This window comes from Peromyscus maniculatus, chromosome 2, assembly GCF_049852395.1.
Source record: "Peromyscus maniculatus bairdii isolate BWxNUB_F1_BW_parent chromosome 2, HU_Pman_BW_mat_3.1, whole genome shotgun sequence".
In the NCBI taxonomy this organism is placed as follows: domain Eukaryota; kingdom Metazoa; phylum Chordata; class Mammalia; order Rodentia; family Cricetidae; genus Peromyscus; species Peromyscus maniculatus.
In genome coordinates, this window is record NC_134853.1 from 83312348 (window position 1) to 83384436 (window position 72089).

Consider the following 72089-nt stretch of genomic DNA (forward strand, 5'->3'; position numbering starts at 1 on the left):
TTGTAGTGCTAACATCCCATAACTATGGCGGGGGGTGGAGACTGGAGGATGGACAGAAATGTGTGAGTAGGAATAAGTAAACACAGCTAAGAGCTTGGGAAAAACAAGCAAGCAAATAAAGAAACAAACCACACACACACACACACACACACACACACACACACACACACACACACTGTAAAATAATCCCAGTATCTGAGGTCAGACTGCTCAGGAATAACTTCCGTGAAGTCAGATGTGGATACGTCGGAGCCCGGCTGCTCCGAGTACGACTTGTGTATCAGGTTGTGTGCACAGCCTGTGTGCTCATTAAAAATTCAGACTCCCGTGCTCCACACCAGGTCCGCTGAATTGCGATTTGCATTTTGCCATGATGCTGGGCTGATGCGTATACACACTGAAGTCTGAGAACCTGACCCGGAGCAGCAGTGATGGGGACCGAGAATTGAAGGGAGCTCCAAGGGATCCCGACATCTGAGCAGCAAAGTCACTGAAACAAGATTCTCCTTCTGCTCTCGCTTCATCCATTCAAATTTCCATCGCTCTGATCTATTTATTAGCAATGTGGCCTTGGGTAAATTACTTCACTCCTCTTTGCCTCACTCTGTTGTCAGAGCTTCCAGTCCAAACCTACTAATTGCTACCTCAATGGGGTTCTTTGTAATTCTCCTCTTGCATTGCACCGTCAAGCGGTCACAGGGCTAGCTTTAATGCATCTGAGCCATCTCACTTGTAAGATAATAACTTACCAGGGAATGAACAGAGACCAATGCCGTGTCGAGTGGGGCACAGTGTTCCACTCTAGGGAATGATATCGTCTCCATGTGGACCACCACTCTAGAGATGGGCGGTTGAGGGGGCTGGAGAGATGGCTCAGTGGTTAAGAGCACTGGCTGCTCTGCCAGAGGATCCTGGTTCAATTCCCAGCACCCGCATGGCAGCTCACAACGGCCTATAACTCCAGTTCCAGGGGATCTGGATTCTGCAGACACTGTATGCACATGCCACACAGACAGACAGACATACAGGCAAAACACCCACACACATAAAATAAAAAAATAAAAATTTAGAGATAGGCAGTTGAAATAGAAGATTGCTCCACAAGGTTATTATTTATGCTTAAAGCTTGCATAGAGAACCTATTTGAGGAAGATGACGGGTCTGTGTGTCCGAGGAGTAGCACGCAGGCCTACTGAGTTACCTGCGAGTGAGAGCTAAGGGACCGAGAAGAACACGGTGAGTTCAGTCCCCAGCACCCATGGCAGGTGCCTCCCAACTGCCTGTAGCTCCAGCCCGGAGCGGGGGTGGGGGTGGGGGGGGTGTTGACTCTTCTGGCCTCTGTGGAATATCCACATCCCCCCCTCTCTCAAATAAATATTAAAAACAAAAACAGCATAGATTTTTAAACTTGACTGGTGCTGCTTTCTAAAGACAGAAAAGAGAAAACATGACCATTTCTTATCAACAGACAGTTCGGACTGTTTCACACTGTTTTGCCCACAGTTTGCTCCTATGGAAGTGCGCAGCACAACAGGACTTGTGAGTCACCTAGTCGGGGTACAGCCCCGGGGGAGAGTGCCTTCACCCAGCAATGAGAGCGAGCCACCCACCGGAGAACCCTCTCCCCAGAACATCGCAAACCCTTGCAACCCCGGCTAAGGAGGACTGTTTCGGGACTCTGGAGAGTAACGGAAGCGCTGCACCCGCTGGAGGAGACTTCATTTGAGGGGAGGAAAAGCTGACTCCAGGCTTCAAAAAAGCAAGCTCTGAGGAATTTTGGTGGGCCTTGTTTTCTTGCTTTACATAAGTGGAAGCGGAAGTACAACGTGACCCAAACTCACGGGTGCAGGTAACAAGCACAGTGCCCAGAGGAATTTGTACGTCTACAAACCTGCCAGGTACCAGATTTTCACCATGAAAAAAAATCTAGAAATAAAATGAGCTAAAGTCATGAAAGTAAAAGTAAAAACATTAAAGTTGGAAAGAAATGAAATCAGGGACAGGAAAAGCAACATGAGACATCAATGACACAAAATTAGTTCTTTGAAAAATTTGGCAACATAGATAAACATGTAAATTAGACTGACCAAAAATACAGGAGATAAGGTTCAAGTTACTTAAACAAACAAAGACGGGAGCCGGACAGTAGTAGCGAATACCTTTAATCCTGGCACTCCGGAGGAGTGGATCTCCATGAGTTTGAGGCCACCCTGGTCTACAAAGTGAGTTCCAGGACAACCAGCACTACACAGAGAAATCCTGTCTTGAAAAACAAAACAAAACAAAACCAAAAACACACACACACACACACAAACCCACCTCTCCCCCCACCAAAAAAAAAAGAAAGAAAAAAGCAAAGATGGAACATTACGACCAAGCTCACAGAAATAAAGGGGCTTACAAAGGAATGCCATAAACAACAGTCAAATTAAATAAAAATATATGAAATTGACAAATTTATAGAAATATACAAGCACTGAAACTCACTGAAGAGGAAACAGAAGCCACTCATGGTATCACAGGCCTTTATCCTAGCACTCAGGAGGCAGAGGAGGCAGAGGAGGCAGAGGAGGCAGAGGCAGAGGAGGCAGAGGAGGCAGAGGCAGAGGCAGAGGAGGCAGAGGCAGAGGCAGAGGCAGAGGCAGAGGCAGAGAGGCAGAGGCAGAGGCAGAGGAGGCAGAGGCTCATGAATCTTTGTGAGTTCCAGGCAGCTTGGTCTACAGAGTGAGTTCCAGGACAGCCAGGACTATATAGGGCAATGGTTCTCAACCTTCCTCAGGCTGTGACCCTTTAATACAGTTCCTCATGTGGTGACCCCAGACATAAAATTATTCTCTTTGCTACTTCGTAACTGTAATTTCAATACTGTTTAGAATCGGAATGTAAATAGCTGCCATGTAACCCCCAAAGTGTTTGAGACCCCCAGGTCGAGAGAACCACTGATGTCGAGACATTGAAACAGGACATCTCTAAACAGAGTTATCAAAAGAAGTGATACTGAAATGGTCATTAAAAAGCCCAGGACCAGGGAGACTGCTTAGCAGTTCAGAGCCCAGAACCCACATGAGCGCTGGGTGGGTAGGGCAGTCAGCTGAGGATTCCAGCTTTGTGTGTGTGTGTGTGGGGGGGGGGGGTTGAAAAGGGAAGGAGAGGGAGGGGCAGAATCCCCAGAGCAAGCAAGATTAGCCCTATCAGGGAGCTCTGGTTTTGACTGAGAGACATTGCTTCAATGAATAAGATGAAAGAGCAATCAACAGGGTCCCTGACGTAAGCCGCAAGCCTCCAGGTGCATTTACACATGTGCATACATAATGCCCCTCAATATGTAAATATGCATGCAAACCCGTAACACACACACACACACACACACACACACACACACACAAATGGAAAAAAGCAGGGATAGAAAGACAGCTCAGCAACTAAGAGCACTGGCTGCTTTTGCAGAGGGCCCAGTTTTGATCTCCAGCACCTGCATTGTGGCTCACAACCGTTTATAACTCTAGTTCCAGGAGATCCAGTGCCCTCTTCTGGCCTCAGTGGGCAATGCACACATGTGGTACACAGGCATACACAGGAAAACACTTATAAAACATAAATTAATAAATCATTAGAAAAAAACTAAACCCATTATTAGGACCCTGCCCTCACTCCTGCACATGCGCAGCTTGGGGGGGGTCTTGCATTTTACATCATCGGGGGCGTTGGTAGCTACGTAGGTGCCTTAAAAAGCTGGATGCAGACCTCATGCTCTCCCTCTGCTCTCTCCGTTCCGTGCTCTGCTCTGCTCCTCCCCACACACCATCTTTCTCTCTCTCCAGGCCTGGCTCTCCTCTTTCTCCTCCCCCCCTTTCCCTCCTAATAAAGCTCTAAAAACTAACACCGGGTTCTGTCGTGACTGTGATCTTTCTACGAGGTAACCAGCACCATTTATCTTTCATTGGTGTCGTGACTTGAATAGGAAATTCCATGCACTCTGCATCTGGGGCTGAGCGTTGTCGGGAAACTTATACTGAGGACCTGGGACTGCCCACTACGCATTTGCCCAGCTACCACCACCACTGCCGCCACCACGGTACCACGTTGGGACTATGCTTGTGCCTCAGCAACCACCACGCCTCCCCTCACCACAAGTGCTGCCAAGATTGGTGAGTCCCCCGCTGTTTCCCGAGACTGCAGCCTGAGCTATATTCCTCATGCCAGACCCCTGGGGGGTCCTCGGGCTGCGCTGGCACCAACTCATTCTCTCCCTTGACAAAGGGGTCAATGCTGTCAGACCCCCGGGGGTCCTCATGCTGCGTATGCTCCCAGCCCTTACTCCTCTCTTGATGGAGCAGGGAGTAACCCATGCTGATTCATAGATCCTTCTCCTACCTCAGAGATGCCTGGGACTGGAGTCTGATCCCGTTTCGTTATTTTAATTTTTTTATTTTTCTCTCTCGTAGCTACAGCCATGGGACATAGGGGCGGATACCAGTAAATTCAGCCATTTCAACCCCGATATCTCATGGGAATCAGTGAACGGGCAAATGAAAATTTACCTTATCCCCAAGCTTTCTACCGAAGCTCTGAACCCTTCTCCTCCTCCATTTCTGATTCTTTCTCTGCCATGTGCGACCACTGCTGTCTATCTGACTTCTACTCTCCCGTCTCCAGTATTGGGTCTGCCACTTCTGCTCATCCCTGTCTCTCCAGTATCAGGCTCTCACCTTAACTCCTCCCATTCGTTCTCAAGCTGCCCTGAGAAGCCCAGACGGGTCTGAAAGCAGGCTAGGATCTAAGTAAATAAATTTACAATAATCAGGATGGCTCTTTAGCCAGAGATCAGTTTATAGCCTGCCTCCTGGTGGGTCTTCCTAAAGCTGTCCTCAAGCCAACAGACATCGGAAAAAAAAAAAAAATCAAGACACAGAGTAAAATCCGTCTCTTGTCCCCCAGACCTCCCCGACACAGGACTAAAACCTAAGCATCTGGAGAGCAAGGCTCCTGGCACCACAGGTGGAAGTTTCATCTGTGGCATTTAAGGTGTACCAGGGGAGAGATGAGAAAAGCCCAAGAATAGAATTTCCCAAGTGCTGGCACACGCTGGTTCCTAAAAGCCATTGGGTCCCTGCTTTAAGTATAGAAAGAAAAAAAAAAGGCCATACGGGCTAGTGCGTGCCCTACCAGGCCATTAATTAAGCCTTGTTCAAAGTGCCACCTAGAAAGACAACCAGTCAGCTGACTGTACCCAGGCACCAAGGGGCAGGGGGACAGACAAGACCTCCAGCAGACCTAGGCTAGGCCACAGGCTCACTTGCTGGGAACCAGAACACAGTATGGAAATGATCCATTTCATTCCTTCTGGATACCAGAGCCACTAACCCAGTCCTGGGAGTTTTGGGGTCTCACCTCTCCTCGTTTCCCTATTGTCAGGGTAGGGAGGACAGCCTTACCTACCTCACCAGATTTAATTGCACTTTGAGGGTTACTTAATGGGAAAAGATTATCCAGCTAAGATAGGAGCTTTCATTTCATTGCTCCCTCCATGTGCCTCACTCCAGACCTGTCAGAAGTGCTGCTTTCTCTTCCTCATACACACAGACAGGGCCCTGATCTCTGCCCTGTTCCTAATTCCAAAAGAATTCTCACCCCACAAGCTTTTCTCTTCCTAGTTCCCTCTTCCAATTACCTGCTCAGCTAATGGTTACAGCATCATCACAAAACTGGAGTCCAGAGATCATCAAGTAAGAAACTGTAACAGCTAAAAGGTATTTACATCCCCAGACCCAAAAGTGTCTGGGCTCTACAAAAACAGACTTTAATATAACCATCTAATGTTCTCAACAATTGATCACCTGTGTCTCCTGGATGCTAAACTAGTAAAGGAAACAGGTGCCTTAAACAATCTGTCTCTGATAAAGCTTAAAAACATGTTCCAATCTCTCTGTCTCTCTCATTAACACTAACCAATATAAGCAGAGTACTAAACACTACAATGGTCACTAATTTTCTCATGGCTGCTTCTTAACCTGTTCAATATTTTTCCCAAGCCCCAGAAACCAGCTTAAACCCATCTGGACAGGTCGGATCTACTTCAGGCTTTCTCTGTCTCACCAGCATCCTGCCAGACACAAAAGCAGCCAGGGTGCCACCCAAGAGGGACGGACGGCTCCAGGGCAGCAGGACAGCCCCCCATCCCAGGACGCCTGTCTACCTCAGACGGCCCCCTTCCCTACCCCCCTAAGAGCCAACTGACACCCACCAAGTCAGCTGGAAGCAGTTTTTCCTGGAGAAACTACGCCCCTATTCCTATTCACATGCCTTTTTATAATAAGCAAAAAGTCTGGAATGTTAGGAGCCTGCCCTCACTCCTGCACATGCGCAGCTCGGGGTCTCACATCATCAGGGGGCACTGGAAACTGCGTATGCGCAGTGTGGTCACACAATCTGCGCCTTAAAAGCCAGATGTGGACCTCATGCTCTCTCTGCTCTCCGCTCCCTGCTCCGCTCTGCTCCCCTCTTCCCCCACCCCTCCATCTTTCTCTCTCACCAGGCCTGGTTCCCTCTCCCCGCCTTTTCCTCCTAATAAAGCTCTGAGTACTGATACTGGGTTCTGTCATGACCGTGACCTTTCCACACCGCAACCAGCGCCGATTACCTTCCTTTCAGCACGGCCTTTAATTGGAGCATTCAGGAGGCAAAGGCAGGCAGACCTCTGTGAGTTTGGAGTCAGCCTGTCTACATAGTGAATTTCAGGGACACCTTGTGAGACCTGGGCTTAAAAAAATATCACATTTTAATAATATTGTTAGTAATTCTTTGAAATAATAAAATAAGAAGTAGAAGTTATGTATCAGGTGACATTTTAAATTATTAACTTGATTTTTTATAGCAGTCATGGGATATATAATTGGAGGCCAAAAAGATTAAGTGAAGTAACTACTTTATAGATCTGGTAAGTGAAGGAGATGGACTTTGGACCTAGGTTTGTCAGGCTGAAAAGCCAGTGCAGTTTACACAACCAAGCGAGTTCAGCACTGAATTAATTTAAACACTATATAATAGACGTTCAGTCCTCAAAGTGTTGTTTGCAAAGTAGATTTCTGTCTAGTATCATTTGGTGTGGTAAGCAATATTATGTACATATTAATCTTAACCTCTGAAAGGTAGCAAAATTGCTTCTAAGAGATGCTATTGTATTGGCAATTTAAACATCTTGGTCTTTCCCTTTAACATATCGGTTACTTCAGTTAATAGGAATTTCAAAATACTCACGTTAGAGAGCCGGTGGCAGGCAGGAGAATCAAGAGGGTGCTGTCTTTCATGAATGCTTTCTTTGAGTCGGACGTGGCAGCATATGACTGTAATCCTAGTACTTAGAAGGTTAAGCCAGGCTGGCCAGAAGTTTAAGCCAAAAGCTGGGGAGATAATGGTTCACTGGGGGAGGTGCTTTGAGGGCCTGAGTTCTGGTCCTCAAAACTTAGGTGAAAATCTGGCAGCAGCGGTGGATGTCTATACACCCAGTGCTGGGTGGGAGTGGGCAGGGGTTTGAACACAGGAGGATTCTGGGGGCTCAGTGGCCAGCCAGTGTATCTGAAACTGTAACCTGCAGGTTCAGTAAAAGACCCTGTCTCAATAAATGAATGAGTAAGAAGGAGAAGTGACTGAGGAAAACACCTGATGTTGACATCTAGCCCCCCACAAGCACTGACACAAGCAAGTACACTCTTGGGTGTATACACACACACACACATACACACACACACACACACACACACACACACACACACACACAGACACCTTTTTAAAAAGTGTTTTCTGCTCAGACTAATTTAGGAAAATACCAACATCATCTGTTTCTTCTTGCAGGAAATAGGAAGAACCTGACTAAACAATAAAGAACACATTCAGGTTTTGACCTAGCAAACTGGGGGTTAGCAAAATACATTGTAAAACCAAACATGAAAAAATTAAAAGAAAAGTAAGTGTATAATAAAGCCGATTTTAGCTGGGCATTCACACAGGAGCAAAGGCGCTGAAGAGGATTTGAACTGTAGTGACCTGTGGGCACTCCCCCGGACCACACCCACACAAACAAACACGTCATACCTATGGTTCATCAGCAGGCCCCAAGGCCCGGAGCAGTCAATTTCCTTGCAACCTCTGTATCATTTGAAAGCTATTCAGGGTAATGCAGGTATCCCAGCATCTAAAGCCCCCTAGAAAGTAAACATCTTATGGGAATCAAAGACATGCTAATCACCTCAGCTGTACCTAAACACAGTGTTTTCCTAATAACAATTAGAACAAAGGAAAAATACTATGTCTCTCCTCAATTAGCATCAGGAATTCAGTTTGCTTTTGAAACTTCAAATTTACTCAATGCCTGGGAAATAACTTTTCTTCACTTAAATTTGAAAAGCTTTTCTAGAGATGAAAATTTATGATATACATCTTAACACAGTAACATTCGGGAACTGGATTACTTCGACCACTATTATTTTGGGTTGGTTGCTGGAGACCTGGTCCCACTCGGTTACTTGGCCACCCTTTAGCTCCTCATCTTCCTGTCCCTGCCTCTCAATGCAAGGATTACAGGCGAGCACCCCCATCCCAGCTCTGAACTCGGATTTGTAAGATGTTTAATGAAATATTTAAAAAAGTCATTCGGACAAAGATAGAAAACTTGGTCAATCTTGAAAGGAAAATACTGCTGTCAACTCACAGACTGGATTTTCTGATAGGCCTTCCAGCTGTGACTAGGCAAAGTCACACATTGGTCCTTGGCGTTGGTGCTGGGATTAAACTAAGGGCCTGGAGACTGCCAAGCAGGAGATCTGTCACTGAGCTATACCTCTAGGCCTTGTATATTTTTACTCAGTTTTGTGAATTAATTTTGTAAAAGGAAGGATGAACTATGGTGGTTAATATATTTTTTTATTTAAAAAAAACTTTAAAATTTAAGAACGAAGAAGAAATCTGAGCAAATTTACCAGTAACTTCTGTCAATGTAGAGTGGTCTACTCATGCATTTAACAAATATTTTAATGCTTGCTTACAAGATGTAAAGTTACTGGATTTCATTGACCTTACTATTCAGACACAGTATTTCCTGTTACATATATTTACAGAATTAATAAAACACATTTAGCAGGGCAGTGGTAGCACATGTTTTTAATCCCAGCACTCAGGAGGCAGAGGGAGGCAGAACTCTATAAGTTCAAGGCCAGCCTGGTCTACAGAGCGAGTTACAGGATGGGCAAGGCTACACAGAGAAAAACGTTTCAAAGACAAAACAAAACAAAACCCCTGCATTTAACTATCTGAACAGCACATATGTTATATAATGTACTATATAATATATATGTGGTCACTATTTTTAGATGACTTTTAGAGTAGTTTTAAACTCACATCCAAATTAAGCAGAAAATCCTGCATTCCCACGACACCTCTCCAGGACTTCTCTACTGTCAAAATCTCACACTAGAGTGATACATTTGTTACAGTTGATGAAATAACACATCCTTCTCACCCCAAGTCCACACTTAAAATTAGCATTCACTCTTGGTGTACTTTCCCACCTATTGTAAGTAAGTACATGTCTTGTTTCACCACAGGATCAAACAAAGTAATTGACAATCACTGGTATTTTTTGTTTTTACTTTGCCATTCTCAGAGTATCAATGTTGAATTCATGCAGTATGTTGACTTTTTAGATTGGCATCTTGGAGAAATTTCATCAAAGACGGTATTTTCCCTGGGCTGGAGGGATGGCTCACAGCTAACAGCACTGGCTGCTCTTCCAAAGGACCTGAGTGGTACCTACTTGGCTGTTCACGCTCATCTGTAACTTCCGTTCTGGAGGATTAGACGCCCTCTTCTGTCCTCCATGAGCACAGCATGCATGTCCTACCCGATCCTTTGAAAGAGAAGCAAGAGCTCTTAACAGCTGAGCTATCTTTCCAGCCCCTAGGGCTGTTGTTTGACAGCCAGATCTGAGCGGACTAAATTTAACCAAGATGAAGTGCAACATAGGTTATCTTTATTAGGTTAGACCCAATTCCACCAACTTTCTTTGCCTTTCTGTGTTGCCCATCCGTATGGAATCCTTTGCTGTAAGGGTGCAGGAAAGATCTAGAAAAATGAAAAATGCAACGAAATGCACAAATTGAGCAATTCATGTCATAAACCAAGGCTCAGGGAGTACTGATAACACGCAGTATTGTTTTGTATATGACTAACACATGTATTTTATTTTTCAATGATTTATTTTTATTTTATGTTCATTGATGTTTTGCCTATTATTTTATTTGTAAGATGCCATTGAGTGTGAGATGCATTACCATTTTGGGATCTTGAAAATGCTTTAAAAATTCTTTAAAAGTCTTAGAATTGATTAATCACAATCGTGGCATTTAAAAACCTGTGTTACTATTTCCATGTATGGATTCCATCCTGCTGTAACTATCAACAAGTAACTCTCAACAATGCAAAATTAATTTTTAAGCATGATTCTTTCTCACTGATTTTACACCTGTAGAACAAAGCGCACTGCAAACCTTAAATTCTTGTAATTGTAGTTTATCATGAGATCATAGATCGGGGCTGCCCAATTATTATTAACTACAATCAATAGCAATAACAAGTTCAAAACTTAATTCAATTACGAAATCCCTCGAGGGAGGTCATGGATTATTTAAAAAAAAACTTGAATAATAAACAGTTTAAACACAGAACAATTGTAAACAATGTAAATGTATCTGGGCTGAAGAAACAAATGGAAACATTTACTACCAGCCTCCCAGGACTGATTTAAAATTAGAATACCGTTTTGTTTTTCCACCACAGGGGTTCACTGTATTTCCCCAGCCTGGCCTGGAACTTGTGTGCTCAAGTGCCTCAGAAGTAACTGGGCTACATACAGTTCTCATACAGTGCCCAGCCTTTATGTCCCCGTTTCAGTATCCTGCACATGTGTAATTAAACGCTTAAGTACTAGCAACATTTTAACAGCCTTAAAAAAAAGTGTAACGTAATTTAACCCAGCATGTCCAAAACCTACTATTCCAGCAAATAACACAAGATTTATGAATGAGATGGTTTGTATCTGCGGTGTACTGGCAACACTAACAGCTCAGTCCTGCTGGAACTAGCTACATTTCCAAAACTCTCTTGGCTACATCTTAGCCAAGTTACACTCCAGCTGCCCTAGTGGACGCACAATCTTGGGCGATTCCAGCATCAAGGGATTCTTCCAATTCTGAGCCTGGGGATTCCTTAAATAACACAGTCTCTTGGCTCCTCCGGATTTGGCCACGAGAAAGTGTAGAGGCGGCGCGTGCTGCTTAGAGACGGTGCGGGGGGCGCACGGAGATCGAGCCCGCGGGCGCGGGCGGCGGCAGCGGTTGGCGGCTGCCGGGCGGCGAGCACGCGGGGGCAGCTCCGCCCGTGGGCGCGCGGGCGGGCACCGAGGCGCGAGGGCGCCGCCCCGGGGAGGCGGGCAGCGGGCTTCAGAGGGCGGGGCGGGGCGGACCGCACCGTGCCGGGACTCGGGCGCCGGCAGCCGGGACGGATCAGAACGCAGAGAGGCAGCCGAGCGAGCGGGTCGGCGGCGGCGGCGGCAGTCGGGAGGGTCTGGACCACGGGAGCCCGAGCGCGCGGCAACGGCCGCCCGGAGCGCGCAGGATCAGCGCTGCGCCCGCAGCCCCCCCAGCGCGCGCACGCTGAGGAGCGCGCGGTGCTGAGCGCGCGCCGAGCGGCCGGGGGCGCGCAGGCCCTGCCCGCCCCTTCCGTCCGCACGCCCGCCGCCCCGCCGGCCCTTCCTCTCCCACCTTCCACTCGCGGCCCGCGCCCCGCACCCGGCGGCCCCCGCGTCCTCCTCCCGCGGCAGCGGTGTCCGCGGCGGCCGGAGCGGGCCGGGCCGGGCCAGCGGGCCGGGGGATGGCGCTGCTGGACCTGGCCCAGGAGGGAATGGCCTTGTTCGGCTTCGTGCTCTTCGTGGTGCTGTGGCTGATGCATTTCATGTCCATCATCTACACGTGAGTTGGAGGGTCGGGGCCTTGGGGACCAGCTGGGCAGGCAGGCGTGTGCGCCGGGGAGGGTAGCGGGCTCCGGGGGTAGAGAAAGCGGATCCTCAAACGGTCCCCCCCTTGGTCTCCTTGGGGCGGTGCGGCGCGGGGTCCTGGAGAGCGAATAGCGCTGGAGTCGCGACCCGGCTCCTGGGTTGCAGGCGACTGCAGAGCCCTGGGGAAGGAGCCTGCTTCTGTGTCTGGTGGAGGGTCGCCTGCTTGGCTTGATTGTGTAGGGGATTCGTGTGATTTTTTTTTTTTTTTCCATCTGGGCCAAGATGTATGGTGTATTGTGGGGTTCCCCCTCCCTCTGCGCGGGCCACGTCTCTGTTATGGTAATGGTCCTTGACACTCTTCCGGGAGCTGCTTACCACCACCCGGAGACTTCCCTGTGGGTTTTCTCCTTCCTGGAAGAGCTGTGTGCTTAGATAGGTGTGGAGCACCTGCCCGCCTTGAAAAACGTCGGTCTCCAAGCCTGTGTGCCAGCTTTCAGTCCTGTCAGGGTGGCATTTCAGTATGATTTTCTTCCTTCCTTTTTTCCTTCCTTCTCCCCCCCCCCCAACCCCCCACCCCAATTCTTCATTTATTGGCTTGTTTGGAGTTTTGTATCTTTCCTGCCCTCCACATAGAGATTTTCATTTGACAGGTACCTCCCGAGGCCTACTAGGTACCACCTAGTATTGGGCTGGGGATACAGATGAGAGCAGGACAAAACTCCTGCCCTCGGGAAGCTTACATTCTAGAAGGATGAAACACGATAAAAATCCAAATAAGGTTATTGCCCATAAAGCTGAGGAATAAAACAGAACAGGGCGAAGGGGTGGAGAGAGACGTGATCTAGGTGGCTAGTTTTGATCCTTCAATGAAATGTTTTTAAAATGAAGTCTATGTAAATAAACGAAATGAATGTGTAAAGATGAACTCTTTTGGCCTTTTAGCCTGGGGGTAAATGATCTTTAACACCAAATAGGAATAGGATAGAATAGGATGTTAGGCAATTACTTGTAGATGCTTTTTCCCCCTATAGAAAAGATATGCTTTTCTCCATTTGGTGCGCCATTTCCTGATACTGAGAAAGATGACACTTGTATGAGATAAGCTGACAGTTTTTTTTTAAAAGTGAAAGAAAACATACCCGGTCGGTCTGACATTGCTGACTTTGGAATTTTTAAGCTGTATTAACTGTAACTACATGGACTCTTTTTTAAAAAAAAAAAAAAAAAGCAGTAGCTACTATATAAGGAATTTAGACAGTACAGAAAGGAATAAAGAAGATAGTTATAACACATAATCAAAATATTACCCTGTTAACCTTTTGTGCCTACCTTCCCAATTATTATTATTATTTTTTTATATGAAGAGGGCAGGCCAGAGGAGGAGAGAGGAGACCATGTCATGCTTGTTGTTCTATAGTCTGCTTTAAAATCTCACCTGAAAAGCAGTACAGGGTACTGTTCTAGGTGCCAGAAGTAACCCACTACCTCAGGCTGATGCTCACAGGGGGCTGCCTGCCAAGTGACCTGACCATTGTTTTTCCCACATCCACAAATGTGTGAGCTCTCTCCACCATTTCAGGTAGATGCATGGCATTTTAGCTTCCTGGCTATTAATATGTATTTGTTGTTATTGATAGGCAGTTCTGTTAATTCCAGTTTATTCAGCAGCATTGTAATGATTTTATTTGTATTTCTTAACTTTTTACTGTGCTGGGAACCAAACCTAGGGCCTTCTGCATGTTGGGCAAGTGCTTTATCCCTCAGATAAATTACCAGTTCCCATGGTGAATTCTTTTACATACATCTCCTTAGTTTGCATTTCAGAGGGAGGAAGTATTGGACCAAAAATGGTACATCTTTTAATCTTTGATACAATGTTGTGTGGTGACCTATTGTGTACACTAATAAACTTTCCTGAGGATCAGAGAAGCAGAGCAGCCAGCCACTAGTTCTTACCTCTACAAAATCCTCAGCCTACAAAGAATGAGTTCCTGTTTCCTCACACCTTATATACCTTTCTCTACCCTGCCACATTACTTCCTGGGATTAAAGGCATGTTTGTGTGCTTCCCAAGCAAAGGCATGAGATCTCAAGTGCTGGGATTAAAGGTGTGTGCCACCACTGCCTGCCTCTATGTCTAATCTAGTGGCTGGCTCTGTCGTATGATCCTCAGGCAAGCTTTATTAGAGTACACAATATATCACCACAATGCTGCCTTATAAAAATGTTATAACTACCTAGTTTGGGCCATATTGGATGAGGATTGTTCCCCTGCTCTGCATCCCTTATTCTTCACCATTTCTTTTGTTTTGATTTTCATCCATTTAATTATTGGTTCCACTGAGTAGCTTTTCAGATATTTATATGCCAGTTTCATTTAGTCATACATTATGTGGCATAATCTTTTGCCTGTACTGCAGTCTGTTGCCAAGTTCATCTATTCCATGTGAAGGTAACTCCTGTATCAATGTGTCACATGCTGTAATTTTAACACATTCTATTTTATTGTCTCTCCTCTTGAGACTGGGGTGTTTAGTGGACAGGTCTTCTGTTTTATGTTTCCTTTTATTGTCTTCATTCTCAATTATTATATATGCTAGTTATATATGTTAGTCTGCTTCCTTCTAATGTGGTGAATTTTCTTTTAATTTTTCACCTATTACACTTTGGTTCTCTCAGGAGTTTTCTTTGTTATACAACGAGATCTAGAACTCTAATTTTAGTTCCACTTAAATATTTACCAACTTGTTCCCAGGTCATTTATCAAGTGATTTGATTATTCTTTTGTTTAGAAAAATAATAGCCTTTTTCATAAACTAAATTCTTTGCACTTTGGTGTATTTCAGGGCTCCTAGTGCTGGTTCATGGTCCCATTGTTTTTCCATACAAGATCTATTCTATTTTAATTAATGAAGTTTCATTAGCTGATGAGACAGCCATTTCATTCTTTTGCAAACTTTGACTATTATAAATACATTTCTTATTTAGAGATGAATTTTAGGATCTTTGTTTTGGAGTCTTTAGTTTGCTAGTTAAAATATTAAATTTCCAATTCAACTTGGAGCAAAGACTTTTTCCAAACATTCTGAAATACTGGCCCCTCCAGTGTATGTACAAGGTCAGTGTCACACTCCCTGAACATTAACATTATTGATGTATCCAGTGTTTCAAATAACCAACCAGAGTGTGTTTATTCCTAGACTGGAATTTTTATATTTCATTATTTGTTTACTTTTGTGACTAATGCTTTATAAACAGATTTTCTCAAAATAATCTTACTTTTTTGCTTGTTTTTATTTTTGAGATAGGGTCTCACTAGGTAGCTCAAGCTGTCCCCATACTCATTATGTAGACTAGCCTGACCTTGAACCCAGAGATCCACCTGCCTCTGCCAGAGTGATGGATGGGATTAAAGGTGTGTACCAACCACACCTAGCTATAATTTTACAGTTTTGAGCATAGTATAAAAATTAGCTTCCTTGAAGTGCTGTAAAAGGCTTTGTAATTATTTTTTGATACTCCAGGACATTACCTTTAATTTTTAAAAAATTGTGTGTGTGGGGGGGGCATGGGTATATGGGGGTGAGATGACAGCCTGCGAGTTAATTTGGTTCTTTCCACCATGTGGGGGCTGGGATTGAGCTCAAGTTATCAGGCCTGGTGGCAAGCACCTTTACCTGCTGAGCCCTATCTTCTGCCTCAACTTTACTCTTTTTCACTAATAAGAACAGATTCTGAGGCTGGGTGTGGTTGTACACAAGGCAGGTAGATCTCTGTGAACTCATGGCCAGCCTGGTCTTCATAGTGGGTCCAGGACAGACAGCCAGAGTTACATAATGGAGAGACGCTGTCTCAAAAAAACAAAACAACACCCCCCCCCCAAATTCCTGAAAAGAGATATGCATATCAAACAAAGGAAACATAATTAATTTATAACAGGTTTCATTTGCTAATTACAGGCCTTGTAAATACTTTTTTGAAATGGTTAAGTGAATATAAAACAAATAACCAGAGTGGCTACATTGGCACATCTGTAACCTCAGCACTCGAGGAGATGGAGGCAGGAGGATGCAGTGAAGGCTATCCTATGGTGTATTGTGAGACCCTGCCTCACAAAAACAAAAACTAAAAGAGCAAATAATCAGCAGAATAATTTGTGTATAAATTTTGTTGTTTTAATAAATATCTTTTAGTGAGCTGGTCCCACAGTCATTTCCCACTTTTTTGCATGTATGGTTTCATTATAAATAAATAAGATACATCCCGGTTTGATGGGAATTGTTTTCAAGAAGAGAACAAAAGGGTTTTTTGTTGTTGTTGTTATTGTTGTTTTGCCCTTTCCTTACAATATAAGCGAAATTGCAGTTGAGTCTCAGTATTTAACAAAATTAAAGAACTATGGAAATAGTATTTTGGTTAAAACACTGTGTAGAATCATATTTATTTATTTATTTATTTGGGTTTTTCAAGACAGAGTTTCTCTGTGTAGCCTTGGCTGTCCTGGAACTCCCTCTGTAGACCAGGCTAGCCTCAAACTCACAGGTCTGACTGCCTCTGACTCCCAAGTGTTGGGATTAGAGGTGTGCGCCACCACTGCCTGACCTTTTTTTTTGGGGGGGGGGGGTTGTGGATCATCTTTATTTTAATAAAAGGATATGTTTTTTGAATGAATGATCTGTCTTTATCCCTCTGTCATTTTAAGTAAGGCATAGATGAAGGAGGCAGATGTTGGTGCCCCCTCTCTGGAAGCTTGGGCTTGCAGCTGGTTGTCTAGCAGTTGCCGGGTTTCTAAACCCTGGCATAGCTCTGTATGGGGTGTCAGGTCATCATGAGGGTGGGCTCCCAACTGTTAAAGATGCATGAGTAACACCAATACTGCAATAAAAATGGAAGGCATTTAGGAAGTTGCTTTTAAAAATTATTAGATACAATGTATCAATGGCATGCTTAGTCTGTTTGATTGTATCTTCTTACAGTTAGATAGAAGTCTTGGCCTGCGTTTTAAACAGTGTATCTGACATTTGATTAACACATTGACTAGCTCTTATTCAGTGAAGTTATTTGTTCTGATTTCACACGTCTCGCAATTCCCATAAGCATCCCCTCCAAATAAAGAGTAGTCGTCTACAAACTAGAAACCGCTATTTCCTATGTTATGAATCTTATTTCTGTTCATGGATATTTCTACCACCCACTTTGTTCCTCCTCAGCTCTAATACCAAACTGAGGCACAGTCATTTCATAGTATTATTTTAGATGGCAGATACTTATGGGAAGGGTCTCATTCCCAAGATTTGATTTTCTAAAAATAGCAGGTGATTATAGTCTCAAGCAGTCAGTGCGGGCTAAGTGCTCTTTATGGGTTATTTTGTTTTTCCTTTTTGTCAGAGTGAGTTTGGTTTCCTAGTTGGGAACTGAGATGAAAACATACAGAAGTCTGCAAGCACTTGTTTTCTGCCCCTGGAGCTGAGCCATCCTTCGTGATGATTGATGTAGTCCTATCCATTCTTGCTTTCTCTTCCCCATTCCCCCTTCTCCATCTGATGGTTGCCTTTCCCTTCTGTATAGTGCTCTAGTGATTAGCATTAGACTTGACTAGCTTCGTTAATGTAAGCACCAGGCCAGCTTGGAAATATCGCTTTTTTAAAAGTGATTTATTTATTTCATTTTATGGGTAGGGGTGTTTTGCCTGTATGCTTGTCTGTGCATGAGTCTATCACATGCCCACAAAGGCCAGAAGAAGGCATTGGATCCCATGGAACTGGAGTTATAATCTCGTAACATGAGCCTCCATGTAGGTGCTGGGCGCCGAACTAAAGGCCTCTACAAGAACAGCAAGTGCTCTTAACTGCTGAGCTAGCGCTCCAAACCCAGAAATACCTCTATTGTTGTTTCTTTGTCTTTTGAGACAGGGTTTCTCTGTGTAGCCCTGGTTGTCCTGGAACTTGCCCTGTAGACCAGGCTGACCTCAAACTCAGAGATCCACCTGCCTCTGCCTCCCAAGTATTGTGATTAAAGGCGTGTATCACCACTACCCAACCAGAAACAACTTTGTGGTGATATTGTGTTCCCCAGCATATTATGCACCCTAATAAACTTATCTGGGGTCAGAGAACAGAACAGCCACCAGATAGACATAGAAACCAGGCATGGTGGCACACACCTTTAATCCCAGGATTTGAGATCTCATGTCTTGCTTGAGAAAGACACACACCTTTAATCCCAGGAAGTGATGACAGGAAACAGAAAGGTATATAAGACTGAGGACCAGGAACTTTAACTTTTTAACTTTTTAGGCTTTTGAGTAGCAGTTTAGCCGAGATCTATTCAGATGAGGACTCAGAGGCTTCCAGTTTGAGGAAACAGGATTGGCTGAGGAGTTGGTGAGGTGAGGTTAGCTGTGGCTTGTTCTGCTTCTCTGATCTTTCAGCATTCACCCCAATATCTGGCTCCTGAGTGTTTTTATTAATAAGACCTTTTAAGATTTGTGCTACAAACTTCTTTCCTAGGCTGCCCTTGGACTTTGGTTCACAAGGGACACTTTTTAGCACAAATGGGACATTTTAACCTTTAAGCCCTTTGAACTTGAGCCTAGAAAAATACAGAATTAGACATGTGATGGTTCTTTTTTGTCTATTTTATTTTGGGTATTATTATTGTGGTTGTTTTGTTTTGTTGAATAAGGTTTCTCTGTATAGCCCTGGCTGTCCTGGAACTCGCTCTATAGACCAGGCTGGCCTAGAACTCAGAGATCCATCCCCCTGCCTCTGCCTCTGGAGTGCTGGGGTTAGAGGTGTGGGCCACCACTGCCTGGTTCATATGATGGTTCTAAAGAGCAAAATAAAAAGTATGATTGAGTTCTGCTGTTCCCGGATGGCTCTCTAGATTGATTCAGTTCATCCCGTGGCTCCCTCGCATTGTTGGAAACGTCGCTGCTCCCCAGTGTCTCTAGAACTCGTTCCCTTCCTGCTCCATTGTTTTGTGGTGTCACTGTCGTCATTCCTGGGTCATATGCTTCAGCTCTGGCCATGGCTCCCCACTGCCTTCAGGTCAAGCTCTTGGTCAGACCCAGGGTTCAGGGGCAGCCTAGCCACGCCCATTTTCCTCAACAGCAATGGAATCCTGGGTTCCTCTGAATGCATGGTACCTGTCTTCAGTATTATCACCCCTTTTTTTTCTTTCTTTTCCTTTTTCCCTTTCCTTTCCCCCTCTTTTTCTTTTAAAAACATTTTATTTTTCTTTAATTTTTTTCATAACTACTACTTGCTCATTCAAGTCAATTTAGACTTTTAGACTTTCGTTTTGTGAGAGGTTTGAGTGGCACTTAGGCCTTTCCATGGTTTGGGGGAATTACCCATGTAAGTAGAAATAGAAAGTGATTTTTCCCTTTTCGTGGATACATTGTAAGTTTTTGAGGGTGCAGATGTTGACTTAGTTACCACTGTGTCTAGGGATCCACTAAACTTTAAATTACTACTTGTTGAATGAATGATCTTTTGGGTACCTCTGATAGCATTACTGGAGATGTATGTGTGTATTCATTATTTTAGTTTCTGGTGGTAATTGTGGTTTGAGGCAAATGGTCAAAATTTGGTATGCTTTTAGTGGACATAGATTTTAATGAAATTGGACCAAGTGAAATCCTGTTCTCACTATGTCTAAACCAGAAGCAGGTGACCAGATAGGAACAGATTCATGTCAATCTGTTTACTTCAGAGTCTGTGGTAAATTTTCCCTCAAAAGGTTTTCCTAAGGGACCAGTTGTCTTGCTAAAAATAATCTTTACATTCAGTTCTGTCCTTTGGAAAATGTAGAGTCCAGGGCTAGCCAAGGTTGGCTCACAAATGTAAATGTCACAGAATGTCCCTGTTCTCTCTCCATCCACAGTATTCTCTTCCAGACACAGAGTAGTTTCAAGGCTAGGGTCTGCTTTCAATGGGAATTATGTAGGAATGGGGACTCGATCATTACATGCTCAAGAGTGTTGTGTGGTTTTGAGCATTATCAGGTAGGTCCTTCTTCTGTGAGCTACCTTTCTTGGTTGCTATCAGCAAAGCACCAGACTCTTTTCTGTGAACCAGAGTTAATTGTAGCCTCACCAGACCAGAGGGTTGGTGCTGTGGGTTGTTTTTGTTGGTTTGTGAGTCTGTTGTTGATATCTGCTGGCCTCCTGTGGTGATATGACTCCTTTATATTCTGTGCTATGTGAGTCCATTGTCCAGTGGAGACAGTTTGTGCTTTCCTATGTGGTTAGCTAACTCCTGGTCACTTTTCTTTCTCATGGGAACCTTGTATCAGCAAAGTCACAGTTGCACTAAGAAGATAAGCCTGAGCTGCTGAAGCCCATTTAGATGCCCATCTTTAAGTGATAAATGCTCCACGGCAATAACCTGAGTCACAACCCAACCCATACTGATCATAAACAAAGCAACTGCCTTCCAAAGCCCAAGTATAAGTGTCATGATAGAGACCACTAATCATTGGGGGGTGACTGTGATGGGCCTGCTGATCCCACAGTCGGCCTGATTTGATGTGCAATATTAGCAATCATGGTGTGGAGCACAGGAGAAAAATTCTTGGCGTCGTCGGCGCTCTTGGTTTATTGGAATCACGCGACAGAACTTGTAAAATGAAACAGAACAACACAGCCTGGGGCTATGAAGCAAGGTGACCTTTGCCCTTGCAGACTGTCTTCTCTTGGAAGCCTTAAGCAAAGTCCTGGTGCCTCACCCTGGAGGGGATGAGCCCCACCCACTGCCCCTGTTGCTCAGTCCACCATCTCCCAGAGGCTGTTCCTTCCCTTCCAAGCTTCCATCCTGCCACAGCCAAGCCCAAACAAAACTGCAAGTTGGGGACGTCAGAGCTGTTGGTGGGTGAGCCTGAAAGATGGGAAAGCTGAAACAAGGGGATAAATAAACCATGAAAGCCGCAGCAACACTTGAGAGTTTGGTGTTAGGAAGAGGCTGACATGAAGCCCTCACACAGAGTTGGGCTCATTAAGTCAAAGTCCGGTAGCATCCAGCAGGATCCCTGAACGTTTCTTCCTGTGACTCCTGACTGTTTCTCTGAATAGACGTACTCAACGGAGAAGGTGCGACTCCAAACGCTTTTCCCCTTTTGTCCATGGCTTGCTCTAGTAATGTCTGGACTTTAAGCGGGTCTCAGTTAGCATCCTAATGGTGCCTCCAGCTTCATCGTCCCGGAGCTAGCAGGGCCAGCCCCGCGCACTGAGCACCTCTCCGCCCTGACTTGACAGTGGCCTTGCTTCAGTAATCTGAATGCCTCCGCTGTTGTTTGAGAGTGATACTAACGCCCAGTTGGGAGCTTTAGTTTGTAAATTATTTCTCCCGAAAAATAATACATTTTTTGAAAATTTACTACATTTAATAACTTCCCTAAATTGCCCACTTAAGTTTGCTCATTATCGAGTAAAACCAAACCTTCGGCCTAACTATATAATAGGGTCATTCACTTTGTACCCGCTGTATTTCTGAAGTTGTAATAAAAGCTGATTTCTGATATGGAATGGATATATTTGTTAAGAGGAGAGATACTTCACTAGAATAAAAAATATTGTTAAAAAGCTGGGAGTGGGAGTGGCACAGGCCTTTAATCTCAGCACTCGGGAGGCAGAGGCAGGTGGATCTCTGTGAGTTCGAGGCCAGCCTGGTCTACAGAACTAGTTCCAGGACAGCCAGGGCTATACAGAGAAACCCTGTCTCAACAAAACAAACAAACAAACAAACAAACAAACAAACAAGAATATTGCTAAAAATCCCAGTTACAGCTCATGCTGCCAGTAAGCGAGAGTTAGTGATCCCAGTATTAGACCAGGTCATGGAGAGGGCTCTCACCTCTAGTGGAGTGGAAGGCTGTGGGGTAGCCTCTGCTCTGGGGACTGCTAGACTGCACACACAGTCTCTGCCTGTATCCTTTACAAAGTCAGATCAGCTTGGGATTGTGTGCTGATCAAGAGTTACCCTGAATATTGTACCCGCTGCAGAATGAACGTTATCCTGCCTGGGTCTCAGCTTGGTTCCTTCCTCACCTACCAGAGCCAAGCAAAGGGGCTTCTTCTTGTGGTTTGGGACCAACATGTTGAGGCAGGTTTGAAGGATGGCATTCTGCAGAGCCTCTGCCTGCTGGAGAACCCAGCTATCTGAACAGAGAGCTCAGCTTAAACCATGCACACCACAGGGCACCAGCAGTCCATTCTTAGCTATAGTGACTTGCTATATGTAATGTTTCACAGTCTCATGTTTGTGTTACACTGTTAGGTGTCCATAAAACATTTGTTCATTGCAGTGTTGAGAATTGAACCCAGGGCCTCTCACATGTGCTAGGCAAATGCTCTACCCCTGAACTATGCCCCTTAAAACTTTAAATATTTGACATAATTTTTTCACCTTAAACATTACACCAGCCTGTATACTGGCTTTCCTTTCCTTTGTTTCGGCTCTTGAGGTGTGTGTAGCCTAGGTTGGCCTTGAACTTGGGATCCCTACTACAGCCTCCAGAGTGCTGGGATTTCAGGCATGCACCTCTTTGCTTGACTCTTGGATGTTAGGTGTGTGTTAGACCATGTTTTCACTTACTCTGTTTAATCATGTAGTCATGATCTCTCTCTACACACACGTACACACACACACACACACACACACTCTCTCTCTCTCTCTCTCACACACACACACACACACACACACACACACACACACACACCTATTTCATTTCTGGCTTTCTTTCTTTCACTGTTGACCATCCCTAAATCTCTTATCTGAACTGTGGTAATTCAGACAAGTTGCACATGGCAGAAAACATCCTTGAATCGCAACACTAGTCCTTTATTTTATTTTATTATTTTTTTTAACTTTTTTCCGGCTGTTTTGAGTTATGTTTAGTATTAGCTGTCATTGGATGTTTGCTCTTCAGCCTGTATTTCTGGACCAGCCTGCAAGGTAGACACTATTGTGTACACTTAAAAAGAAACAACTTGCCCAAGGGCGCACAGCTAGCTAGTGTTCTGAGATAGAAACCCAGGCAGCCTGCCACCGGCCCAGGCTTCTGAATCACTCTGCTGTACACTGCCAGAAGCAACCTAAAAATAACCCGGAAGTGAACTAGAGCGAGCCCTGTGCTGGAGAGGGGTGTTTCCGACAGTGGGTGACACTCTTCTCCCATTCTCATAGAACTCCATCTGTCCGTCCTGCAACCGCTGCTCTTTCTAAAGGATCCCACCCACCTCCTGCCTTCTCTCCTTACAGTAACCCGGTCTCTTAGGTCTGTGCTTCCCTGCTTTGCACTTTGGAGTTGCAGGGGAGGGGGAGGAGAGGACTTAAGAAACCGCAGCTGCCTGGGCCTCACCCCTGGAGGCTCTGATTAGATTGGTCTCGGCATCAGAAGCTGTAGGCCCCCCGGGCGGGTGATGGTGCTGTACAGCCCCTGCGGCTCCCCGGGCGGGCGATGGTGCTGTACAGCCCCTGCGGCTCCCCGGGCGGGTGATGGTGCTGTACAGCCCCTGCGGCTCCCCGGGCGGGTGATGGTGCTGTACAGCCCCTGCGGCTCCCCGGGCGGGCGATGGTGCTGTACAGCCCCTGGTGGCTCCCCGGGCGGGCGATGGTGCTGTACAGCCCCTGTGGCTCCCCAGGCGGGCCATGGTGCTGTACAGCCCCTGCGGCTCCCCGGGCGGGCGATGGTGCTGTACAGCCCCTGGCGGCTCCCCGGGAGGGCCATGGTGCTGTACAGCCCCTGGTGACTGTTTACCAGCAGCTGTGTCCCGCACCTGTCACCTCCTGGCTCCCTTCACTTCTCCACGTCGCTCGGGAGCCACAGTTTGTCCTCGCCCTGTGCCTTGCCCCACCTTGCTTGGCGTCCTGTGTCCCTTTGCCCAGTTGCCCTGGGTCCTGCAGAGGGCAATGGCTGGCCGTGGGGATTAGTACTACTGCACACTCACGGTCTCGGGTCGCTGCCTGGTGGCACTTGGTGGCTGTATTTAGTACGGTCTGGTGCACCTTCTGAGTCTCCACCACCCTTCCACGTTCTCGGCAGATCGCTCTCATCCTTGACTTGTATTGTGGATCCTGTCAGGCCTTTTTTTTTTTTCTTTTCCCCCTCACTAGCTCTTTGGCCTTAATCTCTATTTGCAGATACTCTTACAGAATCCCTCCAGGGAAGTCCCCCTGTTCCAGCCAGTCACTCTTGGGCTCTTTCTCGCAGTTCTGTAGTTTTAGGGAAACTCAACATTTATTTACTTTTCTTTCCTTTTTAAAAAAGTTTTTTTTTAAATTATGTATTTCTTTATTGCCATATGTATGTATTTGGGAATGCCACAGTGAGCATGTGGAAGCTTTCAGGGCTCAGTTCTCTTTCTGCTGTGTGAGCCTCTGGACCTGAACTCAAGATATCAGTCTTGGCGATAATTTCCTTTTACCTGCTGGGCTCCGTCAGGTACCTCCTTGCTGCTAACAGTGCTCAGAAGTCACCGAGTACATCCCTAAATGAAGCAAACACTTGATTGACCTGCCTTCCTGGCAGCGTCTATGGCTGTACCTTCTTTAAAGGAACTTTGCGTTTGTCTGTGTGTGTTCGTACGTGTCTGTCTGTCCGTATGTACGCTGTCACCTTTTATGGCTTCTCAACTTTTATGGCGGCTGTCACCACCAGATCCTTGAGCTCAACCCTGGAGTCATCCAGGTGCGCGTGATCCACACTTCCGCGCCAGCATCAGGAGAGCCCTGTGGGTCCCCCATCGGCATTTTCCTTTGACTCTTCCTTTCCTGTGCTCCCTTCTTCCAGCATTCTAAACTGTGCAGCTTCTCTCTGCTTTTTCCTTCTGGATGGTTAGAATGTCTTCCCCGCCTTCCACCTCCCTGACCTGCACTTTGTTCTTCCATTCCTGGTCTTCCGTGGTTATCCCTTGCTGGCTGTTCAGAGTTTTAGGGTAGGGAGGAGCTTGCACTTCCAAGCTTGCATATGCTAAAACTTGGTCCTGTTTCAGCAGAGGGGCGGGGTGGGGGGGGGCAGTGGAGTGGAGTGGACCCCACTCAGGCAACACCAGCAAGAGCCTCCTCCTTCTCCCTCCTCCATCGTGGTCCAAGCTGCCTTTGCCGGTACTCTGTGACAGCACTAATTTGAACAAGGTGAGAAATACCCACTGTGTTCTGAGCACTGAGAACTACTGTGATAAGCACACACATGCAGCCCGAAGGTAAGGAAGGAGAGCTCTGGTCCCAGCCACATTCCCAGGCTGGTTCCAGCTTCCTGATGTTGCTGCTCATTGCTTTCTCAGGTCTTTGCGTGCCTGGCTGTTTTTACAAGATGCAGGCATTTTGAATTTCACTCTCTTGGGTTCTGGGTATTTTTCTCTGGGTATTAGACTCAACTCTGTCCCCTGCATGTAGAGAGGAGGAGTCTTGTAAAAATGTGCTTGGGCTCCCTGTCCTGCATGTGGCCAGGAGGTGATCTCAAAGGAGTAGTGGGGTATTGTGGCCCTCCCTTCCTCTGTTCCTGTGTCTTGTGAATCACTGACTTCCGTACCCTGGTGCTCAGTATCTATAACTATCTTTCCCTACATTTTGTCAGGTCGTTTTGGGGTGGGAAGGCAAATGCAATTTGTGTTGCTTTATTTTGTCTAAAAGTTGAAGCCCAGGGGAAGACTTGGGTTTTTGATTCTTTGTTAAGGTAAGAGAGATGAGATGTCATGCTGTTTGTAGTAGTCCCCCACCACAAACAACCAGGTGTCACCAGCAGGTATAGATAAGGGGGGGCACACTAGGAGGGGGAATTCTATAATGAGGATAATAAGCTATAGCCAAACTATCAATGTGGGTGAATCTCACTCTAACACATGGTAAACAAAAGATAGAGAAGGCAATTGGACCATTGGACCTGGGGCAGGGGCAGTCCTGATAGTGCTGTTGTTTAATGACCTGGGTACAGGTTGTAGGGGGGTTCCCCTCAGCAAATTCCTTGCAATGTATATTTATACGCGACTTTACATTATGTACCTGTTTTAAAAAGTACCCATTGTGACAGAAAGGTCAAGGACATAAGCCATATGCAATGGTGGTTTGGCAGAACTTGATGCCCAGTGTGAAGCCCGGAAGAAGACAGGGCAGTCTAGAATCCCAGCAGAAAGCAAGTCACCGCCTCTAGGTTTAGGGTGGACACCTGAGAGAAGACCCATGCCCTGTACAGATACCATGGGCCCAAATCCACACTGCGTGCCTACCAAGCAAACAGTCTCTCTATACCATTGTGAAAAATGTTCCTGCAGGTTTGGTTTATAGCACACTGGTCACAGTCTGAGGAATGATTTCTGCTCGTGACAGGCACAGTTGCTGTCCTAGCTCCGGAACACAGTTTTGTTGACATATCTGAGTTGTACAGCATTTGTACAAGCCCCCCTTTTAAAGCACAAGTCATTGGCAGTAGGTAATGTGTCTGTTAAGCATTGTACCTCAGACACAAAGGGTGCTGCTATCTAGCATGCACTGGAGCTCAGACTCTGGTGTTCAATAAACAGTGCTCTATCTATCCAGTGTGGAGTAATGCTGTGTGCTAAGCTTAATGCTAAATTTGTGTGGTTTTGATTAGGCATTCGTTTATGGTTTTGATAAAAATATTTCAGGTAACCTGCCCCAAAGAGTGTTGTCAGTTGTACTACATAAAGTCAAAACAGTGTTCTCCACAGTGGGGTTGCGTACTCTAGGAAGGGTCAACTCCACATGGGTCTCTTGGCATTTGGAAAGAAACACTAAGGACTGATTAGGCAAAGAGAAGCAGCACGATATGGTTTGGTTTTAATTTGTGGGAAATTTCAGATATGGTCCTTATCCATTCCCTCCGTCCATGAACCTAGAAGCAGCAATGAGTCTGGACAGCAGTCCTGCGTGATCAATGTTCAAAGCTCCAGAGAAAGGAGGCACAGCAATATTCCTAAGTCAGGCATCCTAGTAACAAGGTGGGAGAAGTAGGGCTTACTCTAAACTTGCACCCAGGTCTAAAAGTTACAAGACCGCTTTAGTCTAGAAGACCCCCGTTGCTGCTGTTAACTTAGCCACAGCCTGCCAGGTACAGTGGGATTTTAGGGGACTGCATTTGTCTGTGAATTGAGTGGTCAGCACGTTACATGAGAGTTTGGAGACACTTTCTTAGCACTCAGTAGATCAATAGGTTCGAATCACCAGATTTCGTCATACGGGGGCGGGGTGGGGGGTTCCCCTCAAATTAGAAATAGCTACCATTTGATTCACTTTACTTCCGGGTGGGCACCAGAAGGCACTCAGGTCAGCACGTAGTAGACAGACCCACAGACTCACACTTACTGAGGCTTTTTTGCAATAGCCAAGCTCGAGTCTGACTAGTTAGCTGTCAGCAGATAAAGAAAAGATGGTATACTTTTTTTTTTAATTATTCAGCCATACAGAACAACAAAATTATGTCATTTGCAGGGAAGTGGGTGGAACTAGAGAGCATCATGTTAAGAGAAATTAGCCAGACTCAAATACCATGTTTTCACTCATATACAGAATCAAGGTTAATAATAATAGGTATATGTGAGGGGCATGGTAAAGAAACTGCCTTCATGACCATGCCAATATGGGGGGCAAGGTTTTTATTGTGAATAAAAGAGAATGTCCAGAGGCATCTGGGAGAGTCCAGAGCAAAGAGAAAGAAAGCAGACTGGACAAGGCCAGAGCTATCTGTGAGAATAGTGAAGAGAGCTGGTGGGCAGGGGGATCTGTTGCCTTTCTGTGGAGAACAGATGGCTATCTGGAGGAGGGGACTAGATAGCTCTGAGATGATAACAGGTACTTGTGAGTAGAGACTGAGGGAACCTGGAGGCCAGCATGGGCTTTGATATGCAGCCACTGGTACCTGTCCCTCCTGCCAGAGGCAAGGGAAATGACTCCTTTGGGGAACGGGGAACCCATTTCACACACACCTGAGGGGATGCAGGCTTTTAGCTAACCACCACAAATCCTTGTGCAGTTCAGCGGGAGCTCATTTCTAGACACACGCATTTCCTGAGACCTAATCATAATAATAATAAGGCATGAAAACAGAACGGGGACTCTAGAGACAGTTAGGAACAGAAGGAGGGTTCAAGAGAAAGTAATGGGAAGCAGTGAATATGGTCCAGGTACATGTTATCCTAGTAGAAAAATGTCATAATAAAACACATTCTTTTAGCCAGGTGGTAGTGGCACATGCCCTTAATCCCAGCTCTTAGGGAAGCAGAGGCAGGTGGATCTATAGAGCGAGTTCCAGGACAGCCAGGGATACACAGAGAAACCCTGTCTCGAAAGACAAAAAACAAACCAGACAAATAACAACCTGTTCTTTTGATGAGTGGAAATGGGCCAGTAATGAGTTGCTAGTGTTAGGCCTTTGTCCCGCCGTCTTCATCACATACTCCTTTCATCATTTCTGGGGTTGTGTTTGTTTTGTTTATTCTCCATGATGCATTCCGGGTATTTCCCTCAAATCCAGTATCCGGTTCTGTCTTCTCCTGATGTGTGCGATTTTCTCTCTTTCTGAACTTTGAGCTGCTCGTGGCATAGGACAGTGGTCCTCACCTTCCTAACGCTGTGACCCTTTAATACAGTTCCTCATGTCGTGGTGACCCCCAACCATAACATTATTTCCCTTGCTACGTCATAACTGTCATTTTGCTACTGTTATGAATTGTAATGTAAATATCTGTGTTTTCAAACCGTCTTAGGTCAGGCGACCCCAAAGGGGTCGTGACTCACAGATTGAGAACCACTGGCTGCTGGGTGAAGGTGGCGCACGCCTTTAATCACAGTACTCAGGAGGCAGAGGCAGGGTGGATTGCAGAGTCCGAGGCCAGCCTGGGCTGTGACACAGAGGAACCCCGTCTTAAAAAAGAGCCACTGGCAGAGGTGCATGCTTTGCCCTTGGATCTTTTTGTGTCCTCCTGGTTGTCTTGACAGGGCCTCGTTCCTTCTCTGCAATTGCGCTCTGGGCCCAAGACCCCGGAGCGGTGTTTTGAAGAAGACTTTGTCTTCTCAGTCCTCAGCGGCCAAATCTAAGATAAGCAGTGTCTCCGACTTCCTCTAGGACCTAGAGTTTTTTGCTCTTTCAAGGATTCCAGACCCTGACAGGGGTGTCAACACAGATTTTTTATCTTCCTTACAGCAGGCTTGTCACATTTCTGGATTGCCGACATACTGTAGTTGGCCCCAAGGCACACTTGGGCTCCAGCCTGAGTCACTGAGGAGTGTTTCCTTACTAGTTACACACACTGCATTTTATGTGTGTACTCTGTCAGTTCCATTTTCAAAATCTCTTGAAGGCCCAGACAGGTGACTTAGTCCTGTGATCCCCACTGTTGAGAGGCTGAGGCAGGAGGATCAGGAGTTCAAGGCCAGGCTGTGCTACATACAGACTGTGTCAGGCTCAGGAAGGATGGGTAAGAATGAGTGACTGGTAAGCTGTGGACTTGTGATTGGATGGGATGGGTGGGGAGTGACAGGAAAATTTATGAGACCCTCACCATTTTTTGTGATTTCAACCATGTTACGGGTTCAGGCGGCTAAACTAGGTGAACTTTTTTCACTCCCGCACTCCAGATGCCCTTTTACCAGATGGGTTGCTACAGACACCTGTCTGGCCTGCCATTCTGTTAGAAATGGGAAGATGTATTTGTGTGTATGTGGTCATTAAGTGTTAGATCCTGGTTTTGCTTCTGTTTAACGCTGCAGGTGAGCCCTGTAGATCAGTATTTTCTAACGTGCTGTGGCCTGGCATTTTGACAAACTACTAAGAAAAATAACTTGCTGGTCACTGCTCGGGTGTTGTGGTAATATCAAATAGCTATCTGTGCTTTAAGTTTTCTGAAAGCCTTCCCTCAGCTTCTTCTCATTGCAAAGCAGTAACGCACCGGGTGGGGTCAGTCCACTCTTGCATGGTGATCCAGCCTTTCCTAGCATTCGGTGTTGTGGGTCATAGGTTAACACTGCTCCCATCCTTTAAACCTGTTGACTCACATTTGCCTCTTGTCGGCAACCTAGTTTCTTCTGCAGAGATGTGCGCGTGGGCGCTCGCTGCCTAGGCACTTGCTGCGGTCCCCCCCCTCCCCCGCCTTCCTCTGCGAGCATACGCTGGCTGGTCTGCGTGGGGGGGGGGGACAACTGTGCCTCCAGTCAGCCGTACGTTTGTTCAAATCAGGACACGTCTGAATATAAGATGTGATGATACTCATGGGGCGTTTGGTCTGCTAGAAGGTCTCGGTTGGTCTTCACACTCCTGGCAGGACTGTCCTCTGGCTGGAGCGATTCTAAGATGCCGTTGATTGCAGAGACATTGAAGTGTGGCGACACCTGGGTCCCAGGCCACCTTGTAGCTGGACCCATGAGTGCTCCCACATCTAATTACCGCCAGCTGCCTGGGGACTGGCTGGTGAGACAGATGGACCTGCACTGTGCTAAGTATAGAGGAAGAACTGGGCGCATCCCCTCTTCTCCAGTTGGCTGGGCGCCCCTCATTAGCAGCTGTATTGTCTTTAGCATGGACCAGTGATGCGAACGGGAGCCAGCTTCTCTGCGAACTGGTGGTGCCGGTGTATCGTCTGCTGTCTCTAAGACACATTTGTTTCATCTGTCTTGTTTTTTTCCCCCTTCCTTCAACCTTCCTCTACCCTGCCAGCCTGAGCTCATTGCCGTTAGACGTTCCCTTTGCCGTATTCCTGTGCTTCTCTGCAGCCTGCCTGCTGCTGCTTCGCAGCCATGTCTCGAAGCATGCTCATCACACGTCCATAGTCTTCAGTGTATACGGCACATAGAGAGGTTTTACTTTAATAGCTCTCTGGCTACATCCTGGCCGTCTGAGAGGTGGGGCAGGCATGTTGGCCGGCAAGGGGATCTGAACTCAAGCCTCGTGCTCGCATAGCAGATATCTCACCACTAAACTGTCTCCCAAGGCCTGCCATTCATCTCTGGAGTGTGCATCCTCCGACGATGACGGCCCTGCTCTGGGACCCGTGGTTACTAAGCGCTGAGGGCACAGCAGTGAATAACAGACCTGCAGGGTGCCTCTGTGCGCGGGCTCTTCGTCGGGACATCCGGTTTTCCTAAACTGAAAGCTTGTTTGTCCATCTTCTCTTTATTGTCAGGTCTCCTTCTCAGAAGGATGTCAGCTTTGAAAATTCTCATCTTAGTGTTGGGGTGTTGCACTGTGGGTAGAGGGTTTGGTCCCATAAACTAGGAGTGGGGGTGCCTGCCTGTGATCCTGTTACTCAAGATTCAAGAGTGTCCTTGCTATAGGAGACCCTGTCTTTAACATGCGCGCGCGCGCACACACACACACACACACACACACACACACACAAGAAAACCCTAACACCAGAAAAGCAGCTCCCTTGAAGTACCCAGAGCAAAGCTTTGGGGCGTGTCTTGCTTTGTTCTGCCTGCCTCGCATCTCTTGATCCTCGTGCTTAATTAAGTAAGCCTTTATTAAAATATTTAACCCTAACTCTGCTTCAAAGGAATAAGGAAGGAAAGAACAGAAAAAAATCCTGTTTAGTGATTATCGGCGATTTGTCGGTGTTCTGATGGGTGCTTCCCTTTGATTTAGCACCAACACATCCTCCAGCAATAACTCACGGGCTGTTTTTGTTTTTGTTTGTTTGTTTCTAGCCGATTACACCTCAACAAGAAGGCAACAGACAAACAGCCGTACAGCAAGCTCCCCGGGGTCTCTCTTCTGAAACCGCTGAAGGGGGTGGATCCCAACCTAATCAACAACTTGGAGACATTCTTTGAACTGGATTATCCCAAAGTAAGTATAGTGCTGTGCCCGGGAGAGATGGACCAGACTGTGGGTTTGCCTCTTGTTTTTGGTTTTGTTTTTCTTTCTCATCAGAAACATTGGGAATTTCAACATTGTACACCAGGTGGAAGTACTGATGTTTTAGATACATAAAACTAAAGTAAACTTTGCTAGCAATAAGAAAGTTGGAAGGTTTTCAAATCCATAGTCTATTAGTGAATACCAAGGAAACGTTTATTTTTGTGAATGAAAAAATATTTTGTTGATTATGAACACATCTCAGCATCTGACTTAGAAGCCACGTGTTTTTGATGTGGAGTGTAACCTCACATTTTGGGTTTTCTGCCGTCGTCCCGTCTCAAAGCTCAAAGAATGAGTTCCATGTGGCTCCTTTCATGTTCTTGTGTATTTAAATTGGTGGAAAGGGAAGTGTGTTGATCTTCAGTATGAAATGGGTAACGGCATATGCAGAGGTGGTCCTGCCCTAGTATAGTTTAGTTTCTGAAGCAGAAAGCCAGAGGTGTCCAAGGGAGACTTTTGTTCCGATAGTGTCCTACTTGAAAGATTAACACGGTGCTCTGTGCAGCACGGAACCATCTGGTTCTTGGGTACAGACACCATACCCGGCATCACCTTTCAAAGCCTTAAGTTTAGAGGTATTTTCTATAAAAACCTCTCCTTTCTGTGCTCCCTCTTTCGCTCAGAAGTTACCAAATGAACTCACAAGTGGACCTGTCAGCTGCTCTGGGCCAGCAGCTGCCAGAGTTCATGTACAGGATTTATATTCTATATTTGTAATCCAAATATAAACGTTTCCGTAAAACCTGGAATATAAAGTAGTTCTTTATAAATAGTATATGTGTGTGTGTGTGTGTGTGTGTGTGTGTGTGTGTGATATATGTATGTGTGTATGTACACATGTACATATGTTTGTATGTACTTGAGGGAGTAGGATGTAGCTCAGTAGAGCACTTGCCTTGCATGCATGAAGCCCTGGGCTCCGTCACCAGTGCTACATGAACTAGATGTGGACACAGGCCTAAAGCCATAGTCCCTGGTACACCGGGAATTTGAGGCCAGTGTCACCTATATGAAGCAAATGGAGAAAAAAAAAAAGATTATTTTGCTTGATATGCGCTGTAGTTAACTCACATATTAAAACATATTTTAAGGCTTAGAGTATAAGCCTTTTTCCATTACTTATAGAATCATTGCTTAGAAGCGAGCGCTTCCTTCCACCTCGCTTATTCATACCTGTGAAGTATAAGCAAGGAACTCTTCAGGGTGAGCCTGCCTGAGCAGCTTATTAGGAGGAAAGCTAGCTGTTATTTTTGCCCTTTAAGAAGTCACTTAATCTTTCTAATCTTCATTATTAAGGACATGTCTTTCTCCACTAAGTGTTTGCAGAGATCGGGAAGCTTGTAGACCCCGCCCTCTGGGGAAGTTTCAGGGGTGTGGTAGGAATGGCAGCCTTTGCTCTCTCAGACTTTCATCCGGCCTTTGAGGCCAGATGACTAATGATTGGTTTAACCGGTCTTGAGTAGCACTTTTGATCAATCACCACTGGAGCAGATATTGGGTAGAGCTTATAGAAAGAGGTAGAAATCATGAGGGACACATTCTGGTTTTCGCTGTCTTCTCCCACTCTGCTGACTAAAGCTTTCTTGACTTTAGTCCTGGCTCTCTTGTGCTCACCCACAGCTATCTTTTCTGCCAGTTTTTGGTGGGATAAGAGGTATGCTGAAGACATTGTGAGTATTTTGTTTCTGGTTTTGCGTTTATATACTTAGAAGTAAACAGAACGGGCTTTCCTGTGGCTTGAGTGAGTCCCTGGGATGTAAGCACGTCAAAGGTTACGGGACAGTTTGGGCAGGGCCATTCAAGCCTTCAGAAATGCCTTTCCAACTAAATAGCATTGAGCAAGATGAAATTCTGGATGTTTTCCTACTTATGAGGTCAGTGAAGTATGCATTTCAGAGTAGTAAGTGTTCAGTCAAATTCTATTTTATCTAAAAAAAAAAATTCAAACAGCAAAATAAAATTTAAAAAAATCTAATTACATTTGTCCTTTATGGGCCTTTCCTCTGTCACCTGCAGCACCTTCATGAAGTGATGCTGCATTCTAGAGCAGGTTCTGGAGAGCAGGGAGTGGACTTGGCTTGGCTTCTTCTCGGTGTAGTTTTTACACTCCTGCACGTCTTGTAAGCACCGAGTGCATGTTTGGTGGTGCAGGTCATGAACACGCTTGATATCCAGGTTGTCACTGGGGTGGGGCCTGTCAGAGAGGACTGCCAGGCTCTTCCGCCTGCTGACAGACAGATCCTTGGCCTGGAGAAGCTGTCTCCACCCAAGGAACGCTTGACATAAGCATCTGAGTCCCTTAGGATTCCCCCCTAAGCTTGCAAACTTTATGTACACAAATGCTTCTTTTTCTTACAGTTTTTGATCAATCTAGAAATGCTCCCAGTGAGTGCTCATTTTCTACGAGGTTAATTAATGTTAAATTTCTTCTTTTGACTAGTATGAAGTACTCCTTTGTGTACAAGATCATGATGATCCAGCCATTGATGTATGTAAGAAACTGCTTGGAAAATACCCAAATGTTGACGCTAGATTATTTATAGGTAAGAACCAAAGTTTATGTCAGCCATTTTGCTTTGGTAGTTTTAAATATCAGTCATCTTCCCTGCATTAAACTCTAGATCGGGCACTCGGTAAAGTTAGACAGCGTGCTTGCTTTGATGTGTCTTCTGGGGAGTGTGAAGGATAGTTCTATTCCTTCAAGGAGTGTTATGGGGGAAGATGTCTTGGTTACCAAATGACACCCACAAGTATATCTTACTCAGTAGTCAGGTATGGGTAGTTGTTGTTTTGGTTTGTTGGTTTTGTTTTGGTTTGTTTTTTTCTGAAATCTTTTCTTTTTTTTCTATTTTGATTTTCCCCTCAGTCCATGGTCTGTCTAGTTGCAGGCTCTTGGCCACCCGAGCAGTGCTGGGCATGGGCTCCATCTCATGAAGTGGCCTTAATTCCAATCAGATAGTGGTTGGTCACTTTCAAAATTTTTATGTCACTGTTGTACTAGCATGTCTTGCAGGCAGGTGTTTTCCTTTCTTCTCTGGTAGTGTGCAGAGTACCTTCCGATACCATGAACACTGGTTGTGTGCAGAGTACCTTCCGATACCATGAACACTAGTCAGTGGGGGTCAAGACTCCAGGTAGTCACCAGCTCAGTTTCTTCAGGTTTAGTGAGTTATGCAGGCATTGTCTTCAGCAATGGGGCCTTACCATCAGTTCGTGGAGAACAACCTATAGCCTTGGCAGCAGCCTGGGTTTCTTGGAGGATTTTAAGGAACCCCTTTGGCCAACAACTTGACTAGTTGTAACCGATTCCAAGACTGGAGGTTCGTGTGGTGGGGAATTTGTGTAGTTGGGGCTTTGCCTCTCCTCTTTGGTGACTCCATTTAGATTGCTTTCATCTGTGTATATATTTTAAGAAGCTTCTACTGTATTAGTTTTCCATACACCCCCTCAATTGACCCTTAGTTTTAGCTGACCCTCCCATATTACACATATTCTTTTTGTTTCTAAAGTGTTTTCAGTGATAGCCTCTTCTCTGTATAAACATTAGTGTGGACTGTGTTGTACTCTGATGGTGAATTTCTCTACATTGTTGTAACTACTATAACTTCAAAATGAGTCCTGTGGGTTTTTAATGTTTGTTTTGTTTTCAGTTATCTCCCTCCACTAAATAAAATGTGTGTATTTATGATAATGTATAGTATGATGTTTTAAAATATGTATATACTGTGGAATGGCTAAGTCAAATTAAGTAACATGTATACTTAGCACACTGATTTGTGATGAGGAATCCGGCTGTTATGATATCATTATGTTGTACATGATGTTAAGTACCAGCTCATAGTGTTAGTGGAAGAATTTATAAATTAGAAAACAGCCTGGATTGTCAGAGATAAAGTCAAAATTCCCTTTTTGTGAATGAGTAATTTTTACCGATATATTGAGAGTAATGGGGAATATTTAAAAATTAAAAATGTTTAAATTATGAAATATGGCAGTGCTTTTTCTTTCTTGCTCCATCATGTATCTTTACAGCATTTTCAGTATGTTATCATTGTACCTTTGCATTTTTAGGTGGCAAAAAGGTTGGCATTAATCCTAAAATTAATAATTTGATGCCGGGATATGAAGTTGCAAAATACGATCTCATATGGATCTGTGATAGCGGAATAAGAGGTGAGGTTGTCTTATTTTATACAGCTATTCATTTGATGATAAGACACCCAGAACATTTTGAAAGTACAGTATTTATCAATCTTCAGCTTGCCTGATAATTTGCTTCATCATTATTTATGGTATTATGTCAGTTTTACTCACCTAACCTAGGTGGTACATGTATTCAAACGTTTGCATTTTGAAGAGAAAAGTTCACCCATTAGAAAAGTAGTCATGCTCCATTAGCCCATCCGTAGCCTTGCTCTGATGTAGCAGTTCTTACTTGGTGGACACTTTGGCTTGCATCGTGGACTTCTGTGATACACTACTTACCCAAAGAGTCAGATCAATGAGCTCATGTTTCCTAAAATACATAAATTCATTAAAAGACATTCATGTCTTTTTATTTATTTATTTATTTATTTAGATTTTAGCAAGAAGGTTTTTTTTCGTTTGTGTGGTCTGGTTTCGTTTTTTAAATGGTTATTTTTGAGGCCTGTTGAGACAAGAGTCTCATTATGCAGTCTTAGAATTCACTAGGTAGACCAGGCTGACCTTGAACCTGTGGCTATTACCGCACTTGGGATTTATAGGTGTAAACATATGTATTAAGCTCTATGGTATTTTTGTTAGATTGAGTTCCTGGGCCTCAGTCCTAGTGACTTAGTGGCCTAAGAGTTTGGAGGAAATGTTGTCAACATGCCTGACCTCTACCTGCTGGCTGCCACCAGCACCCTTCCCCCTTCTCACCTTTCCAAACGTCACTTATGAAGAATTGTTCCTGGTTGAGAACCACTCCCTAAAGTAGGAGGGATTTTTGTTAACTCAAGTCCCATGCATGACCAGCAAGTGCTCTGTATCACCAAGCTATGGCCACAGCCCTGACCTACCCCTAACTCAGGATCTTTCTCTTGCCACAACCTCCTGAGTAGCCAGGACTACAGGCCTGCATCATGAAGCTCTCTTGCCAAACGGGTATTTTAAGGCATAGACACAGCTCTTGCTGTTTTATGCCATAGATTTAATTCTTAACAAATAGAAGGAAATAAAAACCGCCATGTAGGATTTGAGGTGTTAGCCATTTGAAGGTTGGACATTGGTTCAAATTTTTTATTACCTTAAGCTATAAATTTAAAAATTAACATTCAATATTATTACAAATTAATGAGGAGTGTTAGAAGTTGAAGACTCATGGCCCAAATTCATGTTTAGTCTTCATGTTTATTAATTTAGGTTATGTTAATTTAATTTGTGTTTATCATGCCTTCCCAACTCTATGTGCTATTATGGGGTCAGGTACATATTACTCCCACTGAGAAAGTAGACTCACTCCTGTAGCTAAAGAGCATATGGAAGACCTGAGATCCTCTGACCTGCTCCTGACTATAGGACATTGTCTTTATTCCAGTTTGGAAGTTCTGACCGAGACTCTGGTACCCCATTAGGGAGGAAGTTGTCAGGCCTCTGAGGTCACTGCCAACTGAACTACATCCTGTCTCTGAATCAGCCTCACTTTGAGTTTTAGAAGGTGGTTCTAGACTGTTGATTTCCATAAAGTCAACTTATTAAGCTTAGTAATGTTCTTTCAAAGAAAACAAAAACTGCCTCTGGCACATATTAGGCCTACCACTCAGGCTAAAAATGTGTAGCTTTTTGAAATTTTATGTTCTCAGAATAAACTACTGCTATTTATTAAATCCAAATATTCAGACAAATATATTTTATTGTAGTTTAATAGCAATTCACAAAATATTACATTAATGGATATTTTACTAAAAACTTGTGCCTTTTTTTGTCTCTCTTTCCCTATCCCCACCTTTTCCCCCCTAAATTTTAGTCATCCCAGACACATTAACTGACATGGTCAATCAAATGACAGAGAAGGTGGGCTTGGTTCATGGACTGCCTTACGTAGCAGACAGACAGGGCTTTGCGGCCACATTAGAGCAGGTAAGTACAATGTTGGTATAAAATGTGACACTAGCAACATTGGTCTCCATCCGAGGGGACTACGTGACCTTAGCTGTGTTGCCCATGTGGGAGTCTGCGGAGAGCACTCTAGTTCCTCAGAGAGGAAGTTCTCAGATCCCTGGGGTCACATTCTGCTGAGCTGCCCTCACCCTGATAGAAAAGGCTGTGCTTAGGAAACTGCTGGTCCCCCCCCCTCCAAGATGAACACACATTTTTGCTCCATAACATTTTTACTGAGTTCTTGACGTTCACTCCAGACTATTGACTTACATAATGTTCTTTTAAACTGAAAAGTATTTTGTCACATACTATAAAGTACTTAGATACAGCAACAAGAAAACCTTGTTCTTGCAAATCTTTATTTAAATAAAAAAAACCACTTTGATTTCCTTCTAAAATAAATTATCTTGAAAAACATGTCGTCTTCTCCTCTGCCGCCTCCTCCTCCTCCTCTCCTCTTGTGTAGGGATGGTAAATGATACTGAGACACAGAAGCATAGTACCCCCAGCACCACTATTTACGGCAGTTAAGGTTCAGTTTCATTTGGTCATTTTTGGCACTTGTGATGGTTTTTGTTTTTATGTTTTTCTTATGTGCCCTTTGAAAAGCTCTAGAAGCAATTTGTGTGTTAGTTTTATCACTTCACGAGCTTTTCCCACATTAAAGCTGCACAAAGGGCATTTTCACTGGCTGCCTCCTCATCTCTCACATCTACTCCTGCACTATTAAACAGAGAGCAAGGCTGCCTTTGTGTCACGGGGGAAGACTCTTGGTTTCGGCTTTGATGTTTATCCACTTCCTCTTCAGCACATCTTATATTCACTCGATTATTTTTTCTAATTGCCACAAATCTGAGAGGGTGAAGGCACATTATTGTTAGAGCTTTGATTTGACCTCTGGCGATTCGATTTCTGTCCTTGTCTCTCTTCCTCTGACTCTTGTGTATATGCGTGCTCAGGTGTACGTGGTGTGTAGGGGGATGAGTGTGCATGTGTGTGTGGATGTTAAAGGTCAATATCAGCTTTCTTCCTTGGACACCTCCCGCCTTATTTTTTGAGACACGGTCTCTCACTCATCTGGAGCTTCCCAGTTTGACTAGACTGGCTGGCCAGCAAGCCCCAGGGACCCCCTAGCATCAATTTCCACAGACTGGAATTATCGGTGCATACCACGTCTAGCTTTTTTTTATATGTGTGCTGGGTATGTAACTGAGGTCATCGTGTTTATGTGACCCTGACTTTGCCAACTGAGCCATTTCCTCAGCCCCATGGTCTCTTTCTTAACACTGACTTGGGAAATATTTCTCCTACTGCAAGAAATTGTTAGTCTTAAAATCTTGAGGTTTTTGGTTGATAAAATGAACGTCAGGTAGCTGTTTTAAAATAAAATACTATTGGTCCTTTTACTTTAGAAATATCTACATAGATATTTATGTCAATGAAAACACTTCCTAGGATGCACACAGTCTACTATTCTTAGAATGAATGGAGATCTAACCAAAAGAATCTTCCTAGGTGATGAAGAAACGTTAAATCCAACCCCTAGTCCCTCCTTGTACTTTAGCCTCGGTTAACTGCTTAAGGGTTAAGGTGGACGGACGCTTCTGGTCTTAGAAGTTAGGTTTGACTGAGTCACAGAAGCCATTGCTTCAGTGGCGTCTGAATTGGGCATAGGTCGCAGGAATCATAGTCTTAGCTGCCTTGTACAATTCTGCTGTTCTGTACTTGAATAAGTACCCTTAAGAAAGCCCACTGTGCCAGGAGATGGTGGAGTGCATCCCAGCACTTGGGGGCAGGCAGAACTCTGAGTTCAAGGCTAGCCTGGGCTACAGAGGGAGTTCCAGGACAGGACAGCCAGGGCTACACAGAGAAACCCTATCTTGAAAAAAATAAAATAGAAAGAAAGCCCACTGCTCTGTATTTGAAGCTAATTAGAAAAGGCAGCATATCTGATATATGAATAAATAAGAAATAGGGCTTTATGTCTAACAAGTAGGGTGGTGGCAGCCAATTCCACTGTTGATGTATCGACTCGCACATCTCAGGACTTCAAAGTGTTGTAGAGAAAGAACAGTGAGAGATTAGGGACTGGAGAGATGGCTCAGCAGTTAAGAGTACTTGTTCTTGCCGAGGACCAGAACTGGGTTCTCAGCACCCACGATGAACAGCTCACAGTGTCCTGTAACTCCCATCTCCAGAGGATTCTGATCCTCTAACCTCCATAGAACCTGCGTTCAGGTGCACATCACCCCCAACAGACTTACATGAATATACAGAATTAAAAATAACTTAAAGAAGAAATAGAATTATCCTGAACATTGATTGGTACACCTATACATCTATACATGGTCTGTGTATGTGTCATTTACATGCCATTAAATATTATAAAATCAGGAGACATTAAGTGTTTGTTGATATTTTATATGCCAGTTAATATTTACTCCTATTTTTATTTCCAAATTTCATTTTATTTGGATTTATCTTTTAATCTATCAATTTTAGAAAAGATAATATTTACCCAAGTGGAGAATACGCTTTTTCCCCTCAAGGTAAATATTTCTTGGTAATAATGATAGCAAGAGCAGTCAGCCAAACAGATCACTAACTGCTTGGACTACAGTAATGCAGTTGTGTGCTTTTTTATCCAGGGAGCTGATGTGGGCATATTAGGATACTCACTCAGTCATATTTAACAGAAAGCATTAGGAAAAGTGTACAAGCACCATACTTTTTTTTTTTTTTTTTTTTTTGTTTTGTTTTGTTTTGTTTTTTGGTTTTTCGAGACAGGGTTTCTCTGTAGCTTTGGAGCCTGTCCTGGACTAGCTCTGTAGCCCAGGCTGGCCTCGAACTCACAGAGATCCACCTGCCTCTGCCTCCCGAGTGCTGGGATTACAGGGATGTGCCACCACCGCCCGGCTTCACCATACTTTTAACATTAAAACCTAGTTGATTATGTCTGTGTTTTCTTGGGCAGGTATATTTTGGAACTTCACACCCAAGATCCTATATCTCTGCCAATGTAACTGGCTTCAAATGTGTGACGGGAATGTCTTGCTTAATGAGGAAGGACGTGCTAGACCAGGCAGGAGGGTTGATAGCCTTCGCTCAGTACATCGCCGAGGATTACTTTATGGCCAAGGCAATAGCTGACCGGTAAGAAAACTGAATTAGTTTGGGTATCTAGCTTATTTCTGTTGTCTTATCCTTTCTGTTTCAACCATGGATTCGGGCTATTTTATTTTATTACTTCTGCTAATGACTATAAAAGCTAGTAATTTTGGCAGAGCATTCATATTCACTATTCATAGGTACTAGTGAAGCAAGTACTCCCCCCCATCCCGTGGACCCCCGTCCCCCACCCCCACCCCCCACCCCCGTCCCCCAGCTGCTGTAGGGTGGGGTGGTTACCAGGAGGAAGGAAGCCTCTGAGAGAATGTAGGTAGAAATTCCTATGTGTTTTAGAAAAACTAATGGTATCATTTGAAAATCAACTTTCTACAAAATTTTTTAAATCTTATTTTATAAATACGAGTTTTACCAGCACATATGTACACCACATGTGCGTCTGGTGACCCTGGAGGTCAGAAGAGGGCATCTGACGCCCTGGAACTGGAGTGGCCGATGGCTGTGAGCCACCGTGTGGGTTCTGGGAATCGAACCCAGGTCCTCTGCAAGACTAACAAGCGCTCTTAAACTGCTGAGCCATCTCTCCAGCCCCAAACTGTGAAATTTATTAGCCCTTTATTTCATGCTTCACTAATAAGCCTCCTCATGACTTAGCATTTCTCTGTCACAGAAAATTTGTTTGGGTTTAAAGGAGATCACTGCCTTATATGATCTCTTATTTAAAACAAATTTTTTTTTTTTTACATAGACTATATTCTTCCATATGATGTCTGTGAGATTCATGGTCACCTAGTGTCTTCTATGAGACACAATGCCACTTGGTTACTTTTCTTGTTGAAAACACACACACACACACACACACACACACACACACACACACACACACACACACACAGCAATCAGAGACAAAACTGCTGAGTGCAGAGCCTTCTCACTGAGCACTCTGAGAGTGGCTGCACCAAAGTTTCTTGAACTATAAACCTAGAGACTGTAGTTCCTTCTGGTCGGAATGTGATACCAGTCTGGGATAATGCAGTGGCTCAGGAACATCCATAACATCAGTTTGTTTACCTGTAAGGGCTGAGCTTATCCTGATACCAGCAGCTGCTTACTCTGGCAGTGACTAATGAATGCAGAAGCAGTCAGACTTGAATGTGTCCGTCAGCATAGGTCATGGTATCATCATCTTCGTTTGCAGAGGCTGGAGGTTTGCGATGTCTACTCAAGTTGCCATGCAAAACTCGGGTTCATACTCAATTTCTCAATTTCAATCCAGAATGATCAGGTAAATCAACCAACGAACATTTTGTGCTTTGTTAAAAGGAATGTGCATGTGTGATATGCTACATGGTATATATAACATGATTAAAAAATACATCTAGTGCCAGGCATCATGGCTCACGCCTTTAACCCCAGCACTCAGGAGGCAGAGCCAGGCGGATCTCTGTGAGTTCGAGGCCAGTCTGGTCTACAGAGTGAGTTTCAGGACAGCCAAAGATGTGCAGAGAAACCCTGTCTCGAAAAACAAACAAACAAAAAAAGACGTTGAAACTGAACTCTGTATTTGTCAAGTATAGACCATGTAAATGAATGTATAACCATTTTTATTTACTAAATAAAAATAGAAAAGAGGCTGGAGAGACCTTGTCTTAAACATATATAAATAAATAAATAACAGTATTTCAGAGAGAATAGCCTTTCTGTGACAAGGTTAAAAGTTGATCATTTGTGTGGGTGGTTGGTGGTGGTCTGTGGAGGTGAGAGTAGTGGGGGGGCCTGGGGGGGGGTGAGAATGGTTGGTGGAGGTCTAGGGGGTGAGAGTGGTTGGTGGGGATCAGTGAGGGGGCCTGGGGGGGTGAGAGTGGTGGGTGGGGATCTGGGGGGTGAGGGTAGTTGGTGGGGATCTGGGGGGTGAGGGTAGTTGGTGGGGATCTGGGGGGTGAGGGTAGTTGGTGGGGATCTGGGGGGTGAGGGTAGTTGGTGGTGATCTGGGGGGTGAGGGTAGTTGGTGGGGATCTGGGGGGTGAGGGTAGTTGGTGGGGATCTGGGGGGTGAGGGTAGTTGGTGGTGATCTGGGGGGTGAGGGTAGTTGGTGGGGATCTAGGGGGTGAGAGTGGTTGGTGGGGATCTGGGGGGTGAGGGTAGTTGGTGGGGATCTGGGGGGTGAGGGTAGTTGGTGGGGATCTGGGGGGGAGGGTAGTTGGTGGGGATCTGGGGGTGAGGGTAGTTGGTGGGGATCTGGGGGGGGAGGGTAGTTGGTGGGGACCTGGGGGGTAAGAGTGGTTGGTGGGGATCTGGGGGGGAGGGTAGTTGCCGTAGCGGGGTGGCTTGGTTGTTATGTTTGTAACCAGGCTGTTGTCTTAAAGAAAATTCTTTTTGTTTGTTTGTTTGTTTCTTCAGGTGGACCAAATTGAGAATTAACATGCTTCCTGCAACAATAATTTGTGAGCCAATTTCAGAATGCTTTGTTGCCAGTTTAATTATTGGGTGGGCAGCCCACCATGTGTTCAGATGGGATATCATGGTCTTCTTCATGTGCCACTGCCTGGCATGGTTTATATTTGACTACATTCAACTCAGGGGTGTCCAGGTATGTGGGTTTGTAGTAACTTGGTGAGGGACCAAAACTATTTTAATTTAGAAAAGGTTGAAGAAAGTCTGAGTCATTCTTTAGCTTCACACTGAAGAATAAAATATAGACATAAAATGAAACAAAATTTGGAACTTAGTTAAAAACAGTGAAGTAAAACAAATAAATATTCAAACTGAGACTGCAGTTATTTTAATACTGCTTTTCCTAATGAGCATTTTTTTAGACTATATTGCAAGACAATTATGTCACCCAAGGGGACACCTTAATTTTAGTGGTGCCAAGAGTGGAGTCCCAGGAACTCATTCATCTTTCTGTGTGTGTGTGTGTGTGTGTGTGTGTGTGTGTGTGTGTGTGTGTGTGTGTCCCCGTGTCCGTGTCTGTGTCCATGTGTGTCCTTGTTCCCTTGTGCAGGCTTGTCCTCCCTTCTACCAGGTGGGGTCTGGGGATTGAACTCAGGTCATCAGGCTTTGGCAGCAAGTATCTTTCCTTGCTGAGCCATATCGCCAGCCTAGAGTTTTAGTCTTTCACTGTGCATTTAGTTTGACAGGAAATAAATTGATTTTTGTTTTTAATTCTCAGGGTGGCACACTGTGTTTTTCAAAACTTGATTATGCTGTGGCTTGGTTCATCCGAGAATCCATGACAATATACATTTTCTTGTCGGCATTATGGGACCCCACTATAAGCTGGAGAACTGGTCGCTACAGGTTGCGGTGTGGAGGAACAGCAGAGGAAATCCTAGATGTCTAACAAGAGCTTCGCGACTGTGCACAGAGGACGGAACAGAAGTAGTATAAATTATGTTTATAGAGATGCTTTTAAGGATCTACCTTCAGTAGTTTTATCACATGTATGTTTTGGTATCCGCTCTTTAATTTATTTGCATGGCACTTGCATCTGTGAAAAGGAAAAAAAACAAAACAAAACAGGTCTGTAGGCTTGGCCAATAGCATATTTTGTGGAAGTAGAGAATCAAGACAATTGGTTCTAGGAAACTGGGTTTGTTTTTTTGTTGTTGTGTTTGTTTATTTTTTAAACAAACAAATATATATATGTATATATTTATATATACATATATATATATGTACGTACACACACACACAGACAGACAGACTGCTCTGCAGCAGACACTATGACAGTATCCTTCAGTAGGGAAAGTTTCTTACCTGAGTGGACGCACTCTGCAATCTGTATAGGCAGGACAAGAGCAGCTCTGTGAGAGAAGAGGACAGGTCACGCGCCTCCCTGTGTACAGTGAAGGGTGTTTCACGGGGAGGCGCCGGCGGAGAAACTTTTCCATGCTTTATGCCTACCTCCTGTAGCTGTTGCAGAGCGAGTAGAAGTTAGGGGTTGTGATGCGGTAGCTAGGCCTTGCAAAAACAAATGGAAAACTTTACAAAGTAATAATAATAATAATAATAAGAGCTGGAGTCTAGTATTTATATGAATCTGTGAGGAATTTTTTTTTTTCTGTCTCACTTCAATGAACCAAAAGTGGCTGAGATTGGTTTTTAATCATAACCATGAATTGAAGGCATCTTTCGGACCAACTGTTGTTGGCTCTGTCTTGAACCATGTTAATCACTGTGCTGTAATTAGAGCTGAATCTTTCCTTCCCTGCTCCTCACCCAGCCCGCCCCATCTTTCCTTAGCTTTTTTTCAGGGTTGGGGTGGGGGGTGATCTTGTTTTAGTGTGAGTGGATGTTTTGATAGTTGTAAGGAAAAATGCATTTCAGACACAGTTCACAGGAGCTATTTTCTTACCCAGTATGTCTGTATTGTTAATAAGAATGTAATTTCATGATACAGGTATTTAATATCTTTTTTAAGTAAGTAAATATTCTAGCTATCAGTATACCAATTACAGTAGAGAATTAAGAGAGGGCGTGATGAGGTTTGCTCTTAAAATCAGTCAGTATCTAACTGAGTCTACTGTGTGTGTGTTGTTTGTTTGTTTTTTGGTGTTGTTTTTTCCTTTTTTTTACTATGACAGTGTAGTCTTATTTAAATTGGATTTTTGTATTCAGTTTGTATGACCGTAGACTAGGTCAGCCTAGCTGTAAATGCATGCCGTGCTGCATTCCTCTCTCTCCATCGCGCAGCTAATCCTGCTTGTCAGCCTGTGCCTCACTTGTGGTGAACTGGACTTTCGTTTAAAATACGAAAACATGTAAGGGACAGTGCATCAGCCTTTACCCCCGGCCCCGGTCTTTTTAAGTGGTCTTTTGCTTTTCCTTCCTAATTCGGTGGCATGTTGTCCACCTGATGCCTGCTGCCAACACCAGCACCACGGCAGCTTCACATCCTGTGTTACTGTGGCTTCCGTGTCCGCACATAGCGAGTAGCCTATTAGCAATAACTTCCTGTTTATAGAGAACACTTCCTCCTACTGAGCCAGTCCATTTGCCTAATGACTATACACACGGTCTAAATTGCAATATGTCTGTAAATGTGTATATACTATAAATACACACCTCACTTACGTTTTTTCGGGGCCAAACTGCGTTACCCTTCTTTCCCTCTTTCTCCTGGCCGCCTCCTTCTCTCTCTCTCTCTCTCTCTCTCTCTCTCTCTCTCTCTCTCTCTTGCCTTATGACGAATTTGTTTGAAGGGCATTTTCTTTATGAGCAAAGGCTTGGATGCATATTCCTTTTTTTTTTCTTTCTGTGAAATGGGTAATAATGTCCCCCCGAGGAAAGTTGCACAGTGAAAACCAGTCTGGTTATGACCCACTACGTGTTTATTTTTGAATCACTCTCATGAGTGGAGTTTTGCTGAGCGTGTTTGTCACAGTCCGTTTGTTTAGTCGAGTTTGGTAGACGCCATCCTTTGCACTGCTGAAGTGAAATCTTGCTGACGACTTAGCTTTTTTGTTGATCTCAGTATGGGCAAAGAAACAAAATCCAAATGGCTGGACAGACTTCCTGTGTTCTGTAAATATTAAAAAAAAAAATGTTCTGTATGTGTGTTTTATGTGGTCATGGAGTATTTCCTTAAAATGGAACTTCAAGTACGCGGAGTAATTCTTTGTGTAGCAAGTTTGGAGTGAAGAGAAAATAGTAAGAAATACTGTAAATGTCAAAGTATCGCAGCAGAACCGTAGGAGTCCAAATTTATAATAAACTGTCTTTTTAAAAAACCAATTAAGTGTCTAGAATATATCATGTTTTATTATTTAAAATTATTGTCTTAAGTTTTTTTTTTTTTTGTTCAGAAAATAAAAATTTGAATACAATGAACATGAGCAACAGTGGTTTTGTTTACTCCCTCTTATTTTCTGCTTCTGGTCAGTGATCTAACCTGGTCTATCTCAGGCATATGGTCATTCATTTTCAAATCTTGCTTTCATTTGGGCTGCCCTAGGCTGGAGAGCATAAAGTACATGTGCCCAGGCCACACATCTACATTAATCATCCTGGGTGGGGCTGTATTCTGCTGTGGCTGCACTTAGAGAATCACTAGCCCTTAATGACCATGAACTCTAGTACAGACCCACAATTCCCTTTGCGAGCTCTCCACTGGCTGCGTGAGCCTGCACTCTGTCTCTTCAATTGTATCACTTCCATAGTTAAGAAAGGTAAATCAGTCCCAGGGAAGGACTGGGGTGGTCTTGCTGCCCGCGATACTGAGCTGCACCCCCACACTGTCCAGGCAGGCCTCTCCCAAGCTGGAGGCATTCCCAAGCCTCTCCCCAGTAGCCCATGAGTAACAATATCTGGAGAACAAATCCAGCTGTGTGTGTTTGTGGTGTGTGTGTGTGTGTGTGTGTGTGTGTGTGTGTGTGTGTGTGTGTGTGTTATGTCCCCCAGAGCAAGCTGGCTAACTAGACAATCCTGATTGACCTCTAGGTTCAAAGATAGACCTTACCTCTCAATACATATTGTGGAGAGTGGTCAAGAAGACACCACATCAACTTCTGGCCTGTGTAGACATGAACCCACACATGAACAGACATCCACATAAGCAGGCACACCACGTGTACAGATGTAAAACAACAAAAGCCCTTATGTTCTTGTTGTGCGGGCTTGATTTGCGTTCCCTAGAAGGGTTTTTAGTAGTTCAATACAGAGCAGCAGCCTAAGAACCAGTATGTGCTAAGCCTTCTCGGGGCCTTTTCCCAGTTCTGGGAGAGGCTGCCAGAGACTAGGTGTCTGGGGATGTTTTCATGTGGTTATGCTGTTAGACTGTTAGTCATCACGACATCCATGCTAATAGCATGAAGATATAATTACACGATCTGAACAATTTAGGGATATCATTCCTGTGCAGGACTGAGAATCTGTGTACCAGCCTCCCCTGAAGACTGCACACTTCCTGTAATGTGACCTGTTTCCCAGCTCCACAAATCCTGGGACTTCTGTTATCGCCTTTCATGACTGACAGACAGCCAGAGCAACAACAGTTGGAGAGTCTAGTTGATTGTGATGTAAACACTGGAGCATGGGAAGGGAATCGAGTTAGAAGTGGGGATGGATGGGCTGGGCATCATGGCCCATGCCTGTAATCTTAGCATTTGGGAGGCTGAGTTACATAGCAAGATCCTACTTAAAAATCAAGTGGGAGAGGTTTAGGGGTCGTTTTGATAGAGCTGCTGTCTGAAGGTGATGATCATGACACAGACTAGCAACAGATGGCAGAGCAAAGGACAGAACCTCAGGGAGCTATTTATAGGATAGAGACATCCAGGAAGGGACTAGATACACAGCTCAACCGGGAAGCACTGGCTTCTCTCCCAGAGGACCTAGGTCTGATTCCCAGCATCCATGTGCTTTGTTCACAAACATCTGTAAATCCAGTTCCAGGAGATCTGACATCCTCTTCTGGCCCCTGAGCACAGATGATATGTATGGCAAAACACCAATACAGGTAAAATAATTATTTACAAAATCCAAGAAGACAGACTTCCAGCTCTGAGGTTATGTGGATCTCTTGATGGCCCTGGGACTCTGGCCAGCTTTCTTTCTTTCTTTCTTTCTTTCTTTCTTTCTTTCTTTCTTTCTTTCTTTCTTTCTTTCTTTCTTTCTTCCTTCCTTCCTTCCTTCCTTCCTTCCTTCCTTCCTTCCTTCCTTCCTTCCTTCCTTTCTTTCTTTCTTTCTCTCTCTCTTTCTCTCTTTCTCTCTTTCTCTCTTTCTTCTTTTTAAGATTTATTTATTATGTATACAGTGTTCTGCCTGCAGGCCAGAAGAGGGCACCAGATCTCATTACAGATGGTTGTGAGCCACCATGTGGTTGCTGGGAATTGAACTCAGGACCTCAGGAAGAGCAGCCAGTGCTCTTAACCGCTGAGCCATCTCTCCAGCCCCCCTGACCAGATTTCTTAGTCATTCTGAAACCCAGTGTATTACTGTATACAATGATGGACTTTGAGGTCCTCTCCTTGGCTCATTAGATGAGGTGTATAAAATTTGATGGTTAGTTCCTTTTTGCTTCTGAATAAGAAATTTCCGTGGGCCGGGTGGTGGTGGCGCACACCTTTAATCCCAGCACTTAGGAGGCAGAGGCAGGCAGATCTCTGTGAGTTCAAGGCCAGCCTGGTCTACAGAGTAAGATCCAGGAGAGGCACCAAAACTACACAGAGAAACCCTGTCTCGAAAAAAGAAAAAGAAAAGAAAAGGGAAGGAAGGAAGGAAGGAAGGAAGGAAGGAAGGAAGGAAGGAAGGAAGGAAAAGAAAAGAACAGAAGAAAAGAAAAGAAAAGAAAAGAAAAGAAAAGAAAAGAAAAGAAAGGGGGGAAGAAATTTCCGTGGGGGTATCTTGGAAAGAGACTTTAGAATTTAGAAAGAGTCAGGCGTGGGGGGTGTCATGGATAATTGGAAAAAGAAAATGAGTTCAAGAGCGGGCACCATCCCCAGGGGGCTGCATCTCCATCCCTGGTGAATTGCCTCACATAATGAGGGTGGAGTCTCTGTGTGGGAGTAACATCCTTGTGTTGTGATTTTTCTTAATATGGTATATTTTATCCCACAAGAGAAAAAGCAGTGGGGTTTCCACAGCTAAAAAACTGGCTCTGTCCTTGATGATGCCCATCCTCCTCTTTTTTTTTTTTTTTTCACTGAAGAAACTTCTAAAGAAAGGCATCTATCTCTAGAGGACTAGCTCAGCAGGGTGGAGCTTCAGAAGTGAAAAGATCCCAGCATAGGAGGAGGAGGAGGAGGAGAAAGGAAAGTCATGACACATACCCAGCCACACGGTGAAACCACAGATTCTGACTTGAGCTCTCAAGAAGGGGAATTCCTTGCTGCCCCACCCCTCATCCGCCAGCTCTGGCCACAGTGTGTCTTCATTTTGTTATTGCTTCTCAGCCTCGGTTGCTAATTTCCTACTTGGACCGCATTGACCTAACTTCAGCTTAACCTCTGGCATCGGCTTCTTTCTGACCTCATTGTTTAAATACTGAGGCTTTTAAGCAATAGACAAGGCTTTTTTGTTTGTTTGTTTGTTTGTTTGTTTGTTTGTTTGTTTTTTGTTTTTTTGAGACAGGGTTTCTCTGTGTAGCCCTGGCTGTCCTGGAACTTGCTCTGTGGACCAGGTTGGCCTCGAACTCGGAGATCCGACTGCCTCTGCCTCTGCCTCCTGAGTGCTGGAATTAAAGGTGTGTGCCACCAATGCCTGGTTCAAGGTTTTATTTTTGCATGTCAAATTGTGAACCACCAAAACCATCAGCCATTTCTTGAGAATGTAGCAGCAGTATACTGCTGTAATATCCTAAACACTAGGGAAACTGATGTTGTATGATATTTTGTTTGTGTTCTGACAAAGCTTGCCTGGAGATCAGAAGGCGAAGCTAGCCACTAGTGAGCCATAGACACCAGGCAGTGGTGGCACACACCTTTAATCCCAGCATTTGGGAGGAGGAAGCAGGAAGATCAGGAGTCCAAGGCTACCCTGGGCTACAGGAGATTGGACCAATCTAAAAGAGAAACAGAGCTGGAAGGTGGTGTGGTACACACATTTAATCCCAGCTCATGGGAGGCTCATGCCTTTAATCCCAGCACTAGGAAGGATCATGCCTTTGATCTCAGCACATGGGAGGCTCACACTTTTAATTCCAGCACTAGGGAGATGGAGACAGGAACATAAGGTGGGTAGAGACAGGATCTCCGCCCCTATTCAATCTGAGGATTTATAGAGGTAAGAAGTCTGTAGTGGTTGCTGCTCTGCTTCTCTGATCTTTCAGCTTTCATCCTCAATATCTGACTCTGGGGTTTATTGATAAGACTAATTAGAATCTTACTTCAAACTGAGACAGAAGAATCTCTGGCAATGTATAGAGTGAGTTCAAGGCCAGTCTGGGCTTCGCAACAAGATCTTGTCTTTACAAAAACATAAATCTTTTTCTTTTTTTTGTTTTGTTTTGTTTTGTTTTGTTTTTTTCAGGCAGGGCTTCTCTGTGTAGTCTTGGCTGTCCTGGAATTTTCTCTGTAGCCCAGGCTGGCCTTAAACTCACAGAGGACTGCCTGCCTCTGCCTCCCGAGTGCTGGAGGCCTGTGCCACCATGCCTGACAATTTCTTAACTATATCTAAATGAACACCTAAATGGTTTCTTTGGGAGTGGGGCTGTTATGACAGGGTCTCTCTACAAGGCCCTGGCTGTCCTGGAACTCACTATGTAGACCAGACTAGCCTTGAACTCACAGAGATCAGCTTGCCTTTGCCTCCCGAGTTATTTTACATGTCTTTCCATTTTAACCATAAAAAGAATTTATGTGACCAAATAGAAATCTTTATTTTTCCAAACTCTTTATATTCATGGCAATGTTTTCCCAAGGCAAGATAGGGTAGGGTTGGAAATAATTCTCATTTGTACAAATGAGTGGGCCCCTGGAAGTTGTCTGGATCAAAGATCTTTTTCCCAAAATGTGTTTTCCTTCCCTCTTTTTCCAGTTCCAGCTTTCAAGTAACTGTTTTCATGTTCCATTTCCATTCTGAAACAAATGATACTAAGCCTTGGTGCTGTTATTCTCAGTGTGTCTCTGAAGTTTATTTGTGAGCATTTTCTGATCTAGTCTCTGGGCTCCAGAGGAAGGGTATGTAACTGTGCAAAGTCTTTGCTGTAGAAAAAAAAATCAGCAGCTAGGCATGGTGGTGCACGTCTTTGATCCCAGTGCTTGGGAGGCAGAGGCAGGCGACTTCTGTGAGTTCCAGGCCAGCCTGGTCTACAGAGTGAGTTCCAGGACAGCCTGGTCTACAGAGTGAGTTCCAGGACAGCCTGGTCTACAGTGAGTTCCAGGACAGCCTGGTCTACAGTGAGTTCCAGGACAGCCTGGTCTACAGAGTGAGTTCCAGGACAGCCAGGGCTATGCAGAGCAATGCTTCTCAACCTGTGGGTTGGGATCCTTTTGGGGGAGGGGTTTGAACAACCCTTTCACAGGGGTTGCTTAAGACCATCAGAACTTACAGATGTTTGCATTATGATTCATAACAGTAGCAAAATTACAGTTATGAAGTAGCAATAAAAATAATTCTCTGGTTGAGGAACCGTATTGAAGGGTGAAAGCGTTAGGAAGGTTGAGAGCCACTGCTCTATGTTATCCCAGCTGGAACTCACTATGTAGAGAGACCAGAGAAAGAGAGAGAAAGAGAGAGAGAGAGAGAGAGAGAGAGAGAGAGAGAGAGAGAGAGAGAGAGAGAGAGAAGAACCCATCTATCCTCTGTTCCTTAAAAGTTTTAAAATATTTATCTGTAACCATGTCTGGTCCTGACACATGCATAGTTTCAGTTTATTTGATTATATTTTTCATATTAGTTTGTATTTTCTACATTTTTAAAAGTCAGCTTTAGTTGCCTCTACATCAGAGATGCATGGAGCATGTCTGTAGTCTTCTTTGAACACTGTCTTTCCTGGTCACAGAGGCGCCTGTTCCAGAGCTTGGCAGGCGTGTGCCCATCGATCATGGGCATCTATAGCCTGAGAGGAAAGGCGCAGGCAGAGCCGATGGGGGTCTCTCAACTCTCAGCAACACTCGACCTCTTTGCCCTTCCTCCTTTCCTTTTTTTAGCCAATTTATTCCTTGGCAATTTCATACACATATATGATACATTCTAGTCACATTCGTTCCTCCATTCTTTCTTATCTTCTTTCCATTCCCACTAGGCCCCCTCTCTTCCTCTCATTAATTCCCCCATCTGTCTCTCATGTCTTTTTTGTTTTGACTTTGTTTTTGCTTTGTGACCTACTGCATTTAACTCGGACTGCTTGTGTAAGCACGGATGTGCAGCTACCCACCAGTGCGTGAGTAACGTACTAGTGGCTCCAACACTGAAGACAGTGACTTCCTTTCTTAAGGCAGCCTGGACAGCCAGGAGCACCTCTGGGCAAGGGAGGGCCCCACAAGCCCCTCCCCCACCTATGGCTGGTCGTCCTGGGTAAGCCTCTGTAGCCACTGTGAGTTCTAGACTGCCCTGGCGGCGGCGTTCCCACAGGACAGCTCTTCAGGGCCCTCTTCCCCGTCATTCTGCTCTTATGGTCTTTCTGCTCCATCTTTTTTTTTTTTTTTTTTTTTTTTTTTGTGGTTTTTCGAGACAGGGTTTCTCTGTGTAGCTTTGTGCCTTTCCTGGGACTCACTTGGTAGTCCAGGCTGGCCTCGAACTCACAGAGATCCGCCTGGCTCTGCCTCCCGAGTGCTGGGATTAAAGGCGTGCGCCACCACCGCCCGGCATGCTCCATCTTCTGTGATGTTCCTGAAACTTGGAGGGAATGATATGGGTGTTCCATTGAATACTGAGCACTCAACAGTGATTTGTCCTCGGCACCCTGACAACCAGCCAGAAGACTCAGTCTTAATCTCACTTCACTTGGATCAAGGTTGAAGACAGTTCTAGTCTATGGGTATAAACAAATATGGAAGAGGCGATTTGACAATCTGTCCAATAGCATGACAAAAGTCGTTGGCCAGTCCCTAGTGGCATATGACTTCCCCGAGCAGGGGCCTTTTTGACTAGGTCCACAATTACCATGAATAAACTCTCCAATCGATCTAATCAGAAATCAGTTGGTTACCACCATAACAGTTGGGACACTGTTGCACCAGTAAGCACTCCTTGCCCAGCATGTTGGTATGATAGCATACATGGTCTAAAGTTGGGGAAGTCTATTGCTAACATGACTACTATTGGCATTATGAATACCAGAGACCACAGAGGGAGCTCCCAGCCTGGTTACAGCATGGTTTCTTTATAGTCTGCAACCAACATATGGTGTCTTCAGCAATAGGGTCTTATCATCCCATTCTTGTGGGTAACCAGTAGCAACAGTCACAACTTGTATAGTTTTGGAGCCTTCTTGATCCATGACTCCTAGGGACATCCCTCATGGATGGGAATTTTGTTTGATAATTTGAGGCTTCTGGGTTCAGCATTATCCACCCATGCATGGGATCTACATTCAAAGTCTTTCTTTTTTAAATGTTTTTTTAATTTAAATTAGCTTGTAAAGTAATGGGCTTCCATGTAACTATTTATATCCTTAGTTTCAGTTAATCCTCACTCATACTCCATCTTCTTTTCAATTTCTGTTTAAACCTTGCCACCCCTAGTAATCTCTCCTTCTAGGCTCTTAATTGTTTTTTAGATTTTTATTTTATTATTTTTGTTTATGTGTATGTGTGTGTCTGTATGTAGGAAAGTACACCATGTGTGTACAGTGCATGCAGAGGCCAGAAGAGGATGTCAGATCTCTTGAAGCTAGCAGTTGTGAGTCACTTGATGTGGCTCATGGGAACCGAACCTAGGTCCTCTAGAAGAGCAGCAAACTCCCTTCATCACTGACCATCTCTCCAGCTTCCCTCCCCCTAGCTTCATATCCCAGGTGTTATGGATATTTGATCACACTGTGTGAAGATGTCGCTGTTTTACCTCACCTGCCTAGGCACCTTCTGATTGGTCTAATAAAGAGTTGAATGGCCAATAGCTAGGCAGGAAAGGATAAGCAGGACTTCTGGGCAGAGATAGGAACTCTGGGAAGAATCTGAGAGGCGGGGGATTCACCAGTAAGATGCAAAGGAGGTAACAAGCCACAGAACACAGATTAATATAAAAGGGTTAATTTAAGTTTTAAGAGCTAGTTGGGAACAAGCTTATGCTAAGGCCAAGCTTTCATACTCAATAAGTAGTCTCCATGTCATTATTTGGGAGCTGGTGGTCCAAAGAAAGTCTGACTACATTTGGCATACTATTGTGCACCCTAATAAACTTATCTGGGGTCAGAGAACAGAACAGCCACTAGATATAGAGGCCAAAAAATGGTGGCACACAAGCCTTTAATCCTATCACTCGGGAGGCAGAGATCCATTCGGATCTATATGAGTTTAAAGCCACTCTAGAAACAACCAGGCATGGTGACTCACGCCTTTAATCCCAGGAAGTGAGCCTTTAATCCCAGGAAGTGATGGCAGAAAGTAGAAAGGTATATAAGGCGTGAGGACCAGGAACTAGGGCTGGTTAAGTTTTTAGGCCTTTAAGCAGCACAGTTCAGCAGAGAACCATCCAGTCTGAGGAAACAGGATCAGCTGAAGAACTGGCAAGACGAGGTGGCTGTGGCTTGTTCTGCTTCCTTGATCTTCCAGCATTTACCCCAAATAACTGGCCTTGGGTTTGTTTTATTAATAAGACTCTTTAAGATTCATGCTACAGCATACAACATGGAGGCATGTATAGTGCTACTCCATGGGAGATTAGGTAGAAATATCTGCAGCAGTTCAGCCCAGCAACTTCCTAGAACTGTTCTAGGAACAGATAGACGCAGCTCCCAGACAGCACTCACAGGCATGAGTTTTGGCTCTCACAAACCAAGGGGGCAGAGCTAGCTACCAGCACCACATGCTAATCAGAGTCACAAAAGAAACCTACAGATGCACAGAAGAACTTTGCAACATTTTCCCAGAGTTAGGGCATTCAGAAAGCCAAGTCTAGACCAAGAAAACCTCTCAACAGTTACAATAGGATTGAAACTATGTTTAGGTACTGAAGAAAGAAAAGAAAATGGGTAAAGACAGTCATAAAAAAAATAAATAAATAATTTTAAAATAAAAAGTGAAGTCTTTGAAGAGAGAGTAAAGTAATATAAAAAGAATAAGCCACATAAAGATGGGAAATATCATAACATGGGTATTTGAACCCTATATAGTACTTCATTAATTTAAATTTTTTAAATGCTAATAAACAAAAAAAACAACAGCTACTAAAAGACATTGGATTGTAGAAAAAACTGCTGAATTAAACCATCTTATATATTTTAAGGATGTTTTAACTACAGAATGGAATTCAGAAAATGTGTTCCATTGGGGGAAAAGTTATGCCTGTCTTTCCTATGGAAACAAAAAGCTGTGGATTCTTTCAAAATTAATAAAGATCAGATTTGATCAAGGGAGACCTTCTGAAAATCTTGATTGCAGACATAAGGAAGAAACCAAGAAAAACTGCAAGACAGGTAATGTATATGCTGATTCCTCTACATGGGAAACAGCTCTGAGACTGGATGAGATGTGATAAATTTTGTTGGCTACAGAGTTCTCATGACATTATTACATGCCATCCATTCATATGGAATGGATGGAGATTTATATTACAGTGTGGTTAGGCAATCCAAACAGACTTACAAAGTTGACAGATGCCCTTTACCTACTCACACATAGAACCGAAAATCTTTAACTGACTTGTACACACCAAACATTGCATACTTGTGTTACAGATAGGTATGTTGCTCTTAAAAGTCTGTGTGTTTTCAGAAAAAAAAAGGACCAGACTCCATTGAAGACAAGAAAGGTACCCCTTGTGATCCAGACTCTCTGAATGCCTCCATTGCCATTTCCTCAAAAATCTGCATCCAGAACAACTTCAAAGCTGCTAGCTGAGATACCTCCATCCACCTCACTCCCACGTGCTAAGAGTATAGGCCCTTATTTTCAGAACTGTCATGCTCTATGGAGCCTTCAGGATAAAGCCTGGGCTTTTCCCACATGGCCAGGAGGTCATTTAAATTAAGTCCTCCATTCCCACTTCCTGCCATTTTCCTTAATCCACTCATAAATTCCCCTCTCAGTAAACTTTCTGCAGGGTCCTGATTTCTGCTGCTCTTGATCTTGGCACATGTTGCTTCCTTAACTGGGCCCCCTGGTTCCTCTGATGAACTCCCTCTCTACCCATGGGTTTTAGATCAGATTGTTGAATTCATCTTAGGTTGAGGTTGTCAAAGGCAGGGAGGATTATTAGTAGCTTACTTGATCTTGTATCCCAAGCACCTAGCCTAGGACTTGACACAAAGTCCTTTCTACTGAATGAATTAATGAACAAATAAAGATAAGGAGTCCCAGCACTCAGTCATCACTACTATTCCTGAGACTAATCATATAGCAGCAAAGAGCACAGACTGTACTCACAGGGTTGGCTTCACGTACCAACATAATCATTTGCTTCCTGTGCAAGCTGAATACCTCAGTGGATGGCAGTGTTACCAGTTCAAGGTTGGCATTAGAGTTCAATGTGACTGGGCAGTGGTGGCACACACCTTTAATCCCAGCACTCAGGAGGCAAAGGCAGGCAGATCTCTGATTTTGAGGCCAGCCTGGTCTACAGAGGGAGTTCCAGGACAGCTAAGGCTGTTACACAGTATAGGCAGATGTTTCTTTCTCAATTCCTGCTCCATCTCACAGGCAGCTGTTGGAAGACACATCTCTGTGCTGGGGCTGACATGAGACTGTGAGATTAGGGAGCTGTGTTTTTGTGTGTTTAGAACCTTTTAAAAGCTTTTTAGGTCTTACGTGGATCTATGCCAGATGATGGGTGCCATTTGTAAGTGGAGTTTTTCTGTCCCAATGGCCTGTTCTCAAATAACTGGCAGTTACTTCCCAAATAACTGACTCAGAGACTTAATATAAAGTTATAAATGCTCAGTCAATAGTTCAGGCTTGTTACTACCTAACTCTTACATTTAAATTAATCCATATTTCTTATCTATGCTTTGCCACGTAGTTCATGGCTTATTACCTAATTTTCTACATGTCCTGCTTCCTCAGCAGCTGGCTGGTGTCTCTCTGACTCTGCCCTTCTTCTTCTGATCATTCTCCTAGTTTGGTTGTCCCACCTATAATTCCTGCCTGGCTACAGACCAATTAGCTTTTTATTAAACCAATCTGAGTGACAAATCTTCACAGTAAACAAAAGGATTATTCCACAGCAACACTGAAAAACCCTGTCTCAAAAGACAAAAAAGAAACTAAGGAAAAGAATTCGATGTGACTATGAGTGTGAAAAGTCACATTCTCTATGAAACCTTTTCTGTTGCTGTGATACAAATCTCTAGAACAAGGATCTTGTGACTCATTGAAAACAAAACCTTGGTGTTGGAGAGATCAGGGGCTCAGTGGATAAGAGCAATTGCCACAGAGGCATGAGGACCTGAGTTTGAATCCCTGGAACCCTGGTATGTTCACATGTAAGCCTGTGACCAGAGTGCTGTTCAGGGCAGAGACAGGAAGATCTCTGGGACTTGCTGGACACCAGCCCAGCTCCAAGTTCATCCCTGTTCAAAGGAATACTGCAGGGAGTGATTGAGCCAGGAGACCCTCAATCACTCTGTAAAATCAGTCCGTAGCTCTTTCCTTTGAGGGTTTGATAAAGCACTGTTCACAACTGAAAGAGAGCTTTGCTTGATCTCTTCTAGGGGAACTGACCAGTTTCCAAGGAGAAAAATCAATAGGATTTGTTTGAATTATTTTAAATGGTGTCATAGTACCTGTTGAATGCCGTCCAGAGCCAGTGGATTGGCCTGCAGAGCCTGGCAGCCGCTGCCAGGCCTCATTGCACAGACCTGCGTTTGCGCTACAACAGCCCGTGATGCCTGGAGGCCACCGTATCTTCTGCAGAGCGCTGCACACACCACGTGGAATGAGATGCACGGGCAACATTCCAGAGCTCTTATGTAGCTCAAGGGTTTCTCGCTGGATTACTGGATGCTTTGGGGGGTGGGGGAAATGGGAGAGAGCACCGCGAGGGTTTAGAGCTGGAGACTTCGGTTCAGACCCTAGGACATCACTTGATTCTCTAAGTGAAACTGTCCAACAGAAAGAAGATTCCTGCAATAGGCCGTGGCCTGTAGGCCACCCAGCAGATGTGGACCTGCCAACCATTGCTAGGGGTAGCAGTGTTTGAGGGAAACTCTCCAAAAAGTTAAACAAGAATTTTCTTGCCAACAGTTTTTTTTTTTCCCTTAAAATACTGTGGTTTTGAACTTTGATATAAAGGAGAGTGGAATTTAGCAAGTTTTTTTTTTTTTTGCTCTGTTTTCATAGATCATCTGAAAGGGATGGAAACACAGGGTGAAAGTTACCGCAGTTCTGTCTTTGAAAATGACCCGAAGCTGCAGAATGAAGATTGGAGGCCTTAAGTCCTCCACCGTGCTGCTGATTGAGGCCAGCAGGCCTGTACCTGCCCGGCCCTGGTGAATTCTGGAAACATGATAGCCTGTGTAGTTATCACTGGGCCTCTACAGGTATATAGAATAAGTGAGTATCTATAGTTACAGGCCAACACACCTCTGTCAGCTCAGCCTCCAAATGCAGAGACCAATAATGCTGAGAGCAGTGTGTTTGGCATACAGAGACAAGGGTTCGTGACTGGCCACCTCATTTCCTTACTGTGGCCATCTCTGGGAGAATCTGACCAAGTCCATCCATGCTAGTGACACACACAGAAAGGTTTAGCATTCCTGTATGAAGGCAAAAGCACCCTCTCCATTTTTTTTCCCAACAGAAAAGTCCTGGTTCCCTGCCCCACTGACTGCTGGTTCCAATTATGGTGGCAGCTGGGCCACCACTGACTGCTTGATGAATTGTAACAGCTGGCTTGACAGATCATCGGGCAAAGAGATCGCAAACAAAGGGCGTGTGTAATGTACAAGAAAGAGACTAAATTTTATGACCAGAGGGTGTGGCTTACATAGAGGAAGAATTAATGGGAGATACAAGAAACTTTAGACATAATGGAGGGTGTGTACTAGGGGAACAGGATGAGGACTTTGAAAGAAATGTGATTAGAGCATAAGAAACGAAATTACGAAGCTGGAGACGGCTTGGTTGGTGAAGTGTCTGCTGTGAGCATGACATGATGAATGTGGATGCCTAGCATACTTGTCTGGAATGGTGGCACCCAGCTGTAACCTCAGCAGTGGAGAGAGATAGATCCCTGGGCCTTTCGGGCCAAACAGGCTAGCCAGTTGGTGAGAACAAAGCCTTATCTCAACAAATAAGGTGGGGAATGCCAGGTGGTGGTGGCACAGGCCTTTGGTCTCTGCACTCAGGAGACAGAGGCAGACAGATCTCTACGAGTTTAAGGCCCAGCCTGATCTACAGAGTGAATTCCAGGCCAGACAAGGTTGCATACTGTCTCAAAGTAATAATAATAACAATATAAAGTAGGGAGTGAGAGAAGAGGATGGCAGATGTCAACCTCTGCTCTCTAGAAACAGGCTGAAGCATAAAGAGAAACATATGTGTAGAGGACATAGAAGATCACTCAGACAGACACTTAATCTTATAATAATACAGATTACAAATACAAACACACGTGAAAACTAAAGAAAGATAATGGTTTGGATCCCGGTGGGTTTAACATAAAGGTATAATACCAAGAAGTGTCCTGCCTGGAAGTAGTGGTGCATGTCTTTAATCTCAGCATTTGGGAGGCAAAGGTAGGAGGATCTCTGTGAGTTCGAGGCCAGCCTGGTCTATAGATTGAGTTCTGGGACAGCCAGGGCTACACAGAGAAACCCTGTCTCAAAAAAACAAAGAAGTAGGAGAAGGAGAGAGAGGAAGTGTCTTATGAATCTCTTCTGTCTCTCTGTCTGTCTCTCTGTCTGTCTGTCTCTCTCTGTCTCTCTGTCTCTCTCTGTCTATCTGTCTCTGTCTCTCTCTCTCTCGTGTGTGTGTGTGTGTGTGTGTGTGTGTGTGTGTGTGTGTGTGTGTGTTACTAGAGATTGAATTTAAGGCTTTCTGCACTTTAGGCAAGTGCTCTATCACTGGGCTGTATCCTTAAACCTTTTTAAACTTTTTCATTTTGATCCTAAGGCTGTCCTTGAACTTGCAGTCTTCCTGCCTCAGCTTCATATATAACTAGGATCTCAGGTTTGTATCACAGATCTTGGCAGCATTTCTTGATTCTAATGGTAAGTATGTCATTTGTTGGCCAGAAAGAGAGAGTCATTGACAAAGAAAGTGAATAGGAACACCCATCAATGGACTATTAGGGGCCAGGCATGGTAGCATATACCTTTAATCTCAGCACTCAGGAGGTAGAGACAGGAGGATTTTTGAGTTCAAGGCAAGCTTGGTCTACCTAGCAAGTTCTAGGACAGCCAAGTGTGTGTAGAGAGATCTTGTCTCAAATAAATAAATAAATAAATAAATAAATAAATAAATAAATAAATAAAAACAAAAAAGACTGTTACCAATGTTGGAGACTCTTGGGAGAGAATAATATTTATAGGTTGTTGGGGAGGGATGAATTGTGATGACCCTGAAAATCTTTTTCTGGCCAAAATCCCATTGTTTATGAGCAATAGGAATGCATTGGGGGTAGTGTAGGTGGATGCTTTTTTCCCCAATCCTGGCTGCCAGTTCCAAATAACTGACACAGAGGCTTAATATTACTTATAAATGTTTGGCCAATAGCTCAGGCTTGTTACTAGCTAACTCTTACACTTAAATTAACCTATATTTCTTATTTATGATCTGCCACATGGATCATGGCTTGTTACCTCATTTTCTACATGTCCTGCTCCCTCAGCAGCTAGCTGGTGTCTCCTGACTATACTCTCCCAGAGTCCTCTGTGTCTGGCTGTCCCACCTATACTTCCAGCCTGGCTACCGGCCTGTCAGCTTTTTATTAACCAATGAGAGTAATACATATTCGCAGTGTACAGAAGGATTATCCTACAGCAGGGCAGAAAGTATACTACCCAGGTAGTCTATTTGAGGAAATTAGTCAAGAAATACTCAATAAAATCATATCAAAAATCTCAGCAATGTGAGCAAGACAAAGAATGAGTTTGTAATTAAACTATAATCTCATAAAGGAAACAATGGTAGTTTACAGACAGACTTTGTAATAGTCAATGTAGATGTTAAGGGACACGGAATCATAAAAATTTTGGATCACTGAGATTAAAGGGTCATGAATTTGAGAGGGAGTTGAGGTCACAGGTGGAGTTAGAGGGAGGGCCAGAAATGATGCAAATACTGTACTCATCTATGAAATTCTCAAAAAATAAATTTTAAAAAGTTTAATCAGATGAATCATATTAGAGGGGAAATGTCTATAGCCTTGGCTAAGGTTCTAAGCTGTCACAAACCCTAGTACAGAGGAAAATGGAGACTAGATGTGGTCTCAAGCCTGGCTGAGGCTTTTTGGATTGGGCGGAAGGGCCCCCAGCACCTCTCCATGACACACAGCATGCTACTTTAATAACATCTCAGAGAAGGCTGTTGTGAAACTGACATGGTATGTGTTCTCTGTCTGCCTCTGTCTCTCCTGTCTCTGCATCTCCTCTCATCCTTTTTCAGTTCCAACATCTGACCCTATCAGTCTTTACATTAGGCAAATTAACTATAGACCCAGCTCAGATGAGCTATTTCTGCCTTAGTGATATAAAAGAGGAGCACGAAGCTTTGACTTACTCCTGTTCTTCTGTATGTGAGAGCACTGTGTGTGTGTGTGTGTGTGTGTGTGTGTGTGTGTACATCTTTGATATGTACAAGTACACATGAATGAACGTGTGTGTACATGTGTAGGCCAGGACCTCAAGTGTCTTTCTTCTTTGTTCTCCATCTTGTCTCTGAGATGGCGGTCTCTCACTGGACTTGGAGCTGGTCATCTGGGCTAGACTGGCTGGCCAGAGTCCCCGGATTCCGTTTATCTCCAATCTTTGATAGTGCTGGGATTGCAGGTGCACGCCACCCTGCCTGGCTTCTTATGTTGGTCCTAGGATCTGAACTCAGCTCCTCATGCTCATGAGACAAACACTTTATCCACTGAGACATCTCCCAGGTCGCTGTCCTTCCTTTTTATAAGACCCATCCTCCATGGAATGCTGTGTCCATTTCAACGACACTTCTCATCCACTGTTACACGGTCCTGTGAAACGTTCAGTGTCACCAGAAATGCACCAGGTTGAAAATGGGGCGTGGGAGAGTGGAGGTGGAGACAAAGAAATGAGGATGGAGAGCTGAGCAGGGCCAGGACAAAGTCTCCAAAGTCCAGGGCAGGACTTGGGGCTTTACCTTAAAGGCAGTCGGGAGTCATTGAAAGTTTTATGTGTTAGATTTCTGTGGCTGCTTTGTGGAGCCTGACTTAGAAAGACTAAGTCTGAAGGCACAAACCGGTAAGAAATGTGGTATCCAGTTCTGGGGAGGAATTCTGTTTATCCCCAGACCTGTGTCCTAGTGTCTACGAACTTCCCTTTTTACATTTGTAGAGGTCCAGAGTTAGTGTCAGAGGAAAGCCCACTTTCTGCTGCGGGAATGTTCTTTCTTGTTCCATACCAACCCTGCAGCTTCCTCAGGAGGAACTGGCCTCCCCGGGACCCAGCAAGGTGACAGCCGCCAAAAGTCCACTTCATCCCATTGCCTCATCTCTCCTGACCCCGAGAGATCGCCCTCCAGACGTGACTGGCTGTCAGCCTCACAGACTTGATCTTCCTCTCCCGGCCTCCTGCTCCCTCTACAACTTGGTTACCAGTCTGTCTTCCCGACTACTCTCTATCCGACACCAAAAGCTCCAGTCTGTAGCAGCTACAATTAAAACTCTGCTTGAATTCGTAGTCTCATTAAAGTTACGACACAGAGAAGAAAGAAATCGGTCATAAAGAATCAGTTTGCAGGACTTCTGTGACTTTGAGTATCCCAAATCCTAAAGAGTCTTGTCCACAAATGTGGTCCCTCCTCCCCCCCCTCCTCCCCCCTCCTTCCCCCTTCCTCCTCATTGTCCTCTACCAGGTAGCATTCAATAGTCTTGCTAGAGGGAACTGGCTACCCTCTAAGAGAAAGCCAGTTCTTTTCGTATTCCACAGTCTTACCGTCTCTGATTACCTCTAGACGGAAAACTAGAATAATATCCTGAGAGAAATGTTTTGTTTTCTATCAAAGGTCTTCCAAGGGCCAATATTCCACCTTGAGGACCCCTTCCCACTTCTCAGTCCTCTTTCCTTCACGTCCTTTACACGGATTCCTTTAAAATAGCCAATCTGGAAAGACTGAGGTCTGCCCTCAGCCAATGTGGAAAAGTCACAGTCACTGCCTCTATTGGAATATAAACAGAGTGAATGTTCTGCCTCTGCCTGTACTCTTTCTGCAAAATAAAACTGCCTTGCCATGTCACTTTAGTTTTGTTCGTGTGCTTCTTTGTGTGACGCTAAGAATGTTTGTTTTCAACAAAACCCAACATGTCTTCCAAGATCTAGAACCAAGAAGAAGGCTAAGCCATGAGAAGAATTTTAAATCTTTGCTCTTGCTTATCAGCAAATCCCTTGAGAATACTTATGGAAGAATGAGGGCCTAACAAAGGAAGGAAGGACATAAATAAGATTATGCTAAAAGTTTCAATGTTGTGCTCTTCCCCTATACTTAGGCTGCAAATGCTGTCCTTGGCAGCTAGGAGTGACTCTAGATTTATTTATTTTTGTTTTTCAATTTGCTCACTAGAAACTGTCACTCCAATATGTACTGCATTAACCGGCACAAACAGGCCAGAAATTTCTGGATATAGTGTATAGGAAGAAATACGACGGCATAAGAAAGGACTTTAGGGTGAATACGTCGTATGCGATGCATCAGCCTGAAATCCACCACCCTCACTCAGTAAAGACTGACAATACACTCATACTATGGAACCATTGAGAAATACACTCCTTCAAGGAGTGGCGGAATCCTGGTGAGCACTGGAAGGCTAAGGGTGCAAATGGGAGACACTGCACTGAAATCATCTCCCCGTTTGTGTAAGGATGATGGAAGGGAGTAAAGCTCACGGGCCACACAACACTGAGCGATTACAGGCATGCCCTGTGACCCAGCAAGGAGGCACTCGCCCTCAATCCCAGCGTTTAGGAGCTGAGGCGAGTGATCACAGATTCAAGACCAGCCTGTGTTACACAGACATCCTACCCTCAAAAATAAAAACAAACAAACAAACAAATATCTCGATCTTGGCAAAAGTGTCAAATTTGACTCTGAGTTGGTATCTGATTAACCAGTCAGTCAAGAGATGCAGAATTAACTGGGGGAAGGTGGTGCCTATTGTCTTGGCACTTGGAGGATGAAGCAAGAGGATTGAGTGGTCAAGGCTAAGGCAAGACCTTGTCTTTAAAAGAAAGAAAGAAAGAAAGAAAGAAAGAGAGAGAGAGAGAGAGAGAGAGAGAGAGAGAAAGAAAGAAAGAAAGAAAGAAAGAAAGAAAGAAAGAAAGAAAGAAAGAAAGAAAGAAAGAAAGAAAGAAAGAAAGAAAGAAAGTTAAGATTTGAAACAATAGGCAGCTGTCCATAAGGTTTTATATGATTTATGAAACTACCGTATTTTAAGTGGGGTGAAAAGAGGTTTTATTTGGGCCCCTCAATGCAAATCCTGCTTCAGTCCCCACTCAGTTACCCAGCCTTATTCATTTAGAGACTGAGCCTCCTTCCAAATGAAGGAAAGGAGCATTCACTTAAGATGCCTTAATACCATGAGAAATGTATGGTTGACCTCTTCTTCCTCATCTTCTCTGAGCAGAAGGTTATGTATGCAGTTGAATGTATCAGGAAGGGAAGAAATAGCCCAAAATCTTTGACTTTGAAATGGGAGAGTAGAATACTACTGTGAACTACCAGTCTGATGTTGAGCAGATCATAAAGACTTTGTTCTAACCATCTTCACATCTGGCCCTGGGCATGACCAACTCATCCTGCTGTTGTGTGTATTGAAAGAATACACTCATCAAATTTCCACCTTGACTTCCTAACCTCTATTATGACAGCTATCATGACAAAAATGTAAATTAAGCCTTGAGAGCAGTACTGTCCAGTCTAAGTACAGCATGGGCTGCATATTTAAGTTTTCTCTTGCTATATTTTTAAACATTAAAAAAAATAGAAGAATGTAGTGGGTAGTTGTTTCAGCTTTGACCTGGAAGTACTGCCCCTAGTGAAACTTTTGGTAACTGCCAGGCCTACCTATGACCCTGGGGCGGGGCCAAGATGGGAGCCCTTAAGACCCGAGATCCGGATGTGCCGGGTCTCTTGCTTCCTTGTGATCCTGGATGCTGGATGGTAGACTGAGCAGAGTTCTCCAGAGAACACTCCTGGACTGCACCCTACCTCTCCCGGATCCTGTAGCCAATCCCTTTACTGGCTGTAAGTTACCCCAAAATAAATCTCCTTTTTAACTTTGTGGAATTGCCTTAATAAATCCCTACAATGGAGGAAGCTAATTACTAACAGCTCATTTTATTTAATGTAACATTATCAAAACAGTACCATTTTGATATGTAATCAATATGTATTAAATATATCATTGTGCTTATTTTCATATTTGCCTTCAAAATGTGGTGAGTATTGTATACTCAAAGAACATCTCAACATGAACTAAACATATTTCACAAGCTTGGTAGCCACGTGTGACCAACCAGTAGCTCTACAACCCTGACCCCACCCCCACCCCTATCCTCTGCCATGAATGGTTGCCAGAAACAATGCTTTCACCTTCCTGGAAAAGTCTCAGAGATGCATGTACAATTAATATGCCTGACAGTCACCGGGCTCAGGGCTTCTCCAACGTTACTAACACTCTGGTTATGCTGCTGGAGGAAAAAAAAAAAAGTATAGTTGTTCTGTTGCTCCAGATGTGGCCTTTCAGTGGAAGAGATCAGTTTCTCACATCTGGTATGCAGCCCTGATTGTGAAAGTGGTTTTTATCTGGTCAACAAGACAGCATTGGCTGAAATTTGTTCCCACTTGGCAGGTACAATTGTACCCTTCCCCATCTTGCCTGGGGATTTCATCTCCTCTGTTCTGTTCTGTATTTTAGGCCACACCCCTCTTCTTCCCTATTTCACAGGACACGGACACGATGGCAGTCCATCATGACAGCAAACTGAACAGGACTGGGCAGCCAGGATACAGCTTGTGTTTTAGAAGCCTTGGGGTACAAGGACTAGGAGTAAGAGATATGTGTCACTGGAGGATAGATTGTCTGATGAAGTCCAGGGATTGAGTTTTCACCTTCAGTGAAGAAGTACTTTGGGGTTCCGATCATTACAGAGAAGATATATTATTTGATAAGACTTTTCAGATTTTGAAGGCAATGTAAACATTTAAATATGGCATTTGAAGATGTGGTAAGAAGAGCAGGCAGACACTGAAAGACTTAGTGTTGAAGTCATACATGAGTAGACGGTGTGAGGTGGGGTGGAGAGGAAAGAGCATTGAACAGGTAGAGATGTGGGAAGTTCCAGAAAAGATGGAGGAGCTGGAACAAAATGATGGGGAAGCTGTATAGCCTCGACTGTAGAGACCACCCATACAGGACCCACGTTAAATCCAGCCTGTCTTCTCATCACCAGGACTGTGTTCTAGGCCAGGGTGAGGCTGTTGAGCTGTATCCCTCTGTATGTAGTGACCAGGCTGTAAGGGCCTTCTGTACACAGATAGCTTCACAAGCTACTAATCCTTGGGGGTAATGTGGAAAAACACATCCGTTTTTCCAGTGGCAGCTACACTGTCATAACACATATAAATTACTATCAACATTGTTGATCCAGTTGTTTTTGTTTTGTTTACCTTGCCTACATGTGTGTATGGGTGCCTTTGGCATGTGTGTGGAGGCCAGAGGACAACAGGTAGGAGTCATTTCTCTCTTTCCACCATGTGGGTCCAGGGATCGAACTCAGGTCATGGGATTCGGCTGGAGGCACCTTCACTCACTCATCTGTCTCCTCCGCCCTGACCCAATCATTTTTAATCCCTCACTTAGAGCACAGAAGAAGCATTAGGACCAAGTCAGATTTCGTATGATCATTCCTCACATCCCATGTCAGCTTGGACACAGCTTTGCTGTGGATATCGCTCTATATGTATAAAACACTGATGGCCAGTGACCAGACAGGAAGTATAGGTGGGACAAGGAGAGGGGAGAATTGGGGAAACAGGAAGAAGGAGAGGGAGACACTGCAGCCACCACCAGGACAAGCAACATGTAAAGATGCAGGTAAGCCACAAGCCACGTGGCAAGGCATAGGTTTGTAGAAATGGGTTAATTTAAGATATAAGAACAGTTAGCAAGAAGCCTGCCATGGCCATACAGTTTATAAGTAATAAAAGCATCTGAGTGATTATTTTATACGTGGATTGTGGGACTGCGGGTCTTGGTGGGACCTGGAGAGAAGCCCTCCAGCAACACAGCTTTGAAGACCTCACCTTCACTCTGAGTGTCTTTTCTTGGCAAAATTGCTAGCAACGACTTCTTGGATATCAGATGCCTCAGAGGTCTGAGACTGGCAGGAAAAATTAACTGTCTGCAACATAAATCCTTGCTTGGAGGAAGTGGAGTGCCTGGTGGAAATGTGTACATTGGCTGGGGGGAGGTCAGTGAAATAAGGCAGAAGCGTAAGTGGGAAGCCAGGGGCTATAATTTCCTGCTGTGTTCTGCTTTGTCCAATTCTCTGTTGCTATGCTTCCTCTTTGTCCCCTTTCTGTTTGCTTCCTGTTTCCTATCTCACCTGAAGACGAATTGCTAAACGGTCTTATTAAATGAAAAACCCAGAGCCAGATATCAGGGTTAAAACCTGAGAGACCAGAAAAATAGGAAAAGCCACAAGCCAACCTTACCTTACTGACCCTCAGCTTCCAAAGAGACCTGCTTCCTGTCTACCCACGCCTATAAGCCTTTCTGTTCTGCTATCTCATTTGCTCTCTCTGCCCAGCTACATCACTTCTTGCCCAGCTCTGTCACTTCCTGTCTGTCTGTACATAAATCCAAACACTAGTTGGAATTTAGAGCATGTGCTACCACACCTGGCTCTGTTCCCAGTGTGGCCTTGAACTCAGAGATCCAGACAGATCCCTACCTCCTGAATGATAGGATTAAAGGTGTGTGCTAACATTGCCTGACTTCTATACTTAATATAGTGGCTGGCTTTTTTCCTCTGATCCTCAGATAAACTTTATTGGATGGCACAAATAAAATATCACCACATTTCCCCCTTTTTTGTCTAATAAAAAATAAAATTATAACTAATGTTAGAAAAACTATATACAATAAGTACAATAACTATATATAATATATACAAGCAATAAATACATCAACAATGTCTAGTCCATTTTCATTTGACAAATTCAGCAAAAATATACCATTATCTATTCTATTTTGGTGAGTCCAAAATGTACCTAATCCACTTTCTATCCTACCTTGTATTACCAACAGAAAACTATCTCATGATGTCTTTCAAATTTATATACTTTACACCTCTTAATGAGTTTTTTTCTGAAATTTATTAACAAGGAAAAATATATCTATCTAATCTTCAGCTCCCTCAGAGACCCGAGAAGGAAATAATATTACCTAGTAAAACAGGAAGTGCAAACAAGCAACTTCCAAAAAATGTGAGTTGACAGAAACAGCCAGCTGTCTGGACAGTCACCCGAGGTTTCTCTGCAACATTGAGGCATCATCTTTGGCCTACAGGCTTAGCATATCTGACAGACTCATTTGTGAAGTAGGATGTACACAAGGCCTACAGCTCGACCTCACATATGATGTGAATATTCCATGTACCAGATAAACCTGAATTCTGCCAGTGTCCTGTCATGATTCAGGATTTTAAATTCTGGAAATTGTTGATGTTTTTGGAATTCAGCTGTCCATTCTTCTTGGCTTGTAGGTGGCTTCCTCTCTTTTATTAAATGCCAGTCTACCATTGAGAGGTTAGACTCCGTCAGCCTAGTTACTCCTTCAAGAATAACTGTTTCAGTTGCTGTTCCACTGCACAGCAGGAGCCATTGACCCACTGCCTGTTCAGCTGCCTTCAAAGGAAGGGGCACTGTACCTTTTCCGGATTGCGAAGGCCACTTCAGGGATGGTACCATATTGCCCTGGCCTCAGAGGATGCCTGTTGGCAAAGCTGTAACCATACCTGTCTTGCCAAGTATCGGTAGTCCTTTGTTTTGTGTCCTGTCTGTCTGTCCATTTTGATCAGCACACTGTCAGCAGTTTATTTGAGGGCACGTTGCTGCCCAGTGGCTAACTTTTGTCACAATGAAAGTTAACTCCATATGCAGTTTCTTCAATGCCCATATCTGAAGTAGATTGGTGCTGCCAGGAGCAGACATGTCTCATTGTCATAAAAAAAGAAAAAAAAAATCTGTTATTAAAACATCTTAAATGCCATATTCTGTAGATCTCTGAAGGATTTGAAGATGACCTGTCTATCTAAAATATGTCTCTGCTTGACCTTGAAAACATACCTAATATGACTACAAGTTCAACTGTAAAGACTAACTCTACTTTCATATATATATATATATATTTCCTAATAGTTGGTAATAATAACTCTCAAGGATTAGCAAATTACATTACATTGTTAAATGAACTGTATAAGTACAATATCTTGAACAAGATTAGAAATATATGTACAGTATTTTCTAACAAAATCAATCTCAAATTTGTATCAATATATATAATTTGTATACAATATACAAAAATCCAATCCAATGTAAAATACTTAAAATGAATAATTGCTTTCTAAAAGTAGATTCAGTAATCTGTTTATCTTATTGTATCTATATAAATCAATCTCAATTTTGTAGCAATATACATAATTTGTGTATAATATATAAAAATCCAATTCAATGTAAAATATTTAAAACTAGTAGTTGCCTTTTAAAAGTAGATTCAATAATCTACCTTTTTATCTATCCTCTTTTTTCTTTTTCTTTTTTTTTTTTCAAATAAGAACCTTAAATCTAATCTCCTTTGTTTAGCCTTTTTCCTGACTTTTTTTTTCAGGGTTAAAACCTGAGAGATCAGAGAAATAGGAAAAGCCACAAGCCAACCTCACCTTACCGACCCTCAGCTTCCAAAGAGCGCTACTTCCTGTCTACCCACGCCTATATGCCTTTCTGTTCTGCTATCTTATTTGCTCTCTGTGTCCAGCTACATCTTCCTCTTCCCGCCCAGCTCTGTCACTCACCCCTGTCCCCTTGCCTCCTGCCCCATTCTTTCCCACCTATATCCTGTTCTGACTTCGAGATCCACAGTGGCAGGAATAAACTCCAAGGGGACATTTACAGAGGCCTGGTTTCCTTTTCCAAACGGAGTCTCCAGTGACTAGGGGTGGATGTTACTGTCGCGGTTCATTGTCAACTCTACTATTTTCACCTAGAAAGCAGGCCGAGATTAACGGCTGATTTTATTTGCAAAGCTGTGGAAAAGCAGTTGTCTATCTACATTGCTGGTGGACCGAAAACTTGCTACAAGCTGTACATAAACTACAAATGCCCATGCCCTTTGACCTGACTGTCCCATCCCTGGGAATTTGTTCTGCACGTATATTCCGACAAGCAGCAAACCTCTTTTTTAAAAATCTCTTCTCCCTGGAGCATCCAGAACTGGCGTACCTAATGAGGAAGTAGCCTTCCTTGGATTTCTCTGCAGCTGCTGATATGAGGTGACTCATGTTGTAACCAACAAGCCTGTCTCGGTTGTGAATGAGTAAGGAGGTGGTATCTCCCTGTCAGACCTCCCTCTGATTTTTCCAATAGAGTGTCACCGAGAACACCTCATGACACCCTTGTGGATTACAGGGTAAGCTCCTGAACTATTCACCAGTTGCTCAGCCTATCTGACAATGACCTAGGCTGGGAGGATTCTGACTATGGACTATGAGACATTGGGCAAGAAGTGATTAAAAAGCAATCTCGCGAGTTACCCTGGCCATAGGGCCATTTGATGTTGTTGCACTTGAAATGCCAGACTTTGTCCAGAAGCAGAAGTCATCTTCAGCTCCTGCCTCAGGCAAGAAGGGAATCCTCCAGTCAGAGGGACTTTAACGCTTTGCGGACTCTAAAGCACTAGGGGCAGGAGTCAGGTCCAGCATACTCTCAGAGCCCCGGACTAGGGATTCAGAGGGCCGGCCTCCCTCGGCTCTTCTGAGACTCAGCATCAACCCCGCACCTTCCTCGTGTGCCGAAAGATGACATGTATTAACAGGATCCTAGAGAAAGAGGCAGGCATCTCGTGCAGGTACAGGGCACATCGAGCAGCGGGGTAAGAAGAGATTTACACAGAATCAGGCCCAGTGTGTCCCTCTGGAGACATG

General features: G+C 44.2%; 1 protein-coding gene across 1 annotated transcript; it reads left to right on the top strand.

The window, feature by feature from the left end:
• Positions 1–11544: 11544 nt before the first annotated feature.
• Ugcg (UDP-glucose ceramide glucosyltransferase) lies at positions 11545–47004 on the top strand. Its single transcript, XM_006994021.4, has 9 exons — positions 11545–12020; positions 31705–31846; positions 34359–34461; positions 35990–36091; positions 37908–38020; positions 41016–41194; positions 42366–42452; positions 43568–43757; positions 44340–47004. The coding sequence occupies exons 1-9, from the start codon at positions 11923–11925 to the stop codon at positions 44508–44510; spliced, it is 1185 nt and encodes a 394-aa protein (XP_006994083.1). The 5' UTR covers positions 11545–11922; the 3' UTR covers positions 44511–47004.
• Positions 47005–72089: the final 25085 nt, after the last annotated feature.

Bases quoted from the DNA above. Each gene is read 5' to 3' on its own strand.
- Ugcg (XM_006994021.4), top strand. From the start codon at position 11,923: ATGGCGCTGCTGGACCTGGCCCAGGAGGGAATGGCCTTGTTCGGCTTC. The intron at 31,847-34,358 runs GTAAGTATAGTG...TCTTTTGACTAG, and splicing joins TTGAACTGGATTATCCCAAA to TATGAAGTACTCCTTTGTGT. The intron at 38,021-41,015 runs GTAAGTACAATG...TTTCTTGGGCAG, and splicing joins TTGCGGCCACATTAGAGCAG to GTATATTTTGGAACTTCACA.